This window comes from Crocuta crocuta, unplaced genomic scaffold, assembly GCF_008692635.1.
Source record: "Crocuta crocuta isolate KB4526 unplaced genomic scaffold, BGI_CrCroc_1.0 scaffold189, whole genome shotgun sequence".
NCBI classification, from domain to species: Eukaryota; Metazoa; Chordata; class Mammalia; order Carnivora; family Hyaenidae; genus Crocuta; species Crocuta crocuta.
In genome coordinates, this window is record NW_027551564.1 from 3,764,139 (window position 1) to 3,836,227 (window position 72,089).

Consider the following 72,089-nt stretch of genomic DNA (forward strand, 5'->3'; position numbering starts at 1 on the left):
CCTTGAGCATCCCTACCCTTGGTGGCCCTTGGCCTAGTTCCTAGACACAGACTTTCCCAATTCTCACCCTTCCCCCACAATGGGTCAGCTAACACCCTTCTTGTACAATTTCAGGTCTGTCCAGTTCCCATACCAGTCCAGAACAAGGCAGAATATTGTTCAAGAGTCTAATCCTTAACCTGCCTCAATTTAGAAATCTCTGAATGCATTCAAGCTCCCAGATCAAGGACTTGAGGGCTCAGTGCACCCAGGGTGATCTTTGACTCTCAGACTTCTATCACCAGGAATAGAGAACTAGATAATGAAGAACAACCTTTCCGCTGAAGAGGAGAGATAGCTAGATGATAGATAGATAGATATTTATCTTGTGTGTGTGAATATATTTTAATTAGCTTGAAGCCATCAAAGAGTTAATAAAGTAATGAATCCCCAGGTTCTCAGAGAAATGTGACATCCAGAGAAATGAGCCTGTGATTTTGAGATCACTTTTGCTGCCTTGGGCACTCAATTCTGAAAAGGGGCAGGCTTTTTTCCAGCTTTGCAGAGCCAGGAGAAGAAAGTTGGAATCTAGGACACACTAGGGTGGGAGCACGGATAAAGGTCACCATTTTAGGCTGTGGCTCAGAGGATTCTTTCTTCAGGGTAAGGGTCGGTCAGGAGTAAATGAGCTCCCACATGCGCTGAAACTCAAGTTCAAGTCAGGTATTGTAATACCCCACCCAAACTTTGGGCCCCTGGTGTCAGCCTGTTTCCTACCTCTCCAAGAAACTGGACCCAGTGGCATCTGGCTGGCCACCATGCCTCTGCATGATTGCGGCTGTGGCCTTGCTGATTAAGGACCCAGATAAATTGTCTATGGGGCAAGAGCTGGCAGTCACCACCCCTCATGCGATAGAGGGAGTTCTAAAGCAACCACCAGATCGATGGCTCAGTAATGTCCGCATGACTCATTATCAGACTCTGCTACTCAACCCTCCCAGAATTATTTTCCAGGCCCTGACCGCCCTAAACCTGGCTACATTGCTTCCTGACCCGGACTTAGAGGCTCCCCTCCATGATTGTGCCAGGATCCTGGCTCATATTCATGCCACCCGTCCAGACTTGCAGGACGTCCCGTTGCCAGATGCGGAAGTTACCTGGTACACAGACGGCAGTAGCTTCATACATCAAGGACTGAGGTATGCCGGGGCCACAGTAGTATCCACTGAAAAGGTCATTTAGGCGGAGCCCCTGCCAGCCAGGACCTCAGCACAGAAGGCTGAGCTAATTGCGCTCACTAAAGCTTTAACTCCGGGGCAAGGGAAAAAACTAAATGTCTACACACATAGTCTATACGCCTTCGCCACTGCTCAAATCCATGGGGCAACTTATAAAGAAAGGGGTCTCCTCACTGCAGAGGGAAAGGCTATTAAAAATAAAAAGGAGATCCTAGCTCTCCTCAAAGCTTTATGGCTCCTGAAAAAAAGTAGCTATCATCCATTGTCCAGGCCATCAAAAGGACATAACTGAGATGGCCAGAAGCAACAATATGGCTGACCGGGCTGCTAAAAAAGCAGCCCTCAAAGGCACCCCGGCCCTGACAGTCAAACTCATAGATCCAGGAGACCCCAACCTACCAGAGAGTCCTTGTTATTCACTCAAGGACCTACAATGGATTAAAGGACTGCCTATGATCCAATACCTTAAGGGCTGGTGGAGGTCCTCAGATAACAAAATCATCCTGCCCGAGGAAATGGGAATAAGGGTTCTGTCAAAAATACACCGAGCATCCCACATGGGACAGAGATGACTACAAGACTTGGTGAGACAGTCACACATTAAAACTAAAGATGCCAACTCCAAAATTGAACAAATCGTCAGCAAATGCAGAGCCTGTCAACCGACCAACGCTACCCGGAATCCCCATAATCTTGGAACACATCTAAGAGGAAGACGCCCCCGGGGCCTACTGGGAAACTGACTTCACTGAGGTAAAACCTGGCAGGTATGGCTACAGGTACTTACTGGTCTTTGTAGACACTTTTTCAGGATGGACTGAGGCATATCCCACCAAATACGAGACTGCACAGGTGGTGGCAAAGAAGCTGCTGGAAGACATCTTACCAAGTTATGGATTTCCTCAGATGATAGGGTCAGATAATGGACCCGCTTTTGTGTCCAAGGTAAGTCAGAGCCTAGCCACAACCCTGGGGATTGATTGGAAGTTGCACTGTGCTTATAGACCCCAGAGCTCAGGACAGGAGAGGGGATGAATAAAACCTTAAAAGAGACCCTTACCAAATTGGCCCTTGAGACTGGAGGTGACTGGGTGGTCCTCCTCCCTTTTGCCCTATATAGGGTGCGTAATTCCCCATATCAAATGGGATTGACTCTGTTTGAGATCATGTTTGGCAAAGCACCCCCCATCATACCCCGCCTACAGCATGAGGCCATTGAGGAGTTCAAAGAAGCCTGTCTCCTCCAAGACCTCAGAGGCCTCCAATGGGTTCATAAACGTGTTTGACCTAAACCGCGTGCCCTCTATGAAACAGGTCCACCTCCGGAGCCACACAGGTACTGCCCCGGTGACTGGGTCTACGTACAGAGACACCGCCAGGGCAACTTGGAATCACGCTGGAAAGGACCTTATGTTGTGCTACTGACCACCCCAACGGCACTAAAGGTAGACGGCATTGCTACCTGGGTTCACTACACCCACGCCAAACCAGCTGACCCATTTGCCAACAAGGACAACTACCTGACTCCAAATCCAGATTGGAGGACCGTCAAGGACCCAGAAAATCCACTAAAGCTCAAACTACAGCAGAAAGCATGAACTGGCCTTTAATCTTAGAACCACTAACCGTATGTACTCTACCTTGTCAGGCCAACCAAAACCGAACTCCTCACCCACCCTTCCAAGTAACATGGCAGGTCATTACGCCTAGTTCAAATCAAGCCATAGTTACTAAGGTTGAGCCCCATCTGCCACATACATGATGGCCTACATTTGAATTTGACCTTTGCAGCTTATTTGAATAAGCCCCATTACCTAAACCAGGGACAGGATGGCCGGAAGTCCCTGGATGTACTCGAACTCAAAACTCCTTTGCCCATACCGCCCTGCAGGAGTTACATAGAACCTGTTTTTATGTATGTCCGGTCCCAGTTTCTAATGACAAGGCGGCTCAATGTGGGGACCAATCAGATTATTACTGTCGGGGATGGGGCTGTGAGACCACGGGATCTTGCNCTATCATCCATTGTCCAGGCCATCAAAAGGACATAACTGAGATGGCCAGAAGCAACAATATGGCTGACCGGGCTGCTAAAAAAGCAGCCCTCAAAGGCACCCCGGCCCTGACAGTCAAACTCATAGATCCAGGAGACCCCAACCTACCAGAGAGTCCTTGTTATTCACTCAAGGACCTACAATGGATTAAAGGACTGCCTATGATCCAATACCTTAAGGGCTGGTGGAGGTCCTCAGATAACAAAATCATCCTGCCCGAGGAAATGGGAATAAGGGTTCTGTCAAAAATACACCGAGCATCCCACATGGGACAGAGATGACTACAAGACTTGGTGAGACAGTCACACATTAAAACTAAAGATGCCAACTCCAAAATTGAACAAATCGTCAGCAAATGCAGAGCCTGTCAACCGACCAACGCTACCCGGAATCCCCATAATCTTGGAACACATCTAAGAGGAAGACGCCCCCGGGGCCTACTGGGAAACTGACTTCACTGAGGTAAAACCTGGCAGGTATGGCTACAGGTACTTACTGGTCTTTGTAGACACTTTTTCAGGATGGACTGAGGCATATCCCACCAAATACGAGACTGCACAGGTGGTGGCAAAGAAGCTGCTGGAAGACATCTTACCAAGTTATGGATTTCCTCAGATGATAGGGTCAGATAATGGACCCGCTTTTGTGTCCAAGGTAAGTCAGAGCCTAGCCACAACCCTGGGGATTGATTGGAAGTTGCACTGTGCTTATAGACCCCAGAGCTCAGGACAGGAGAGGGGATGAATAAAACCTTAAAAGAGACCCTTACCAAATTGGCCCTTGAGACTGGAGGTGACTGGGTGGTCCTCCTCCCTTTTGCCCTATATAGGGTGCGTAATTCCCCATATCAAATGGGATTGACTCTGTTTGAGATCATGTTTGGCAAAGCACCCCCCATCATACCCCGCCTACAGCATGAGGCCATTGAGGAGTTCAAAGAAGCCTGTCTCCTCCAAGACCTCAGAGGCCTCCAATGGGTTCATAAACGTGTTTGACCTAAACCGCGTGCCCTCTATGAAACAGGTCCACCTCCGGAGCCACACAGGTACTGCCCCGGTGACTGGGTCTACGTACAGAGACACCGCCAGGGCAACTTGGAATCACGCTGGAAAGGACCTTATGTTGTGCTACTGACCACCCCAACGGCACTAAAGGTAGACGGCATTGCTACCTGGGTTCACTACACCCACGCCAAACCAGCTGACCCATTTGCCAACAAGGACAACTACCTGACTCCAAATCCAGATTGGAGGACCGTCAAGGACCCAGAAAATCCACTAAAGCTCAAACTACAGCAGAAAGCATGAACTGGCCTTTAATCTTAGAACCACTAACCGTATGTACTCTACCTTGTCAGGCCAACCAAAACCGAACTCCTCACCCACCCTTCCAAGTAACATGGCAGGTCATTACGCCTAGTTCAAATCAAGCCATAGTTACTAAGGTTGAGCCCCATCTGCCACATACATGATGGCCTACATTTGAATTTGACCTTTGCAGCTTATTTGAATAAGCCCCATTACCTAAACCAGGGACAGGATGGCCGGAAGTCCCTGGATGTACTCGAACTCAAAACTCCTTTGCCCATACCGCCCTGCAGGAGTTACATAGAACCTGTTTTTATGTATGTCCGGTCCCAGTTTCTAATGACAAGGCGGCTCAATGTGGGGACCAATCAGATTATTACTGTCGGGGATGGGGCTGTGAGACCACGGGATCTTGCAGTTGGATCCAGGACTCTCAATCTCTCATTTCCCTCCGACTCAAACACTCAACCACCCCCTGTAAGCCTGGCTCTAGATGTAATCCTTTACAATTAATATTCACTGACAAGGGTAAAAAAACTAAGGACTGGGACAAAGGTCTAACCTGGGGATTAAGACTATATAAATCAGGGTATAATACAGGAGTACTGTTTATGGTCAAGCGGGTCCTTGCCCCCTTTCAATCAGAATCAAGAGAGACCATCGGCCCTGATAAGACCCTAATTCCAATCCACCTGACCCACAGGCAATCCAACACTACTCCCATTACTACTAAGTCCGTGGCAACCACCATCCTCAAGGAGCCAGAGCCCTTATGGGACCTGATGGTCCACACTTTTAAAGTTCACAATTCTATGGGGCGCCTGGGTGGCTTAGTCGGTTAATCGTCCGACTTTCACTTAGGTCATGATCTCGCGGTTCGTGGGTTCGAGCCCCGCGTCGGGCTCTGTGCTGACTGCCAGCTCAGAGCCTGGAGCCTGTTTCAGTCTGTGACTCCCTCTCTCTCTGACCCTCCCCTCCTCATGCTGTCTCTCTCTCTCTCTCTTCTATAAATAAATAAAAACATTAAAAAAAAAAATTTAAAGTTCTCAATTCTACCAGGACTGATTTAACCGAGTCTTGTTGGTTATGCTATAATCCCAACCCCCCACCCCCCTATTATGAAGGAATAGCCATCCTGGACCAATATTGCCCTTCTAATACGTCCTCTGAGTGCCGGTGGCAGCAGGCAAACACCGGCAGGCTAACCCTGCAGTCTATAACGGGACAGGGCCTATGCATGGGACAGGTCCCGGCTTCACAGTCACACCTTTGCAATCAAACTAAACAGATTAGGGACAATGGATACATGGCTCATCCCTTGTGTACACAGTGCGGTCCTAAACCACAACAAAGACTTCTGTGTCCTGGTCCAGCTAGTGCCCCGAGTCCTCCACCATGCCAATGAAGACATTATAACATCCCTGACTGGGTCAAGCTACCCGACGCGGGTCAGGAGAGAGCCTATCACTGCTCTCACTTTGACCGTCCTTCTGGGCCTGGGAGTGACAGGAGCAGGGACTGGTATTTCAGACTTAGCAACCCAACGTAAAAACTATCAGGACTTAAGAATGGCCATAGATGCTGACATCCAGAACCTAGAAAACTCTTTTGCCCATTTATAAGAATCCTTGACCTCACTAGCAGAAGTAGTACTGCAGAACAGGAAGGGCTTAGACCTTTTATTCCTCCAACAAGGTGGATTATGTGCTGCTCTTAGTGAAGAATGCTGTTTTTATGTTGATCATTCAGGAATAGTCAAAGAACCTCTAGCTAAGGTAAGAGAAGGCCTGGCTAGGAGAAAACGAGAGTATGAACTGAGCCAGAGTTGGTTCGAGAAATGGTTTAACAACTCCCCTTGGCTAACTACCCTGATTTCTACTTCATTAGGTCCCCTATTGATTTTATTGCTGTTACTAACCTTTGGACCTTGCATTCTTAATAGACTAGTTACATTTATGAAAGAACCTTGGGGGCCATCCAATTAACGGTCCTCCGGTCACAATACCAACATCCCCAAAACATAGATAACTCGATAGAGCTCGAGCTCCTAGAGGACCCATGAGTGGGTCCACAGAAGTCTCAAGAAGAGGGGGGAATGTAATACCTAAATCTAACTGACTCCATTTTAGAATACACCTCCATCTTGAGGGTGAACTAGGCCCAAACCCAGTCCCAGGTTCTGCCCTTAGTTACTTCCCTAGGAACAGCAATAGCCAATCAGTTTAAAACAGGTGCCTATGTCCCAGGGCGTTCCGGTTGGCAGTTTGCAGCCAGGCCAGATGGGCCGAACCAGTCGGGTGCTGACAAGACAGCCTGTACCTGTCAGGAGGCTGCCAAGCTGGAACGCCCCAAATTCCACTGTAATCACAATAAAAAGCCCTGCGATCACGAGTTCGGGACTCCATACCATCACAGCTGCATCGGGGTGCATTGGAGTCCCTGCTCGAGCTTGTAATAAAGACCCGTTTGTACTTGCATCGGTGTCGGCTCTTTGGGGGTCTCAGGGGACTTGCGAATCGGGCACAACAGTATCATCGGCATGCATTCAGAACACTGGCGGTTCCCACCCTCAGGAAAGTTTTGCTGAAACTCTTGCAAATAATTCCTGCTCATCAGTCTTGGTCCAAGGTTTTTTTGCTCATCAGTCCCAGCCTGTGTTTTCCTGCTTCCCAGCATCACCCCATCTTCTCCCTAGCAGGATGCTTCCTGCTCACCAACTTCAGCCAGTGGATGGGGACCAGCTATGGCTCAGGACAACCCAGTGAACTTCTCTACCACAGAGTGTGCCACGACCGCACCCTTCACCTTGGGGAGGATCCCTTGTTTCTAAATGGTGACCTATGGTGCCAACTCTCAGCCCAAGGGTATTCTTTAGGGTTCTCTGTGTGGTCGTCAAAGGCAGCCTCGAAAATGGCTCTAAATAATCCCCACGTGCTGGTATCCATACCTTTGTGCAATCTCCTCCCTGGAGTGTGAGTTAGATCTAGTGTCTTGCTTTAATAAGTAGAATACCAAACAAGTGATGAGATGTCACTTCCAATATTAGCTTACAAAGACAGTAGATTTCATGTTGGACCCTCTCACTCTCTCGTTGCCTGCTCTGCAGGAAGCCAGGTGCCAGGCTGTGGGCTATGCTCTGGAGCAGCCCACACGGCAAGAAACTGATGTCTCTGGCCGGGGAAGACCTGTCCTCTGCCAACAGCCCCACGAGTGGGCTTGGAAGTGCGTCAGGTGAGGCCTGCCCCTGAGGGAGCGGGGGTGCATCTTCCCATCCATCCCAGGTGACACTTGAGAAGGCTCCAGTCCCTGGTGACACTTCACTGTGGCTTAGAGGGGGACCTGGAGCCAGTGTGGACCATCCGCAGCTCCCCTCTGCTCTATCTTCCCAGCCTGCCTGGTATATGGCACACAGCATCTCAAAGATTCTTCTCTAGCTCCATTCTCACATCACCTGGCCACTGTCTGACTGCAGAGTGGATTTAGTTTTTTGCCCTGTCCACCCCACCCCCCACCCAGCAATTTACCTTCCTAATACGAAAAAATTTGCTCTCATGAAATGATCATGAGCACATTAGTGCCTGAATGTGGAATTCCAGACATCAGGAAGCCAGAGGGAAAGGTATGCATTTGAGGGGCAGTGAGGACAAGTGGTAAATCTTCCCAGAAGTCCTGACGTCATAACCATGTTATCAAGTCAATCACAGGCCACGCTGCCCAAGGGTAAATCCCTTCCTGTTGCAACAAGCAAAAGGTTTTCTTTTCTCATGTAAGCTCTGAAAGATAAAGGATTGATGTTGCAATTTACATCGGAAATTAACCTATCTATTTGTTCATTTGTTTGGCATCAATCCTCTCCATGGTATCAGAGTAAGAAACGAGAGGGGACAAAGAAAATAGCGATTTCATCCTGACACATTTCAGGATAGATTTATTATGTCCCTTTATATTTTAACCATTCATACTTTTCTATTCAATGATATTATGAACTATTTTCTGAAAGGTAGTTTACTTTAAAGTATAGGTATTGTCATTGTAAAATGGTACACTGCTATGGAAAACAGTATAACAGTTCCTCCAAAAATTAAAACTACTGTATTACCCAGCAATCTCATTTCTGAGTGTATGTCCACAAGAATTAGAAGCAGGTTCTCGAAGAGATATTTTCACACTTATGTTGGAACTGCTACAACAAGAAAGCCATGGAATAGGTAGCTTATAAACAATAGACATTTATTTCTCACAGTTCTGGAGGCTGCAACATCTAAGATCAAAGCTTGCAGGTTCAATGTCTGGTAAGAGCCCACTTCCTGCTCATAGACCATTGTCTTCTTGCTGTGTATTCACATGATAGAAGGGGCATGGGAGCTCTCTGGAGTCTCTTTTATAAGGACACTAATCCCATTCATGAGAGTTCTACCTCCCAAAGGCCCCAAATCCCAATGCCATCACACTGGGGATTCTAATTCACATAAACACCCAGTCTATAGCACACATTCAGCCCAATGCTATTCACAATAGCCTAGGTGGAAGCAACCCAAATGGCCACAGACAGATGAATGGACACACAAAGCGTAGTGCACACACATACAATGGGATATTACAGAATATTATTCAGCCTTTAATTTTCTTTTTAATGTTTTTTTTATTTTTTATTTCTAGGAGAGAGAGAGACAGCGCAAGCAGGGGAGCGTCAGAGAGAGAGGGAGACACAGAATCTGAAGCAGGTTCCAGGCTCTGAGCTGTCAGCACAGACCCCAACGCGGGGCTCGAACCCACGAACCGCGAGATCATGACCTAAGCAAAAGTCGGACGCTTAACCGACTAAGCCACCCAGGTGCCCCTATTCAGCCTTTAAAAGGGAATAAGTCCTGTCACATTCTGCCATATGGATGAAGCTTGAGGACATTATGCTAAGTGAAATAAGCCAGCCACAAAAAGACAAATATTGAATGGTTCCACCTGTAGGAACTATCGAAAGTGTTCAAATTCATAGTAACAAAGTAGGACGGTAACTACCAGGGCCTGCAGGCAGCACGAAAGGGGAGTTGCTTTCTAATGAGACAGAGTTTTAGCTTTGCAGGATGAAAAAGATATGGAGGTCATCAATTTAGATTACACAGCAGTATGGATACACTTAACACTATTGAACTGTACACAATGTGGTAAATTTTAGGTTATGTGTTTTCTTCACAATAAAACAAACCAAAACAATGTTGATATTCAAAGGGTTAGCCGCTCTCTGGATTCTATTTCCTGCCTGGGTCTCTGCCTGGTACTGGTACCCCCACCTCTGCAGTGGCCCCTCAAGTGCCAGCCTCACATCACCTGGCTGCCCTTCTGGGAAATGTGTCTCCTGAGTATTCCCTATAAGATTATGTGAGCAATTTCATTTGGATAATCCATGGTTGATAAAGTCATGTCAGAATCCAGCAATCCCAGGTCTGGGTGTTTGTCCAGGAGAATTAAAAGCAGTAGCAATAAGTGTTCTTCCTAGAAGGCCTGAAAGAGAAGAGGCGCTTTCCTGTTTATGCATCTCTAAGGGACATCCCCAGAAGCAGCCTGATACACATCGGGCACACCTCTGAAAGCCCCTGATGATCCCTCACCTTGACAAAGAGATACCCTCGCTGAGCTATGTATTTTAGATGTGGCTGGAAATCAAAGTATTCAGCTCATGCACAGTAGAGAAGCTTTCAGGAATACCATTGTTTCCCTTGACATTTTGATTCAAGTAGTTCTATCTTCCTACAACTAGGTTTTTAAAATTAGGAAACTTTTCAAAGATATCAGCAGATTTTCACTATAAAGATTTCCCTAACTATTAGCAGAAATGGAATAAAAATATCTCACTGATAAAATAGAATGGTTTAAAAAGTAAAAGAAACCTGCTGTGGAAATTCTTTTCTGTGCCTTCTAGCATATTCTAGATTGTACTGCAAAGGACCTTTCCTTTCTTTAAAGAAGTAGCAACTCTCCTTGATTCAACAGCAGATTGTTAAATCTCCAAATGTTTCTTTCTCCTTTATGTCTAACCTCCTTTGACTATTTCACCTTCTTTGGGACCCCCCATTAGGGTATTGAAAGGCAGCAATAAGAAAGATAAAAATTAAAGAAAAGAAAAATTAAAGGTAACAATTAAAGAAAATAAAGAAAGGTAAAAATTGGAGGTAGAGATGACCCATAAACTCATCAGAAACCATTTCCCATCTGAAATAGCAGCCATCAAAAGGATGGCTTACACCTGCTAGAATTGTTCGAATAAAAAGTAATGGTAGCATTTGCTCCACGACTGAATGGACTGAAAGTAATTTACATAATCGTCAAGCGTGCACTGACAGACGAAGAATGCAAGAGTTGGACTGCCTGCTTGCTTCGATTGGAATTTCTAATACATTTTAAAAGCTGTGCCAAGGAGCACTTGTGAACAGATTTAAAGAGTCTGTAGACCACATTACACTCATTTTTTCTTTTGTCAATGCTGGTATTAAAAAATACATCAAAGAAAGAAATATAAAAATTACTTAAGCCATAAGCAGGAGAGCAAATTCTTTCATTGAATCTTTAATTAAAGTAGGCCAGCGTGTGAAGTAGCCGAACTATGCTGCTTTCCTCAGAAGAAAGGAAGTGTGACCTTCCTGTTTCTCATATTTCTTTTAAGCAGAAAAGAACTAATTGTGTCTTATTTCTAATTACTATAAGTCTATCAAATTTTCATGACTGTAGGAGCCTGGACTACAACTGGTCACTATTGAGTAACCATCAATTAAGTTTCAAATCTTAGATTCTTTCATTTATAAGTTCACCTCTAATTTATGAATTATGTTTCTCTTATAGCAGCGGCTGATCTGTATAAAACAAATTGATTAAACAGAAAAATGTCTTAATAAAAATGTTAATAAGAATAGTGCCCAAGTTCCAACTATTCAAATTTCGCTGCTTTCAAAGAATAAAAGGATTTTCAAAAAGGTTCATGAAGTATGGGTCCCAGGGCTGTGTACTTGTCAAAACTCTCCAGACTGGGTGCTTATGCCCTGTCCATTTAACTATATATAAAGTATACCTTAATAGAAAAAGAATTTTTAAAGTATCCTTACCCCTAAGGCCCAAAGAGCTATAGTCACGTAATCATAAGAGAAAAATCCAAGAAATAGAAAGGCCCAGGCTGTTTGCTATTGATTTGTGCAGCCATTTTAATCTTTATTCCCTTACTTCAACCACTATTTGATCATTGGATCTGTTCCTAGGGGAATGTATGGAGAAGAAACTGAACCAACTCTTTCTGTGTGTTTCACACACCTTGTCCCTCAGCATTCATGATTTAAAGAATGCAAGGTAGATTTCGAAGGGTACATTCATATCAAGGGGATTACATGAAAGTATTCACTTTTTTTGTGGCTAAAAGGGCTTTTCTTTGTTCTCTTACCAAGGGAAAAGGTTTGCTTTGGGCAAGCTCCCCCTGGCAAACTTCTTTGAGGAATGAATTCTGAAGTGCATTCAACCATGTCTTCATGACCTTCTAGTTAAAGTATTTAAAAGGGATGGTGGGACATTGTCCTTCGCCACCTTTTTCTGTCTTTGATGGCTGATCTTAGCCAATCTAGGATTTTGATATACTTCTTAGGACTCTTGAAAAAGTGTCTTCATAAAAGCAACTTTGTAAAAGATTCCACATTTCCTAAGTAAACACAAAAACAAAGAAATCTCTTATAAATACTAAATTCAAGATCAGTTCACGCTCAAAAATGTTCAGGAAAGGATTCTTAAAATTTGATAAAACTTTTTTGCTTATATTTACAAATTAAATTTACACAGTGCTTTACTGGTAAAGCTATAAATAAAGTTTATCAATAAGGGATTTTAAGTCATAAGGTGAAAAAACCTTGTATCTGTAGTAGTACTGCCCAAGGCACAAGTAGAGAACATAAGAAGAAGGGGGGGAAACGTCGCGCACAAGATCTCACCTTGCTGCTCTTCAGGCCACCCTCCCAAGTCAGTTTGTCCATCAGACTGACATCTTTGAAGAAGTAACTTTAGACATCATCCAATCCATTCCCTCCATGTTACAAAAGGGGAAACTGAGACTCAATTTCTTGTGACCTGATTAAGGTCCTTCATGAGGGTCAAATAATAAATCTTTTACATGATTGCCTTGATATTTTCACTCAACTTCAGGTTAAGCTTCAACTGGATATCACTGAGGTCTAAAACACTGATTTCCCAAAATCAGAAAAAAAGGGGGAGGCTGGGTGACGCAGTGGGTCAAGCATCAAATTCAATAACAGCTCTGTTAATGATTTCACTGTTCATGAGTTCAAACCCCGTTATCAGGCTATGTGCTGGCAGCACCAAGCCTGCTTGGGATTCTTTCTCTTTCTGTCCCTTCCCTGCTCATGTTTTCTCTCTCTCTCTCTCTCTCAAAATAAATAAATAAACATTTAAAAAATAAAAAAAAAATCTTTAGATTCTATGCAATTAAATGAATCTAAAGCACAGTCTCTGTAACCAGATCTTCTTGTTCAAATCCTAGTTCCACAGGAACTAGGTTCAAACCCTAACCAGCCATGTGAACTGAGTGAATTTCTGAGACTATTTCACTTCCCATAATATCGTGAAAAACAATATTTATTTCAAAGACTTTCCTGAGAAAATAAATGAGATCCTATGAAATGAGGTGCCCAGCACGGGTGGTAGGTAGCCAATATTGCATTTTAAATTCCAAGTGTGGAATCTGTATGTTTGCCTTAAAATTATTTGGCTTTCTTCCTAAAGCCTATGATTAGAGTAATAAAATAAAATTAAATAACAAAATGTAATTATCAGATCTATAAAATTATTTCTTGAGGTCAATGGTGGCAGGTACTGTGATGGTACAGAAAGAACCTGTCATTCTCTCCTGTCTTGAAAAGGACATCGATTGACAAGAAATCAGTAGTGACCCATAGAAGCCTCAATGCAATCAAGTGCTCAGTCCTGTTTAACAGTCTTAAAAGAGAAGAGATAGATCTCTCAACGAGGCTTAGATTACCAGAAAAGCTCGTTTTACTGCAGTGCACTTTCTTGCACTTTGCAGATGCCACATGTTTTACAAATTGAAGGTTTGTAGCAACCCTGCATCAAGCAAATCTATTGGCACCATTTTTCCAATGGCATTCACCTCCTTCCTGTCTCCTTATCACATTTCAGCAATTTAAACTTTTTCTTTATCACGACATTTGAATTGCTACGTTCTTGGGGTAAAATTCTATCAGGTGAAGGAAGAGTTGCTTCTCATGGACGAGCAAAATAAGTAGTTTCCTGAAATGTAATCCTCCCTGGTGAAGATGCTGTGAAGGTTGTTGAAATGACACAAGGTGTTTAGAATACTCCATAAACTTAGTTAGTAAAGCAATAACAGGGTGTGAGAGGACTGACTCCAACTTTGAAAGAAGTTCTGTGGATAAAATGCTAAAAAACAGCATCACATGCTACTGAGAAAATCATTCATGAAAAGAAGAGTCCATTGATGTGGCAAATCTTATGTGCTGCCTTATTTGAAAAATTGCCCCAGCCACCAGAGCCTTCAGCAACCCCCACCTTGATCAGTCAGCAGCCGTCAACATCACCACCAGCAAAAAGATTACTACTCACTGAAAGCTCCAGTGATAACTCGCATTTTTAGCAACAAAGTATTTTTAAATCAAGTATGTACTTTTTTTCTAGATAGAGTGCTATTGCACGCTTAATAGGGTATAGTATAAACATAACTTTCAATACCGGGAAGCTAAAAGATCCATTTGACTCACTTGATTGGGGGTATTCACTCTATGGCGGGGTTCTGGAGCTGCACCTGCAGTATTTCTTAGGTATGCCAAGGCATCCAGCACCAGGTGGAGCAAGTGTGAATGAAGGTGATGGTGAACATGGAAGGAAGGGGCTTTGTCTACGAGGAAGAGGCAGTAAAAGGGATCTCCTGTAAGAAGGGCAGATCCAAAGCAGCAAATGCACCCATATGATTCTTCATTCATGTAACACTCTATTTTAACTCATCTCAGCTATGAAGCAATTGATTCCTGACCTTGTTTTTCCCCCAGACAGGGAGGAGAAGTACTACACCCAAAATAGCCAGTTTTGAAATTAGCACCCACAACCCTAGACTGTATTTCTCATTCCTTTAGCCTTACGCTCACTTTCCTTATGTTCTTTAGACCATACTTCACACTTAAAACTCACACTTTTTAAAGATTTTTTAAATGTTTATTTATTTTTGAGAGCGAGAGAGACAAAGATCTATCGGGGGAGGGCAGAGAGGGAGACACAGAATCAGAAGCAAGGCTCCAGGCTCTGAGCTGTCAGCACAGAGCCAGACACAGGGCTCGAACTCACAGACCCAAGATCATGACCTGAGCTGNCCAGGAAGCACTGCATAGAGGTCAAAAATCTATGATTCCTGTCCCAGCTAGGCTCCCAATTAGCTGTGAAGCCATGAATGAACCGCCTAATCTCTAGTGAATCTCAGCATGGAATGGGTCCTCCTGGGCATAAAAGTTTACAGATTAAACAGGGACTTAGTTGGGTGGAGTAAAGCAGAGGAATATCCGATGTGCATTGCACAGCTGGCATCTGACCTGTCTTATACAATCTTCAGCTAACACTGCTGGCCACCATTATATCTCTCTACCCCCATAAAAATGGAGTTCAAGAACAGGTAGGCGAAATGTATTTTTTGCTCTGCTTTGATAAAGAAATGACACCATGAATTTGAATGGCAGGTCTCTGGTTATTTACATGTCCCCTATAGGTATCAAATCCCTCGACAGAATAAAAATCCCTGTCGTGGCCTAACAGAGCACTGCAGGGCATAGCTGGAAGAAAGAGTCGTAGCTGCTAGAAGACGTGACGGAGGAATTTTAATCCTCTCTCAGGGCAGTGTGTTGGGAGCGATGTGGACTTGAAATCTGAGGGCAAACCAAAACCGACAAAGAGCACAGCCCCCAAATCAACCAGGTCTTAAACAGCACCGCGGGGTAGATACTTAACGGAAAGAGAAGTCACTTTCCGCATTGAAAGTCCAGGGTAACTAGTTAAATACAGAACCCTGTTCTAGTCTGGTGCGTGGAAACCTGTCCTTGGTTTAGGCCGGTGGTTTGGAGAACCCAGGACTCTGACAACCAGCAGGCTCTCAGACGCGTCTCTGGCCGGGACCGGACCGCCCTGGCCAGCGGGCAGCTCCCGCTGATGCTGTCCAGGGACCGTCCCGAGGGAAAGGTTGCAGAGCTGTCGGAAGGCGCGGGGGGAGTCTGGCGGTGATTGATGGGGAAAGGACGCATGAATAAAAGTACTTGTCTCTGGACGGCAAAGACCTCAAGCAAGCTGTGGAGGCTACTTGGTCTGGCATTCCCTCCGCGTTTAGTCAGAGCCAGACCCGCCCGCCCTGAAGGGAGGCGTGCTCGCCCCCCTGGAGCGGGCTGGAACCGACCTGCGAGCCCCGCGTCCTGGGAAGGAGGTCCCCTGCTCATCGCTTTGCTCCAGGTGCTTTCCATTCGCGAGGTAAACATTCTGGCTTGGTGTTGAGTTAAAATCAGCGATTGAACCTTCTCCTGGGGCTTCGGCTTGGGTTGGTAGTTTGGGGATATACCTTTTTAAATCTAATTTAGAGAGAGAGACATACAGATACAATGAATTAAAATGAGGTTGGAGTAAAGGAGAGCAAATAAAAGTTTGAAGCCACTTAGCGGGGACAGACGCTTCGTAGTTCATGCTGCCACTCCCCCAAGTCGGGCAAGCTGAGAAGCGTCTGGGTCAGCGTGCGCTCTCCGGCGGCGGCCTCCCAGGCAATCCGAGCGCGGGCCGCTGGGGAGTAGCGGCTTTCACCCGCCCGGAGGAGTCTCGACGAGGTTTAGACACCGGGTATCCGGGTTCCCTGTGGAGCAAAATGCAGAGGTTGGCATATGCCCTTGGCCTCTGGGTGACTTGATTTCCCCAGTTCCCACGCATCCTTAGCCAGAGCGTCTGTGCTTCCCTGGGACACGCCAAAGAACTCAAAGCTAAACGCTAACACCCATCCTTCTCTCTCTGGCACACCCCTTCCAGAATGCCCCGCCCCACTGCGAGTCACTTATCCCCCGGGGGAACGCAAGGGAGAAAAAAAGCACAGGGAAAGCTGGATCGGGAAGGACAGTCGAGCGACTCAGGAGTGTCACGCGCGCCAGTTCACCACTGGCGCGCAAACTTGAGTTACATTTGCGCCGGATGGTAGCCGCGCGGCTGCGCTCTGCGCTAGCTGTTTGCAGGGGCGTGGCTGGGGTAGCTGACCCAAGCGTCCTGTCTTTCTTCCCTTGCTGTTCTCCAGACTCAAAGCAGCAGAGCGGCCACCCGACGCCCACTGGAGCAGACAGCAGCATGCGGGTGCTGCCAAGCTTGAGCGGACGCGCCCTGCTGGCGCTGATCATCGCCTGCGGCGTGGCGGGGGTCCAGGGAGACGAGAGGGGATTCCCACCCACCGGGGCCACTCTGCCACTTCCGGGACCCGGGGAGATCATGACGCCCCCCACTGAGGTTTCCTGGCCGCGGGATGCCAACGCCAGCGTGCCGCTGACTTCTGCACCTCCGCAGATGCCTAAAGGAGGGAGAACAGCTGGAGCCCGGCCACGCTCCCCTCCTCCGTGCGAGAAATCCATTGAGATCAAGGAGACTTTCAAGTATATCAACACGGTGGTGTCCTGTCTAGTGTTCGTGCTGGGCATCATCGGGAATTCCACACTGCTGAGAATCATTTACAAGAACAAGTGCATGCGAAACGGCCCTAATATCTTGATAGCCAGCCTGGCTCTAGGAGACCTGCTGCACATCATCATTGACATACCCATCACGGTGTACAAGGTAAAGGGCTGATACTGACGGGAGGGGGCCCCGCTAGTGGGAGGGGGATGGAAGAGCCTTTGGGGATGCTTACTCAAGAAGAGTCATAGCCTCCTAAAAGTCAGTTACCATAGGAACCAGACTCCCTACTGGTCTTCAGTAACCTTAGGCTAAGCCAAGAGCAAGTTTAATCCCCAGACCAGCAGGATCAACATCACTTGGGAACATGTTAGAAATGACATTTTATGACCCCACCTCAGACGTACTGATTCGGAAACTCTGGGAGGGAGCTCAGTATTTTGTATTTTAACAAGCCCTCCATGTGATGATGATGAACTGTAAACTTTGAGAACCACTGGCCCTGAACTGTTTAGTCCCTAAACCAGCTTAGTGCGCCCACAGTCTCTGCAAAAAAGCTGTGCCCCACAGATTGGCAGGATTGATATCACCCAAAAGCCTGTTAGAACTGCAAGTCCAGGCCAGACTTACAAAAGCAGAATCCACAACTCAAGATACCTAGGCGATTCACATGCACACTAACCTTGGGAAGCACTTTTGTGGGGGGCCCTAAAAGTAGAGGGGCTGGAATGGGTTTTTTAGGAAACAAATGGGGTAGAAGAAAGAAACCCAGATTAGAGAGCACACCAACACAGTTCACCTGCTGTGAATGATTGTACTGCGTCTGCTCTTTAGCGCACGTCTACAGCGGGGCCAAGCACTGGAAAGGATGGGTTACTTCCCTTTACTACTTTTGACAACCCACAAGTAGACATTTCTCCATCTTACAGACGATCAACAAGATGTTCGAAGTCTCACAGTTAGTAAGAGATGGAGGGTGAGAATCAAGCCCAAATCTGTCAGGTTCAAAATGCAAACTGTACCCACACCACTGCCTTGAGAACAAATCAAAGAGCACTTAGAGTGAAGTCTCTAAATGGTTTCAGTTGCTAACATTATTGTGATTACCCCGGGCATCAGAGGAACCGGGCCAGAGAGTTAGGGCAGGACATAAACCCCCACGCTATTTGACTCCACGTTGCTTTGGAACTCTAGACACATCCTGATATCTCTGGGCCTTAGTTTCCTCAACTCTACAATGAGACTATTAGTGCCCAACTGCTGGGGTATTGTGGTGTTAAGAAAAAGAGCCTGGGTGAGAGAGCCAGAAAATGTTAAGAGCCCACTCTCGTATCTAAAATTCTGCTTACCCAGCATGATCGGCAATAGAAAGCCACACATAAGAACAGAACCAAAGTGTAAGGGAATGGGAATGGGCTTTGGGAATTGGCCTGAGGCTAATCCGGGGCTCAGTACAAAGGGACAACGTGGCATGGAGGGCTGGAAAGGGGTGGTGTAGGATGCTTTTATCTTTGTGGCAGGAGTCACCATAAGGCATGCCTTTAATCCTAATCCAAATAACCATACTTTAAGGGAATTCTAGCAATTTCTGAGGTTTAGTTATAGGATTCGGATTAAGATCCAGGCTCTAGAAAGAAACACTCCCACAAATGGGGGGGGGTGAATAGAAGAAATCCCAAAATCCTGCCTGGCAACTTGTTCTTAGGAAGTCTGAGTGTTTCCCGTGAGGAGCACAATCTGAAATGGGTCCCTTAAATGCAGTCGTGTTTCTGTTAGAGCCAGAAGTGATGCGCTTACTTCTTCATCATAAGGAGTGAGTCCCAATGACCAAGTCTTACCATTCCAGTTGGACAAAGGAATTTCAATTCAATTCATCCAAACTAACTGGAGAAACTGTGGAGTGGGTGTTGAGAAATGTTTAAATGAGTGAAGTAAAAGCCTTTTGAAAAGGAAGATTACAATCTAGTTTTGCTAGAATTGTGTGAAAGGTCCCTTTGGGGAGATCTCAGTAAACCCCACGCATCCAGCTCCATCACGTATCTCCCCAAGTGAGCCAGCAGCCGCAGTGCAGTGTGCAAGGAGGGCTGAGGACATTTCCCATCGGATGGGTTGCCTCCAGGCGAGATGAAATCAGCTCTTCCAGCACCATCTTACTTTCTTTGTGTGATCAAGTGCTTACATTTGATAAACTGGAGAATATCTGGCTCCCGTGGTGGGGGTGGAGGGCACACAGTTTTTACTTTCATTTCAATTTTCTTAATGATTTCCCTAGGAAATTACATCATTTTGCCTGAAGCCATTCAATCTGTTAAACCTGTGTTTTTACTTCTGAAGTAAACAGACTCATGAGTCACTACAAATCTGGCCCTCCGGTCATCTATATTGGTCATAAACACATCCACGACAAAGAATAAGGTCCCACTGCCCGCTGCTAAGTCTGCCAACGTGGGGTGCTACATAGTAGCTTTTGGGTTTTTTTTCTAGTGGGCATAAACATGTGTCACGTGAAGCATAATATAATAATAATAGCTACCATTTATCATGCACTAGGCTCTCGGGTGATATCACCAAATCACTGCAGCAAACCCCAAGGAGGAGGTACTGTTGTCATCCCTGTTTTACAGGAAAACTCCACGTTGGACAGGTGAAGAAGCATCTTGCCCAATGTTACGCCCCTGGACAGTGAGGAAACTAGGGCTTAAGCCCAGACCATCTGGGCCCTAAAACCTGGGGTTTTCCCTGTCCCTCTTCACTGAGTCAGCTCAGACCCAGCATGCCCTTCTCCCTCGTGCAGTGTTGTTAGGACCTCTTTGAATGCTCTCATGGAATTACATGATACACTCCCACACAGTGGGATGCTTGGTAAACATTTTCAGCTTTGAGTCACGTGAAGATTTCTATCTCCTGAAATTCCTCGTCAGATGATCTATAGTACATAATATGGAATATCGCTGTTAGTTTAAAGGCTTTATTTACCAAAACACCCAATTCAGACTAGTTAAAAACCATTTATTACCCTAAATAATTGTGATACCATGTGAGTAAGGTTTTTTTTTTTTTTGAGAGAGAGAGAGAGGGTGCAAGTGAACGAGGAGCAGAGAGAGAGAGAAAAGCGGGGCTCACCAGAAGCAGGGCTCAAGCTCAACCAAAGCGGGGCTTGTGCTCACCTGATGTGGGACTCAAACTCACGACCCATGACATCATGACCCGAGCCAAAGTCAGATACTTAACCGACTGAACCACCAGCTGCCCAACCATATAAGTAAATTCTTTAAAATCCATTTAGAACCTCAGCATAGTCAGGTATTATACTTAACACAAAGAAACGTAAGTGAATTATGAATGCCATTTAAATTTATCCTAAACTGGGAAACTTAAATCTCTAAACTAATGATTTCTAAAGTTTGTTAATGTTTATTTATTTTTAAGAGAGAAACAGAGACAGAGACAGTGTGAACAGGGTAGAGCAGAGAGAGAGGGAGACACAGAATCTGAAACAGCCTCCAGGCTCTGAGCTGTCAGCACAGAACCCAACACCGGACTCAAACTCACGACCCATGAGACCATGACCTAAGCTGAAGTCCGTCGCTTAACCAACTGAGCCACTCAGGTGCCCCTAAACCAATGATTTCTAATGTTGTTTTTGTGGGATATTACAATTATCTTTCAGGATCCAGTTAATTGTATATATTATATAAAATTTATATACAGTATAATTACTATGGTATANACCCAAGGGACCAGCAACGTCAATGTGAACCTATTACATTAATCTGGGGTTTAGTAAATCTAGCATTCAAAAATGTTGACAAACCCCAAAATGTCATAGTCTTTGATACTGCTGTAGAATGGGGCAGGACTTCGCAGGGAGGTCCTGACAAACCTTAGGATATAGACCTGTTCTAGGTTGACTCCCTTAAGAAACTAGGTCACTGGAAACTTCCAGAGAGGAAATCTTATGATGAAGGCCACAAATGTATCATAGGACACCCAGCCAAAGGAAGCTGTTGAAGGACTTCACCTACTCGTATTCATGTAAATATGCTGAAAAGAGGAGGCTGGCTTTTCCTTCCCAGCAGCGTACAGGGAAGGCTCTGACATGTTACATATGTAAGTCCATCCAGATGAAAATGAAAAATGCAGTCATCCAAAGAGGATATTTAAAAGTATATATGTATCTTTATATATGTATCTCTGTGCACAGGTGTGTACACATATAAACATATATAAATGGACAGGTAAATAGCATTTGGCACAGTGCCTGGCACCTAGGAAGAAAAGATTAAATGGTGTGTGTGTGTGTGTGTGTGTGTGTGTGTGTGTATGTGTGTGTAAGAATGAAAATTTGGGCTTTTTTTTTCAGTTTTGCCATTATAAATGTGACTACAAATAATGCATTTGTGATTTTGATAGATATCTGTATATTGTACTCCAAAGCTATTATTGTACTCTTAGTTTGAATCACTATTTTATATAACATCTCCATACAGATATACATGTATTAATGTCTATCTCTAATATATACATGGTTCACCATGCCAATATTGACATGGTCTATGTACACGTACCCATACCTAAAGCCAGATTTATAAGTATATGATGTGAGGATGAATCTCTCCTTACTCACAGGCTAATCGTGTCCTTCCTTGTATGGTCTGCAGTGATGGGGCAACCTATATGTCTGTGGCCTATAAGAACCTATCGACCAGCAAGTTGTGGTAGCCCAGATGGCAGAGCTGTCCCAGCTGTGTAGAAAGCAAAAGAGTTGGGATATACTTCTGGATGCCATGAAAGTTTTTATGTTGGTGGTGGTTGATTGGTTGGTTGGTTAGTTTGTTCGGCTTGGTTTAGCAGTGATATTTAACAAAGGTTGGTTGCAAGTTCAAGTTAAAATTTATTTAACTTCTTTTAACTTCTCAAAAAATTAAAAATTCTTGAGCAAATAATGAGTTTTTGAATTATTTCTGGATTTCATTTAACAATTTCAATCTCTGTGCTATGTTGGCATGGGTAACTGAGCTGATAGAGTTAATCCTCAAATATAACTTCCTTTATGTGTAAGCAAACTGCATTTGTAAACAAATTGGCTTGTGAACTGGAAGACAGATAGCGGCATGGACGTTGGTTTGATAAGGATCCACATGTAATCAGATGTCCAGTGCGGGGGGAATGCCTTTGGATGGCTTTGCTGCTAACATTTCCTAAGCTACCATTAGAGGCAAAGAGTCTGCCTTCGTAGTTCTGAAAGGCAAAATAGCTGATCTTTAATGTTTAACTAGTTAAGGTAGGGTATATCTAATATTTAAATGCTAGCATGTAAAAATGTGGAATTGCTTCACTGAACCCACAAATGAGTTTTGAGTGAAGTGACCTTGTCAGGTAATTGGACATTTTCTGCTTGTGACACCCTATCTTTCTGAACAAATTTACCTTTCTCACTTCCAATCTTAGACTATTGCTGGTAATTAACAAGTTTTTGTGTAATTGACTGGTTTCACAGTTAGAAGTAAAAGTTAGTTGGGAACACCACCAAATTTAACTTTCAAAGCTATAATTTTCTGATCAGTAAATGGAGGCTTATGCACGCAGAGCAATATAAGAAGTAATAAAAGTATCATTGGATAGGAGAGTCTGATTCCTTCCAAGATAATAACACTCTTCATCTCTAGTTAAGTAACTGAGATATTTTACTAACATTTTATAATGTTTAGAGATATTCTAGTGGCAGAAGCTCTTTGAACCCAAAATGGAACCTAGATATTTTGAGATTCATTTATTTAAGGCAAAAAGAAAAAAATTTAAGGAGTGCCAATTAAGCACATTTAAAGAGTTAGCTTTTAAAAAGTATTAATTGTTAGACTATTAGTTCTGAATGATCTGGAATAACCAACAAATAAAACCAATACCCCAACACCCACCTAGCATAGTGCCTGCAACAGTCAGTACTGGACATATGATTGTGGACAAAGAAGGTTATACATAAAACATAAGGACCGTGGGCTTTTAATAATCATATTTTTTATAACTGTTCAGATGAAAAAGAAGGAGGGAGTTGTTCCTCTTCCTGTATGAGAACATTGGTCATAATTAAATAATAGGTCAATAGCATAATTCAAATAATCCAGAAGCTCAAGGGTTCATATTCCCGACTTATTGCTTCATACGTGGATTCCCGTGACAGAATGGTTGGCAAACTCTTGGCCTTAAGCAGTGAAAGCCTCCCTGGGTTAACTCCACAGTACTTCTTGTGTTTGCTTTTGATCTCCTCCCGGCCACTCCATGAATCCCAGACTCTTAAACCGTCATGGCAATGTTACTTTCAATGTGGTCAGGCTTATCTATCAAAGGCTTTACCATTTTTTTCTTTGCTCACTTTAAATGAGTTGCTCCAGATAGAAGATATTTCCTTAGCTATACAAGAGAATGACATAGCCGGGACCCTGTTGTTTCAAGGCCACGGAGCCATGTTCTTCATTTCGCAAAGAAAACCCATATAAGGTGATCTTTGTGTGGCTAATATGCTGTAGTTTTAGAGAAACATGCCAAATGCTAATAAATGATTAAGTGCTTCAAAGGGTGTTGACAGATAAAGCCTGAGCTGAAATAAGATTCAAGATGTAATTTACGATGTGAAACAATCTCTTTCAAGACTTTGCGGAGTTAAGACGAGGTTGGTTATGTTTGGGAGACAGCTGAGTGTGGTGTATCAGGTACACCTTACCTAACAACTTCTCTAATTTTAGACCTCTGTCTTTTCCTCTTTCCAGTGCTTTTATTTTAGAGATTGATTATTTCTCTTTCCCTATAGACCCTCTGGTGAAAATGTAAACGAAGAAGAAAATAGCCAAAGTGTGATGGAAGAAGAGCAAGAAAGAGATTCATGCTTTAGTCAGAAATGTATTAGCCAAGTTGACTGATGCTTTTCTCAAGCAACTCTCTGTCCCAAAGACTCACAGCCACACTCATGACTCCTGACTTGTGTCTTCTCCCTACTTCTGCCCTCTTTAGTTCAATTGTATTATCCAGAAAGGAGGAGAACTATCCTCTGAATGTTTACATTGTACATACCTTCTTTCCCCCTCACTCAGTGTTTTCAAATTATTTTAAAGGGCTTTTAGATTCCATGGTAATAAAATGTCTTCTCATAGTAGCTTACCAGTGTCCCATAAATATTTTCTGGATAGAGTTAGGTTTAAGTAAGACATGAAATTATTTAATAAGGCTTGTTGACTTCATGAAGTTTCAGAGTCTCTTTCTGAGCTTTGAGACCGTAGGGTTGTAATTCTCCCATTTCTTCATATGTCACGGTGATTGTAAAAGATAAGTTCAGATAAATGAATCAAATAATCCACTAGGTCTGTAAAGAGCATTTCTTAATGTTCCTAGTTGAACTCTTCAGAATATGTAACATGTCAGTGAGTTTTTAAGCACAAACTGTGGGCATATTGCAGATAATAGGAGATGAGCAATCTATTTATTGATCTGCTAGACTTGAAAAAGATTTCATTGGAACACTAGTAGAAAATATATTTAAAGTAAACTTAAATTTCTCCTAAGGCATATTTTTTTAAATCTTTTTTTTCTTTTTGCTTCTGGAGATTTTGTTTCAAGAAACTGAATTCATCCTCATGGAGTCGATGTTCTATTTCAACAAGTCACAGGAATGTTTCCAGAGCAGGAAAAACCCTCTGGTCTGTGGGTGTGCACACAACAGATTCTTGGAGACAAGGCCTCTGTCTCGCACAACTCCAGGGGGCACTGTGCACACTGTGGTCTGTTTAAGTGTCACCCCAGGGGTTAAACTGGCATTATTTCTGACCCACGACCTAATCCTCACGACCTAATCGTTAGGTGATTAAGTGCATTTTAATGGATGCAGGATGGAACTTGTGATTGATATCTGTCCCCAAGGGCACAGGTACAACATATGTCAAGAAAATATTTTCTAGGCACTTGACCAGCAGCTTACCTTAAATTCTGTCCATACATACGATTAAAAAAAGAAATGGAAATCCCTGAAGAACGTGCTCTATCTTTAAAATGCCAGTTCAAATGCAGAAAGACTCTTATCTGCTGCAGGAAACAGAGATAAAAACAGAAGAATACACCCTTTCCCAAAGCTGTGAAACACAACCACTCCGTTATTTCCCTCTTTTGACTCTTACTGTAAAAACATTTCTATAATACCAGTCATTTGAATGAAATGTTCACACTTCATCACAGCCATCTGGCAAAGTAACCCTGGTTGTTGTTGTAAATACATTGCTCACCCAGCCTTTTAAACAATCATGTCCTACAGCATCTCCACACTTAAGGCAGCCGTCTCTGCCAAATTTACAGCTACAGCTCCTGGTGGGATCCCATTAGATATTGAGAAACAGTAGGTTCTGTTTTATGTCAGTCATTTCCTTGGCAGCTTTGAGTAGGAGCGACAGGATGGGAGAGGAACGTTTGCTTTTCGTGTTTTCTAGCCTGCTTGGAAGGCAGAACTCCAAAAAGCCAACCATCACCCTTCCATCCCTCAGGGCCCTGGCTCTGGGGTGTCAAGAAGGCTTGATCCTCTGGAAAGAGGAAGGAAGGGCATGGACTAGACCCTACAAAAATAAATAAATGCATAGCCATCTCAGTTCTCTAAAGACTTTGTTTCAAATATGAGAACTGAAAGTTCATGACAAAAGTTTTATTACAGTTCTGCCTTACGATTGCATTCATTCATTCATTCATTGCACATTCATTCACCTTTAATCAATGAGCATTTAATGAATGACCACTGTGCGCCTGGCACTATCGCTAGACATTAAAAATGTGATAGAATATTCTGAAACAAAAAAACAGTTAAAGCTCAGTATATACTCTTAATTTAAAAAATAGGAGAAGAAAATAGTATCTATGGTTAATGAAGCGATTGGGCATTTGTTAGTGCAAGACGGTTAACTTTCGAATTTCCTGACTTTATGGGGCTTGATCCCTTTGGGCATTAACAGCGGTATGTATTAACAGGGTTTTCTCCATTTAATTTCTCAAGAATGTGATTTTTAATTAAAAAGAGAAATGAAAAATGTAAATCTCCCAGTTGGAGAGATTTTGTAGGAATCATTAACAATAATTATAAAAAAAAGGTATTTATTTTCTGATCATGCTATTTATCCTTTTAGAAATTAAGGGGAAAAACCATATACTATAAAAATAATTGTTAAATGTAATATAAAAATAATGAATTTGTATGCTGTTGCCTTTTTTCTTTCATAAACAGCCATTCCAAAGTTATGCAGTCATGGTCATCCTTGAGTTTCTACTTATATCTTATAATCAGTATGATCACATCTTTTTTCAATCCACTGTTGATTTTATTTATCTGTATTTATTCATACAAAGCAAATGTTCTAGGGAAACAGTATAAGCCATAGGGGAAGGGGATCCCAAAGCAGGGGCTGTCATGTGTCAAATGGACACCACGCTATAGGACCTAACGGTAACAAAAGCTCTTGGTTGTATGAGCCACTGTGATATGAAAACTAGTAGTAGTTATAGGGGTAATTTCTAACTGGCTCACATTTAATAAATGGTAGGTAACATATATTCAAACTTAATTTTAGGCAGAACCTAAAATTTTAATTCCTCTGACAGCGACCTAGAAGCAATACAGAACTCTAACATTGATTTTACAATTAGAGAGATTTGTTTGATTACATGCTTGATTTGTCTTCACTATTCAGATCTTGCCCTTAAGTTATCTAATTGAATGGAGTAAAGTCCAAAGAAAAAACTAAACATGAGTAATAAGAATGAGTTATTGTTGGGTTTAAAGTTAGAATTGCTTCCTCTTACAGTAAAAAGAATCAATTTCTCCTACAAAGAGGAAAACTATATTGTTGGACTTCAAATTTGGTGTTGGATGTCATGATTTTTGTCAACAAATAGCAAAATAATTAATTTTCAGTTATCACAAAAATCTATAAGAATACTCTTTCACCAAAATTTAAAGATGGCATCTTGGTTGAGAGTGATTTTTGTCTTTACACTTTAGTAGATCTTCCCTTACCTCCACTTGGGGTTTTGTTCATTGATAAGCAAGAGGTTGATGTCTTTGCATTTTTTTAATGTTTATTATTTATTTTTGAGAGAGAGAGACAGACAGTGCACGCGGGAAAGGGGCACAGAAAGAGAGAGACACAGAACTGGAAGCAGGCTCCAGGCTCTGAGCTATCAGCCCAGAGCCTGATGTGGGGCTCGAAACCATGAACCGTGAGATCGTGACCTGAGCCAAAGTCGGACACTTAACTGAGCCACCCAAGCATCCCAATGTCTTTGCATTTTAAATAAACTCCCAGAACTAAATTGCCCAAGACTTACTGGAAGCCATTAAGACCGAGATGAGCATCAGAAGTGGGCATGGTTTCCGCCACTGGGTGTCTGGCTTCTCAGCGTCTCCACGAAGCCTTCTGATTGGAGAGGAGAGGCAGGGGTTGCCAAAGTCACCCTTCTCATTACAAAATAATAGAAGTGACGGTAGGCACATTGTCTCTCATCTTTTGCACCCTCCCAGGATGAGCAGCCTGAATTGAAAGGCTGCTAAAAGCTAACAAAGGTTAATGCTCCCTAGTTGTAGATCCTTTCCCTTTGGAAGGGGAGATCAGAACACTGGAATCCCTCAGTTATGATTAGGTTCCTGACGATCTCTGCGTCACATGTGAAGAGAATGGTTACAGTTTTTAGTTTGTGTTTCCCTGTCCTCTGTGATAACTTGGGTCAGAGGTCGAGCCGCAGGCCTCCCAGTGGTATGAAGAGCAATCATCCAATCCCTGGGCTGAGCCAAAAACAATAGTGACCTCAAAACAGGGCCTGGATTCATTGCAGAACTCCTTTCCATTGGCCAGACTTCTTTCCCTTCAGTGGCCTGGACACTCATTCATCTAGATTCATCTGATGCCTGCACCTGGGGGATACTAGTAGTTGCATCTTTGGAAATAGTTTGAGGCAAATAAGATATTTAGAAATATCTTAATTTTTGGATATTATCTGAATAAGATAATAGGTGAAGGAGAGACTTTATTTTGCATCTAGATATTTTATTATTGACACATAGCTATGGGTCAAAATACTAATGTCGATTTAATTCTAAACAAACTTTCTTCTATGGTCAGATATAGACTCTAAAATCAGAACATGTGGGTTCAAATGTGGATCGGTTACTTCAGTGTGTAATAAAACAAGTTATCAGGACAAGTAACCAAGTGAGTAAACCAAGGACAAATACATTGCTTGTCGAATGGTGAACAGCAAATAACCCCAAGACTCAGTGGCTTGAAACAGTAAATATTTATTATCTCACACCCGGTCTGTGGCTCTAGAATTCAGGAACCGCTTAGCTGAGTGGCTCTTGTTCAGTGTCTCTCATGAGGGTGCAGCCAAGATATTTGCCAAAGGCTTCAGTTTTCTGAAGATTTGCCTAAAGCTGGAGGAATCTCCCATTCGTATAGCTGGCAAACTTCTGCTGGTCGTTTCCAGGAGGCCTCAGTCGCTCGCCATGTTGGCCTGCCGCTGGAGACGTGGGTGTCCTCCTGATGTGGCAGCGATCTCCCCAAGAATGAGCCATCTACCAGATGCGAATGCCTTTTGTGAACCAATCTCAGCCATCACACATCATCACTTTCACCCCATTCTGTTTGTGAAAAGCAAATTGTTAAAGCCAACCCACATTCAAGGAAAGGGAAAGGAGGTTTCACATTTTAGAGGAAGGAGCAGCCAAGAATTTGTGGACGTATTTAAAACCAACACAGCATGTTAATAAACTTCTAAGCGCCTCAGTGTTCTTACCTGTAAAATGGGGATCTGTAGTACTATCTCATAGGATTTCTTCAGGGATGTCAATGATATGGTATGTGCAAAGAACTTAGAATAATGCCTAACTGTTAGTTTTGTTTTCTTTCTCCCCCCGCCCCAATACCTCTAAGAACAATCAGAATTAGAAAGAATATTGTCTGGATAATTTGTAAGAAGCTGGTCTGGTAGGGTCTTTGGAACTGGTTGGAACCTTTTTATTCCTATGTTTCCAAGGTCAATCGGCAGTTCCTTTAAAGCATCTTGAGTTCATAGCTAGTTCAGCCCTGAGGCACCATGAGTCTTCCGCATTTCAGTAAATGCTTCCACCATTTATATGACAAACCCCTTAGTTTCCTGACTTCTCACGTCTTATATCTGAACCAAAAGAAGTCCTGCTGGCCCTCCCTTCAAACATAAGAAAATATTTGGTCTACAACGTATTCTGTTCCCCGAGTCACCACAAGGTCCAGCTGACCACAATCTCTCATTAGAGCTTTCTATCTTGACCCCACATTCTATTCTACATTGAGCAGCCACAGTGATCTTTTATTGTTATTTTTGTAAATGTGTGTTTATTTTTGAGAGAGAGAGCACGAGCAGAGAAGGCCAAGAGAAAGAGGGAGACAGAGAATCTCAAGTAGGCTTCGTACCGTGAGCACAGAGCTTGACGTGGGGCTCAAACTCACAAATTGTGAGGTCACGACCTGAGCTAAAATCAAGAGTCAGGTGCTTAACTGAGCCACCCAGGCACCCCTGACTGTGATTTTTTTTTAAAAACATAGATATGACCATGGCATTTCTCTGTTTAAAACCTGACAATGAATTTCCTCTAGAAATTATTTAGACCTCCCCCTCTACAGCTTCATCTCTTAGATAGTTGGCCTGCATCGCTCTATTATAGCCTTGATAGGCTTCTTCCTGAAAGGTCAGTTCACTAGGTTTATTTTTCTACCCAAGACCTTTGCATTTGCTCTTTCCTCTCCCCAGAATTCTCTGCATGGCTTACTATCTTATATTAGTCAGATCCTTTACTCATATGCTGCCTCTTCAGAAAGATGTTGCATGATAAGCTTGTCAAGAAATTACTCCAAATCCCACCATACTCTCTTCATATAATGACAATACCTATGTGACACCATATTAAATATTTGTGTGTGTTTTTTAATCTGCCTCCTTCACAAGACTGTAAGCTCTAGGAAAGCAAGGAGTTTGCCTTGTTCATTGATATGCACCCTGTACTCAGAATGGTGTCTGGCATATATTGAATGCTCAGTAAATGCTTATTGAATGAATGAATGAATGAATGAATGAATGAACAAGTAGAATTCTGACTCAGTTGATTAATCCAGAAGTCACAAGGAAAGACTAGGCTGATCTACAGACATATTTTTGTTAATACAATGTTATTCCACAGTGTTTTTTTAAATATGAGTTAGCTGGCAACTTTTATAATTATGAGGTTTTATATAAAAATTCCAATTTTTTAAATTAAAATCAAGAGGTTTTGTTGTTGCTGCTGTTGTTGTTGTTGTTGTTGTTTTAATTTGGGATTCCTTGGCAAAAATCATGTCATGGTTTTTAAGCAGCTTCTCCTTTTAGATAGGATTTACCCCACACCCTACCACTCTGTATTATCTTCCTGGCACCAATGACTTTCTTACACCAGACTTCTTTACCCCTCTGTGTTACCTGCCTGGCCCCATAGATCTTCAGGACCCTAGAGTAAACATATCTGTGATAAGTTTGCAAACATCTGTCCTACATGTCAGTGCCACTTTTCGTGTCTAGCTTGGAAACAAAATTGGTCTCATGTTGGAGCTCCAAGTCACATTCACATGAGACACACAGCTCAGCCTTTGGTGTCATTTTGGAACAATCACCCAGCTTGACAGACTCTACAAAAAACGTCACTAAAGTGAAAGGACGGAAAGACTCAATTGTGTTTCAAAATAGTTTTTACTTTTGGAAGATTATTTTTTAAAGCATTTTTAAAAAACATTGATGTGAAATACTTTTCTTTATTTTCAAAACCTCATGAACATTCAACCCAGATGTTTACCTAAAGTGATTCATTAACCAGGGTGGGGCACACCCAGTTGTCCTAAGAAAGAAATTAACTGATTTTCACAATAGATGGTTGCACAGTCTAAAGTCAGATGGAGAGAAATATATATATAATAGCAAGAACTTATGTCTTTTTACTCATGGTAGAGCTGGTGCTTATATATTTTAGAGATTTGAATATTAAGCATCCACAACATGGCAGGAACTATATTAGGCAGTTGTAGAGGCCATATTCTCTTATACTCTAAGGATTCCAGAGAGCAAAAACTGAACAAAATAAAAAAGTGAATGTTATAATAGATGCAATAATTGTTGATAGGTGCTATGGATAGAAAGGAAAGTGGAGCAGAGTAACAGAGATTGGAACCTGGCTAGTTACTATACTAATAAAGTGGTTCAAGTAGGCTATGTTGAAGAGATGAGGCTTGAGGAAGTTCTGAAGGAGGTAAAGGAGTGAGCTGAGTGGATCTGTGGGGAAAGAACCTTCCAGAATAAGGAAACACCTAGAGTAAAGCCCTAACACAGGAGTGTGTCTGGGGCTTTCAAGGAGCAGTGTACGTATTCCTGCTGAGCTCCTGGGTAGTCAAGTTGACTACAGTAAAGAAGAAGAAATATACAAATGCACACTCTGTTCTCCACAGGAAGAGTCTAGTCTCCTCAGCTGAAGAACAGTTATCATCTGTTTTTAACATTTATCATCTATATTTTAGATTGGCCATGACCTGAGCATGTGAGACTCCATGACAGTAGAAGAGATGTTTTTGCTGCATCACGTTCAGTTTTCTAAGGGGAACTCAAAAGACTGGCCCCACTTGGCCCAGTGGTTGAGATTCTGATCCTAAGCTACTGTATATGCATAACAAATTCTCATGAACTGGCTGCATTTTCCTTATTCCCAACCACTCTCCTGATCCATATATCGAACACTGATGCTTTTCAAAGGAGTAGTCTATGAGGAAAAGAAGAACTGGGGTTGGTTTTCTGACTCTGCATGTTAATTACTGTCCACTAAGTAATGCAGTTCAGAGGGCACCGTGTGAAAATCTTGCTAACAGAGCTTCATGTCTTCTCAATGCAGCTGCTTGCCGAGGACTGGCCCTTTGGAGTTGAGATGTGTAAGCTGGTGCCTTTCATCCAGAAGGCCTCCGTGGGAATCACTGTGTTGAGTCTATGTGCTCTAAGTATTGACAGGTAAGAGCGTATATTTAAGCTGGGTATATCCTGAACACCGTACTATTGCTATGTTACTTAGAAAATAAACTATGTAATTCAATGAAAGCAGGCTCTGCAGCTTGACAAATAATTCTACTTTGTTCTCCAGATATCGAGCCGTTGCTTCTTGGAGCCGAATTAAAGGAATCGGAGTTCCAAAATGGACAGCAGTAGAAATTGTTTTAATTTGGGTGGTCTCCGTGGTTCTGGCTGTCCCTGAAGCCGTGGGCTTTGATATGATAACCATTGACTACAAAGGACGTTACCTGCGAATCTGCTTGCTTCGTCCTACTCAGAAAACAGCCTTCATGCAGGTGCATTTTACCTTTTCCATTCTGTTCTTGCCTCATAAATACTTAGCTACTTTTTGCCTGATCTTCCTTACTTGGAATGCTATTGATTTATGACTGTCCTTGGCATAAATTAAGAGTGTAAGCCCCAGGACTGTGGGGCTAACAGTGACTAATGACCCATGCGGTGGAAAGCTAGGTCACTACTTCTGCAAGAATTCCCTGGTGTTCAGGGATACGGGTAAAGCAAGTTCATATGACAGGTTCGATTTGAACTTATAGCTCAACTCCTCCAGAAGGACTGCCAACTACTACACGTTCTTCATAAGACAACACAGCAGCCATCAGAGGGAGTGGATGGTTCTGTGAATGATCAAGTAGGGAAGATGCCCAGATGTGGAAGGGTTCAGAATGGCAAGCCGGTCCTCTCTCTAAAGGGAAAGCTGCTATTGCAAAGAACTTTTCATCTTGACCATTTATTCAGGAATGTTTAATCAGGAAACAAGGGGCGTAATGGCAATGCTGGTATTTGAAGATAGATCTTAAGTGTAACAGACTCTTCCCAACAGAATGGATTAAGAGGTGTTAATGCAGGTGTCACCAATGGTTATTTTCTATTTCACATATAAGAAGACCGTATACAACATTAGGGATTATACATGTATCCTGGTAATAAAAAGAAAAAGAGGGACATTAATGTGAAGTTGAGAATGAGATTGCTATCCTCTTGTGTCTTATTAGTTAAAAGGAAAAAGTACTGCATAGATTACAAAAATTCTGCTCCAACACAGTTGGAAAAAAAAAAAAAAAGAACAGAAATAGAATAATAGAAAAGGCCTAAGTCATAAGCAGCTTTGATTTTCTAATTGATAAGTGAGACTTATACATTTCTTAATTAATAACAGACCTTTCCATACCTATCTTTTTTTTCCAGGAAACACATTTGTTAATAAGTGAGTGCTTCCCTTAAACACTAGGATATCTTTACACATTCAGATGTGATATTTCACAGAAAGAGTACCTTAAGGATGTGTTTACTTAAGGATAATTTGCTTGTGTGAAGACAAAAATATTTGAATTACCAAATATTTTTAATTTTGCTCAACTGCTTAAATTTTTGTGCATAATTACAGCACACTGCCTTCGAGAATTGAACTGCTCTCTAGGGGAAGTTTCTTTCACTTAACTATTTCATTTAACTATTTGTTCAGTAGATGTGGCTTGAAATATTCTATATAGTGTTTATGAAATGGATCTACTTTAGAAGTAGATGAGTATTTTTTTTAACTTTAGCATTTGGTATATAAGATGTTTTTTACAGACTAATGTTAATCATAGAATTCTCTCCTCTCCATAGTTTTATAAGACAGCTAAAGATTGGTGGCTATTTAGTTTCTATTTCTGCTTGCCACTAGCCATCACTGCATTTTTTTATACTCTGATGACCTGTGAAATGTTGAGAAAGAAGAGTGGCATGCAGATTGCTTTAAATGACCACTTAAAGCAGGTAAGAAAATAGAAATATGTGTTCACTCATGATTGTATTATAATTATGAATGAGAAAATTATTACAATGACAATAAATTAAAATTATTATACACTAGAGTATACTTCTTTTTTCTTCTGGTATATTTGAAAATACAAAGAATTTTTTTTATATTATCTATCGAGAGATATTCTATGTACTCTAAAAGATCTAGAAAGAGCCATTACTTTTTAAAGATGAATCTCTAGTCATTTTAGTTCTAATTCACAATAACTATTCAATTTAAACCTTGATGTTCTGAATTTGTACAAATGTCACTGGCTTTTTGTAAACAATATTAAGTATTCTGTGTGAGAAGGGAGAACACTGTGATTATCTGAATCATCTATTTAGTCTCTGACTATGGTTTTATTACAGAGACGGGAAGTGGCCAAAACAGTCTTTTGCCTGGTCCTTGTCTTCGCCTTATGCTGGCTTCCCCTTCACCTCAGCAGGATTTTGAAGCTCACTCTTTATGATCAGAATGATGCTAATAGATGTGAACTTTTGAGGTAAGAAAGGTAAAGTAGACCAAGTTTTGTAGGTAAATGCCATTCCAAAGTTTTTTTCCACTGATCCCTTTCAGAGGCAGATTACCATTTTGCTAGTCTTCAGGTAACAATTAAGATTCTCATTATTTCCCCTTCACGCCTGTTGCAGAGGAAGGAATAAAGCAGACTAATAAGAACACTGGGAATTGAGAGGCAGAACTCTCGATTCAATCTTAAAATGATCGAAATGATGTGTGGGTGGCACTAGTGAAAATATAAGCCCTGATTCTCCTTTGCATTTTCCAAAGCCTCCTCATCTGGCACTTCCAAATGAGATTTTATTGTCAAAGAGAGAATTGGGCATGGGAGGGAGGGGCATCATGACAGAGAGAGACGGAGTGAGAGATCATTATGAGCAAATACCAGTAATAAAGTCAAAAAATTATTGAATGTGAGTAATTTTTTTCTTCCCCCAAACTGAGAAGTTTGCAAGGAATATAGGCTTAAAGCAACAAAGACATGTTTTGGATTGTTTCTTACAGCTTCTTGTTGGTGTTGGACTACATTGGCATCAACATGGCCTCCCTGAATTCCTGCATTAATCCTATAGCTCTGTATTTGGTGAGCAAAAGATTCAAAAACTGCTTTAAGGTGAGAGTATTTCAAAATAAAAAGCTCTTTTCTGCCTGGCATCAAATGTAACCTTTCCAAACGATTCAGATTTATATCTAAAGAGATATAGTAAATTATTTTACAATATTCCCTTGCATTATATCACAGACAATTTTTTAAAATATGACTTCTGCTCACAAGTCACTCTACTTGATTTCTGCCTATAAATCTTCATCAATCACTCCCTACTGCCTCAACCAATCAGTTGTACTCATAGAAACTCTCAGAAAATTAACAAAAAGGACATACATTGATGTCTGACAGATACAATATGATAAAATCAGAGCTAAGCATGAGTTAAATGCATTGCTTCCATTTTTGGTAGGTTTTGGATTGGCAGCATTGCTTGGATTATAACTAAGTTAGTATCTTTTTCATATGGGACATGAGATTGGCAAGTCAAATAGAGACATTTAATTCAGGTTTTGCCTCCTCTTTGCCATCTTGCTTGTATAGCAGAGATGTGCTACTTGATGTGGAATATGTGTTATTATTCTTCATTTGGCCGCTTGCATTGTAACGTCCACCCATCCATTTGTTCACTCCTTCAAGAATCTAACATGAATGACGTATTGCCTTCCCTTATATGGGAATGATCCACTTGTTTCTGGTAGCTCACTACTGGGAAAGAACTTGGCTTCCTCAAAAAATCTAAATCAGTCTTAAGTTCTTTGCCTACTCCTAAACTCATGGATTGTAGAGCTACAGGAGAACATTCACCAAGATTGACTCCCTCATTTTATAGCAGAAAACAATGGACCTCCCATTTTCTTATACATATAGATTCTCAGAAAGCAAACAGTATGAACAGAAGAAAAAAAATTGGATGAATCAAACTGAGACATTTATGTACTTTATAAGTGTATTGTGTGACAGTATTAAAAAGGCACATGAGCATAACATGTGGCTGACGAAAACATCAACACAATATTAAATTCACTGACATGGAAAGCAGGCTATAAAGTAGCACATATAGTATAATTTTATTAAAATAAATTATATACACACTCATGCACACATGCACATATACAGTTGTGTGTTTAGACGTGTGGCATTTGGTAATATTTCCACTTGCATAGGAAAAGGTCTTGAGTTACAAATTTATCAAATATTAAGAGAATTTCTCAAATAAGCAAGAGTAAATATCAAGAATGAGTGGTTTTCCCTCTTAATTTTAATGAAGAGGTGAGCTGTCATGATATACATTTCTTTCTCTGTATTTTCTAGTTTAAAAATTATCATATACTACCTAGGTAATTATATGTTGTTAAAGGGAAAAATAGGAGAGCATGGAAAGAAAGTGGGCAAGAACTCCCGATCATGCCCAGATAGTCACAACCCTAGAAAGTAGGAAGAGTCATGATAGTGACTGATATGAATGGATAACGAGTTACTTTGCTTTGTACAGTCATGCCTGTGCTGCTGGTGCCAATCATTTGAAGAAAAACAGTCCTTGGAGGAAAAGCAGTCGTGCTTGAAGTTCAAAGCTAATGATCACGGATATGACAACTTCCGTTCCAGTAATAAATACAGCTCATCTTAGAAGAAGGAATATTCACTTAATTTCATTTTCTTTATTTTGGACAGAAGTCACTAAAACAATAAGGCATTTGCCAAAACAAAACACCTGTGTGCTTGCACAAAATAATGTAAAAGTGTAAGAATGATTATTTTCTCAACACTCACAGTGACCCATGACATTCCACAAGCTATTTATCACATGAGAAAAAGCAGTGAGAATTAAGAAAGCCTCCTCATGAAAGCACTTAATTTTTTACAGCCAGCACTTCAATGTCGCTCTTAATAACTTCTAGTACATTCGTGTACTGCTTAGTTTTAGGCTGAACGCACTCTGAATTCCCATGAAAGAGGTGAATGTTTTAAACTAATGTGAATCTGATATAAAGGAAAATTGTGTCACTGTAAAACGAAATTTTTAAATTAAGTTTAAATCACTCAATTTAAAAATTTTTAAAAATCCTTTCAAAGGACTTTTTTAATTAATGGTGTCAAACCATTGGCTGGACTCTAAAATGTGAAAGCAAGTTGAGCTGGTGTATTTTTTTTTTTTTTGACATTAGAAACCTAATTGAAGGATCAAGAGGTAGCATCAGAGAGACTGAGGGTTTTTGAAAATCATTCACCTTTCTACATTCCAGTAAGACCAAATGTCACAAAGGGAAAGAGGGGAAGGCTTGGAATGCTATCCAAAAGACTGCTTTGAAATCCCCTTCTCATGGATTCTGCAAAGAAAATGCTACCTATGGTTTTTGTCAAGATTATTAAAACATTCTTTTTTCACTACTGTAGTTTAAACACTATTTGTTTAGTTTTGTCATCTGTAAATACTTAGCTACAATTATAGGATGTGCAGAGGATTCAACAAAGGGCTGGGCCCAGCGTGTGTATCTTTACAATGGAGAGAAGCCAGTAACCCCAAACGGGACAGGACGTGAGTTCCCTGGAGCAGGGCCCACAGGGCGCAGGAGAAAGCAGCGTCCTGTCCCATGAGCTGCAGTTAACATGGTCTGTGGCATTAGGTGTAATATGATAATTAAAACACTATTTTGTGAAATCACAAAAATTAATCCATTTAACAGCTATCTGTAAAGCTTATTACTAATTTTTATATTATTTCTGTAAATAACTAATAGAAAACAGTTACTGCTGTGGTGCTTTTTTGTCACATACAGGCGAAAGGGCTTTGGGGGACCGTAAGGGCCTCTTACTTTGTACATTCTTGCCTAATTCTTTCATCTCCCCAGCAAAGTGCCTTAGGTTAACTTGGGATGATAAGTGTGTGAAAATATGTACAAGAGAGAACGGAAGAGAGAGGAAGCGAGGTGGGGTGGGAGGAAACCCGCGGGGACGGATTCCCATTCTTAGCCTGACGTTCGTCATTGCCCCGTCACATCAATGCAAAAGGTCCTGATTCTGTTCCAGCAAAACACAGCGCAATGTTCTCAGAGCGACTGCAGGAATAAATTGGGCCCAAGAGCTTTAACTCCGTCTTAAAATATAACAGAGTTTCTACTTTCTTTTTCGCGTAGTAACCCTGGGCCACATGTTGGAAATGAGCCAGCAATGTTCTCTTCTGCCAGCATCTAATGTGATAATACAGTGAACGAAAACCCAAAGATGTGGCCAAAAAGAAATGACAATAATTAATTTGTGTGCCACATGGATTCTATTTACAGATCACTCACAGTCTTGTTTATTAATTTCTTCCCAATCACTTTCTCAGATGCTGGTCAACCCAAAAGACATTTCAAACTTTAGATTTTAAATTAGCTTTGGATGACTAATACCTTCACAGTTGGTTAGTATATTTTTTTATTCCCACTTAAGTTTTAGCTCATTTTTACTACCATGTTCTGAGTTTTGGTTCTTCCTTCTCATTTACATCCCAATACTCTTTCCTTTTTCCGTATCAGACTGTGGTCTGTAATCATCTTGCTAAACTTTGAAACCACACACAAAGAGTATGTACATGTACTATTTATAATGAAATTGCATTCAGTAGCTTTTCTAAAAACGTTTGATTTCAAAAATTTAACATGCTGATAAAAGTTGGTAAGAAGCAAACATGATTTCTCGACATAATTAAAGCCAATATGGCCACAGGAATACAGTTTATAGCAAAACATGGGTATGCTGTAGCTAACTCTATAAAACTGTAATATAAACTTGTAAAATAAATATATATTTTGTTTTTCTGTGGTCACTTAAAGTGGCAACTACTGTAGTTGCTGATTCCTTACTATGTAAACAGAATCAATAAAATTTTAAATTGTTTAAGAAAAAAAGACCAGGTTATTTTTCACTGTGCAGATAATAATTTCTTAAATATCAATAGATGAAGTGTTTAAAGGTTATACAAATGTTACAAGTAGACATTATTTATGTTAAGCATACGATAATCATGGAAGTGTAAAAGTTGTTAAATTTTCTGGTCTCCAGGCTGCATTGTTGTTGTGTTTTATTGTTGTGAGTGACCAAATATACATATAGACATTCAATTTTCCTAGGTTGATTATCTGGCTGATAATTTGCAATTATCCTCCCCCCCCGCCCCCCTGTCTTCCTATCCCTGGTGGAGCATTTCAGTGGCTAATCATTATTGGACAAAAGGTCAAAGGTGAAAGGTTGAAATGAGCTTTTGAAATTACTCGCTCATTTCACAAGCTTCTTTTGAGTGTTTGCTATGTATGAAGTAGGATGAAATTAATGAAACGCAAGTTTCCTATTTGATAGGAGACAGAAATAAAGAAATAATAACAAAATTTTAATACAAGGCAAAATGAACTGAGCACTGAGTAATCACATACTCACTGCCCTTGAGGTTCATGTGTTGCATCTCTTAGCACATGATCCCTCTTTCTCTGACCACAATAACCAAGAATTAGCATTTACTCTTTTCCCATACAATGATGTTAAACCCAGCCTAGTGTTCTAGAGCCTTCTGAGTGATCCCTGACCTCTGCTGGATTTCATCTTCTTAATCTCAGCTGAGCATTTGAGATATAGGTGTTCGGAGTTCCAGGGGCTATGTGAGAAGTACAGGAAGGGCAAATATAGGTGGTACTCTCTTTAAGCTGTCACTAACAAAAGCTTCCCTTCTCCTGAACAGTCAGTTGTCAAGTTACAATAATAATAATGCACACAATTTATTATCGAGAGTAGACAGAATAAATACAATTTAGATTCTTGGAAGAAAATCAAAAGATAGAAATGGCCAGAAATCCAAATAATGCAGAGGCCAATCTCTTTATAAGAGCAATGACTCTGAATGACTTGCTTTCAGTCATTAGTCATCCTCAGAAAGACAACATTAAATAATCAACAGATTGAATAAATATACCCAAATTGGTAAATCCCACTGGATACTTCCAGGATTTAAGGTTCACATGAGCACAGGGAATTAGTGCATCATATTAAGAAGACAGCATGTGTAATGGAAAAATCACCAGAAGGAAGGAAGGAAGGAAGGCAGGAAGGAAGGAAGGAAGGAAGAAAGGAAGGGGGGAGGGGCAAAGAAAGGGAAGAAAGGAGGGAGGGAGGAAGGGAGGGAAAATATGTCCTTGGTTGTTTTGACAATATGACCTCAAACAAGTCAGTGAACATCTCAGAGCCTCAGTTTAATTATCTCAGGTTAATATTATTAAAAATATGTATTAATATCCCCCTAATTCTTATATCAAATCAAATTTCTAGTGCACTTCTATACAATTTCAATGTACCCTCTAATATTTAGGCATACACAAATGCAGAAGACATAATCTCTGCTTTTTAGAAATTTACAGTCTAATAAGGGAAACAAGCAAACAAGGCAGCTAACAAGTTATAGGTACTGGTACATAGATACATGCATGGAAAGAATCAGGGAGTTTAGGAAAACTCACCAGAGGAGTCAGTACCTGAGCCTTAAAGGAAGTTTGTCAAGCAGACGAAGAGTCCATGGCACAGCTGACTAAATGACTACAAGTGGGACAAGCAAAATGGGTGGGCCAACATGGCCATTTCAGGGAAAGGGCCTGACCCCTCACATGCTGAGGGGGAGCCATTAGAGGTCAGGCTGGAGAGACAGGCCAGCCTGGGGCGGCTGTGTTTCACACGGTGGGGTTTGCCCTTTACCCCTGACCAGTATCTCTCAAATGTCTGCAGACTGCACACCATAGGCTCATCTGAGATGTCTTGTTTACAACACAGATTCCTGGCCTCCAACTTGGATCCATACAACCGGAACCTCTGGGGTGAGGCCCAGAAGTATTTAATTTAACAAAGACTTCAAATAGCTCTTACGGACCTAAAATTGGGAAGCCCTACAGTGTAGATACGTGCAAAGCACTGTATTTTAAACAAGGAATAACAAGATGAGCTCTGTGCTTGTAAGACTACTTTGGAAGCAGTGTGGCGCATGCATCAGAGGACTACAGGGCAGAAAGCAGTTAGACTGGAAAACAGCCCCTGCAACTAACAGGTCAAAATGCCGAGGGGCTGAGGAAGGAAACGTGCAGGGATGCTAGAAACAGGTCTGGTCTGTTGAAAAGATAGTCATCAGGACATACTGAGCAGGTTGATGTGGAAATAAAGCTCAATGTAGAGGATTCTGGCTGGAATGACCATGAACTTAGATCAGAGATCAGCAAACTATGCCTCAGGGTCAAATCCAGCCTGCTGGCCTGCATGTATAAGTAAAGTTTTATTGGAACGAAGTCACACCCATTTGTTTACATATGGGCCATAGTTGCCTTTCACAACAACAGCACAGTTGGGTAGTTGTAGCAGACACTCTATGGCCCACAAAGGCTAAATATTTACTATCTGGCCTTTATAGAAAAAAATGTGCTGACCCTTGACTTAGATAAATAATAAGGGAAAAGAGACACAGCAATTGAACTGGAGAGAAGAAAAGAGTTCTGAGGACAGAATGAACTCTGATTGGGATACAACGAGCTTCAACCAGAGAAGCTATTGCACGTGTGCGTGATGTGTGATGATGCCATATCTCTATTTCCTCAGCCGCCATTCATTCAGTAATGTCTCCTGTATATACAGAATCTTATCTCCTATATATACAGGATCATACAGGATCATATATCATGTTACCTTAGCAGTAGCAAAGGGTAAAGATTCTGGTTAATAATAGTGTATTAAACATATATGCTTTTCTCCTCATCCTTCTGAAAACTCCATTAAAATGACAAAAAAAAATATTTAAAAGTGGTGTAAACCCATGAAGGTAGAGATGAAAGGACAGACACCAGCTGACTTTTAGAAACATTGCTAAAATTGTGTAAGATAAACACCAGATGGTACAGGGCAAAGCATTCAGATTTCAGTTCTCTTTACTAAATGTCTGCAGGGAAGCAGGGTGCCATGTTCCCTGTCTCAGAAGAAACTCAGGCATGGCAGGTATCTTTGGAGGCAAGGGTCTAAAGTGAGGCCAAAATAAAAGAATTGATTAAAAATCTGAAGGATTAGACTCCAGCATTCGTCTCTAGCCTGTACAATGGGTAGGTGTTCCCTAGTCAGCTAAAAGACATGTGGCTTATTCTCTGGAGAGTTGTGCCAGATTATCCATGGACTTGGTCACAATGGGGACAGGCTGAAGGTGGAAATGAGGTCCCTTACTGGATTCAAAGGGATTAAGGAAACATCTGCCTCATAGACAATCAGAACTCACCTCTTATCTCACACGAGGCAACCAAAAGAGCAGCCTTAGACAACCCAGACAAAAGACCAAAGATTCTATTCCAGGGGGAAAAAAATCAGCTCAAGAAGAAGATACCTATAGGTATCAATATGGGGATAAGGAAGGTTCTCATCGAAATGAGCTCTACTCCTGCTCTGCTGCACCCACATAAGTAGAAGTTTCAATCTGCCACACTTTTCAGTATGAATGAGCAGACTAAGGCCAGTAGACATTTTAGGAAAACGCCTAAAGTTAAAGACAGAACCTGAAACAAACAAACAGGTGGGGGAACTGAGGAAACAGAAAAAGCACAGGGAGCTCAAGTAAAATTCAAGAAAATTAAAATAAATTTTCCCAGAGCAATAAGAAACAAGAAGCAAAACCAGAATGCTCTATATGAACAAAAGAAGCATTCAAAGATCGAGAAAGTGCCTTGGGTAATTGAAAATAGGTTCACAGAAATAAAACATAATGAAAGAATTTTGAAGGTGAAGCTGAGGAAAGATAGAATGTAAAGCTACTCTACCAAGGGATGATTAAGCAAACTAAGGAAGGAAATTAAGAAAACCAGGAAACAGGTGAGTCCAGAACAGGAAAGACTCAAAAAACGATTCTCAAGATGATGGCGCGGGGGGGGGTTATGTCCAACCGTCCACAAGGCAGTCAGTCTGGTTCGGAGCAGAAGAGCAAAGAAAGGATATCTCCAAAGAAAAAATAGAATAAAGACTGACTGCTCTTTTACCATATTTATAGGGCTTTGTAGTTCCAGGATTCCAGGAAAGCATACAGATAAATGAGTGACGATTCCATGGAAAGTCAAACAAAAAGTAATTAGGCAATTATTAATCCACTCCCCCCAAAGGTTTTTTTCTTGTAGAGAAAAAAATATATAAAATCATTGATACATGACTTGGATATAAGTAAATTTTCTTTGCTAGAATAAACATGGAAGTTTGTTTTGGCCAGATTTGTGATATAAATAAACTGGAAGAAAAGGAAGATGGAAAGTAGTACGTTATGGTCATGATGCAAGAAAAGGAAATCTTAGTTTTCTATGATAAAAATCTAATCTCCATTTGGAAAACAGTTGGGAACCATCTAGGAAAGCTGGAGATATGCTAGCCTAGGACTAAAATTTCTGCTTGTAGAGAAATTGCTATATGACCAGTAAATAGATACCAGAAAATTCATAGAAGTATTGTTTATTCCCATAAAAATTTGAAAAAAAACCTCAAACTCCATCAGTGATCATTTAAAGAGCCAAATTCGAGGATATACTCATACAATGCCGTGCTCTACAACAAGATTCTCATCCTCAGCACTATTGACATTTTGGGCTAGAAAATTCTTTATTATTTCATTAAGTATACATATCTTACGCCCTTTCCTGTATATGTGTTATATTTCACAATTTAAAAAGTAAAGAGAGGGGCACCTGGGTGGCTTAGTCTATTGAATATCTGACTTTGGCTCAGGTCATGATCTCGTGGTTCCTGAGTTCAAGCCTCGCATCGGGCTTTGTGTTGACAGTTCAGAGCCTGGAGCCTGCTTCTGATTCTGTGTCTCCCTCTCTCTCTGCCCCTCCCCCATTCGTCCTCTCTCTCTTTCTCTCTCCCTCCCTCTCTCTCTCCCTCTCTCTCTCTCTTTCAAAAATAAACATTAAAAATTTAAAAATAAAAATAAAAAGTAAAGAGAAATAGGAAGCCTATAAATAACATCCAATTGAGAAATCAAGAAACAGTAGTAAGCATATATTCTTTAGAAGTATGAAAGGAAAACTACTAAAACATGAAAAATATGAAAAATCTATGAAAAAATGAGAAAAAAATGTTATTATTTTAGGGGTATTTTATTCATGAGAGCAAAGGATTTGAGGTAGGAACAGGAAGCATCTATTATTCATTATAAGCATTATTATAGTAAATTAGGTATATATACTAGTTTAATAAATATAAAAACTAATTTTAAAACATAGAATAGCAGTACAGTGAAGCAGGTGGACACATTTTGGATCATAAGCTCTGTAGCCATTCTAGTTAGATTTTTTTTCTTTTTTTTCTCTTTTTTCTTTTTTTAATTTTTTAATAGCTTATTGTCAAGTTGGTTTCCATATAACACCCAGTGCTCATCCCCACAAGTGCCCTCCTCCATGCCTGTCACCCCCTTTCCCCTCCCCCCCATCCCCCCATCAGCCTTCAGTTTGTTCTCGGCATTCAAGAGTCTCTCATGGTTAGATTTTTTATGCTTCTTAATCACAGTGATATTTATTATAACGTTGAGTATCTGGGTTCTTTGAGGTTGGCAGAAGTATAAACAGGTTACTTTATTAAACATGAAATATAGAACCGTTTTGTCATGTTGACTAATCTATTAATTAGATTAATAAATCTAAATAAATCCCAAAGCAGATTTTAAAACTACAATACATTTAACATAATAAACAGGCAAATTCAAATGCCTTACTAAGTTAGTTCTTGCAAGTTTAAACTTTTTAGCAAACCAAAGGAAGTGGGCAAAAAGAAAACCATGAAGGGTAGTTGAAACTGAATTTCACTGTAATACATTATAGGTGGTATTACAAAAATGATGTTTTCAAGAGGTTGAAAAGTAGTATAACCAAGAATCCATGGATAAGCATAATCCTGGTACACTTTCAGACCAGAAAAGCTTTAATTCAATTGCTTACATTTGATACTATAGTCAAGTTTGGAAATTCATTTTCTCAGTACATATTTAAAAGATTGTGGAGAAAGTGAAGTGATAAATCTGAAATAAGTGGAGCTGTTCATTTATGTCTGTCAGCAGACCAAAAATCAATCCCACAACTTAGAGTTTGGTAAGAGCTCTGAAAGGAAAGCACAGAGGAGCCCAGAGTCAATGGTACTTAAGGATGACTTCCTTGAGTGACATTTAAGCTGAGGTCTGAGAGTGAATAGAAGTTAGCCAGAAGAGGGCAAGAACAGGGAAAGTTCTTCCAGGAGAGAGGACGCCATGTACATGGCATAAAGATGAAAGAGGATATGACCTCTGAAGGAATGTGTGTGTGTGTGTGTATGTGTGTGTGTCACTGGAGGCAAGAAGAAAATGACAGAGTTAAGGAAAAAAAAAAAGCCTTTTCAGGAAAGGATTTATATACTGAAGATATTCAGATTTGACCTGGGTAGCAATGGGGAGACACTAAGGACTTTCAATCCAGGAGGAACATTTAGAAAGATCACCATGGATGCACTATAGACAATAGGGGAGAGCAGAAGTGAAGTTCTAGACCCAGTTAAAAGGCCATAGGTGATTTAGGTAAGAGAGATTGTGCCCTAGACTAGGGTAATTGTCCTGGAAAGATGTAGCTGGACCACAGAGATATATGGAATAAATAAACTGGACCTAGTGATAAACGAAAGAAAAAAGAGAGAGTCAGTGATACACCCTAGGGTTGTTTTTTTTTTTTCAGTTTATTCATTTATTTTGAGAGAGAGTGAGAGAGAGAGAGAGAACACGCGTGCAAGCAGGGGAAGGGCAGAGAGAGAGGGAGAGTGAGAATCTCAAGCAGTCTCTGTGCTGATGCAGGGGTGGGGGGGAATGCACAAACCGTGCGATCAGGACGTGAGCCAAAGTCAAGAGTTGGTCACTTAACTGACTGAGCCACCCAGGCAACCCCCATCCTAGGCCTTGAGCATGGGTGATGCCATTCACAAGGAAAACTCAGCCGGTAATTATTTGATTATTTTTCTTTCTCCAAATTTTTATTTAAATTTCAGTCAGTTAACATACAGCGTAATATTGGTTTCAGGTGTAAAATTTAATGATTCATCACTTACACATAACACCCAGTGCTCATCACAAGTGCTTCCTTAATGCCCATCACCCATGTANGCATGTAATTATTTTAAAGGATGTGCATATGTGTATGCTAGAAGTGAAAAGAGAAGTATTTAAGTGAATTGAACTTGACCCTTCTTAGACTTGAGGGGCTTGTAAAGCGTTCAACTCTTTGTATCAACACACAAGAGTCTTGAGAGAGTTTAATGATGAGGGCAAACCGCTAGCAAGGGACAGGGCAGAGATACAGAAGAAGGGAGATATTTGAGAGAAGAAAAATATGAGAAAGTGTGAAGAGATGGATTCATGGAAGGAGAGATTGGGTTTAGACAGGAGGGGAGAGAGACAGACTGAGGAGGAGGAGGGGAGAAGGAGGAGGAAAGAGACAACTTGGTTAATTTTCGTGCCTGTCTTTGTTTCCTCATCTTGTTTCCTCTGAAAAGTTACAAAGACACATACAATCAAACATTTACAAATCATATTTTGTGCGGGAAATAACATTCTATTTAATTTGTTAGTTATGTAGACCAGTTTCCTTATACATAATAAACCATGTTAGGGACAACGAGGGATTTGTTGAGATAATTATAAGAGAGAATTACCAATAGAATCACTTTCTATAAATATTAGGTGGCCGCTTGAGCTTTAATTGCAAATTCCTTGGAAGTTGGGGTATGCTTCCGCGTCTTTCTTTACTAACTTCACCAGCTCGTGTCACTTAAATGCAGATTTAACTTTTTGTGTGAGATGACTTGGGTAAGGCAGGCAAACTCTACAATTAGTAACTGATGACAAATTTTAAATTCTAAGTCACAGAACATAATACATTTTGGTAGCTGGACTTTCCATTAAGCACTCCAGATACATTAGGAGCTGAGTAGTTTTAAAATGCTTTCGAAGGAGAGTCTACATTTCTTTTAAAGAGGAAATTGATTTTGACTGTCATAAAATTATTCCATGTATCAAACATGTCGGGTCTGAAAAGAGTAGGATGGAAGGTTATCTTCCATGACCTTCTTTCCCATTTAATTCTTCAATTTAATGCAAATGGTCTTCCAGCCTTACCATTCCACTGAAACACCTGTGTCAAGGTAACCCAAAACTAGTGTTGTCAAACTCAATAGTTCTTACACCGTGCTGGAGACCTCTAACAAGCAACCAGCATGGCTGACCACCTTTTCCTCCTTTAAACTCTCCCCCCGTGACTCCTGTGCACTATGTCCTGGTTTTCATTCTGCTTCATTGACCATCCCGTCTTAGGTTCCTCTGGCTCCTGACCCAGCCTCTACTGTGCCCTATTGAGCCTTGGTCTTTTCCCTCTGCCCTTCTCTTTGTACCTGATTAAACCCATTCCCACAGCCCTGAGGAAGCTGCTGACTTCCACATTTATATCATTAACCCAGCCGCCACCCCTTGCCACTGCTCCATGTTTCTCTTTTTTTTTAATGTGCCATCTTAAACATTTTTTAAGTTTATTTATTTCTTTTGAAGGAGACAGAGAGTGCAAGTGGGAGAGGGGCAGAGAGAGAGAGAGAGAGAAAGAGAGAGAGACTTTCAAGCAGGCTCCACAGTCAACACAGAGCCCAGTGCGGAGCTTTGACCTCACAAACCATGAGATCACGACCTGAGCCAAAATCGAGAATTGAAACACCTAACAGACTGAGCCATCCAGGCACCCCTTCACATTTCTCTTTACTACAGCCTAATTGATACCTCTGCATGGGTGTCCCATGGGCATAGAACACCTGACATACCTAAAATAAAACTCTTCATTTTCTTACCACACCTGCTTTCCACCCCTCCACTATCAGTATGGCCCCTGTTATGCAGAGTCCCACCAGCCACCCAGTAACTCGAAAGAATGTCGATTGGTTCCTTTTCCTTCCTCCTCATGCCCAACGCACTGGGAAGTTCCACCTCAGGGCTCTACTTCACTGTGTCTCTCAAATCCATGAACTCTTCTCCTTCCCTTACCTCTACCTGAGGTGGGGAGAACTGTCGTCATCTGGATATTGTATCCATCTATTGATTGGTCTCTCCACTTCCATATTCATGAAATTGTAATATTTTAAATAATGTAGGATCATGTCACTACTTTAACTCCTCAATAAACTCATTATACTTGAAATAATATCCAAAGTCTTTAACATGAGTTATGATGTCTGCATGACGTAGATTTTTCCTGTGTTCCCACATCTTGAGTCACTCTCCCTTTTGCTTTCCATTACCTAGGCACAGTAGTTTTCCTATGGGTCTTCAAAGCCTACCAGTTTCCTGCCCCAGGGCCTTTGCATGTACAAAGAGGTTAGACCAGTTCCTCCCCAACACCGCCTGCCACTTTTTGCATGGCTAGCTCCTTTCAGGTCTCAGTTTACTTTTGTTATTTTATTCTTTTTTTATGGTAATTTATTTTTAAGAGAGAGAAAGACAGCGTGCAGGGCAGAGAAAGAGGGAGACACAGAATCTGAAGCAGGCTCCAGCCTCCAAGCTGTCAGCACAGAGCTCAACATAGAGCTCAAACTCATGAACTGCAAGATCATGACCTGAGCTGAAGTCGGATGTTCACTAGGCTGAGCAGCCCAGGTGCCCCTCAGGTCCCAGTTTAAACGCCACCTTCTCAAGAGGTGATACCCATTCTAAAGTGGACATTTAAGCTGAGACCAAAAAGAAAGGACTCTCCTATTGGACTCTTTCTTTTCTTTTCTATCTGAGGCCTTTGCATGCTTCCTTCACAGCCCTTATCACAATTTGTGGTTTCTTTATTCATTGCTTATGTGATTTGGGGGTGGGGGGCTCTCCCAGGCCAAACCTCTTAAGGGCAGGGTCCTTGTCTACCTTATTCGCCATTGTACGCTTAGTACACGGGGCCAAATAGTGTAGAGAGAGTGAATGAAACATCCATAAAAAATACTCTCTAAAATAATTTTTAAAAATAGTTCATTGTCAAGTCAGTTTCCATATAACACCCAGTGCTCATCCCCACAAGTGCCCTCCTCCATGCCCATCACCTCCCTTCCCCTCTCTCCCACCCCCCTCAGCCCTCAGTTGGTTCTCAACATTCAAGAGTCTCTCATGGTTTTCCTCCCTCCCTCTCTCCAACTATCTCTAAAATAATTTTAAGCAATTGTTCTTTCAGTCTTAAATTTTCTCTTGTTCTCGATAAATAATGCAATCCTCTGAAACCTTTCAAACATTTTTTTTCCTCTAACAAATTGCTTGGTTTTATAATTCTTTACTGAACTGACTTCTTTTCTTTCATTCATAGATTACAGTCAGTGAGAGCAATGAGATGAGATCTTCTGGTAGTACACTTCTTATCTTTCCTCAAGCTCAAAGGCTCTTCTGAACTCAGTGGTGTAGGGAAACACCACATCTTACTTGTCATAAATAGGACAACATGACCTGAACTCAGATCACCTGGATGGATAGTGGCTTTTCTTTAATGAAAAAGGAAAGTGATTTATAATGAAATTAGATTTATTTTTCTATTTTGTTCTGTAAAACATTGTTTTATAGATAGAACATCATGTTTTACATACAGATATCTTGTCTAACAGGCATGGACTCTATCTAAAAAAAAACATTTTAAGTTTGCCTTTACCAAGAAAAGTGTGAGCCAAACAATCACTATAGAGAAAAGCATTTATTTGTTTCCAAGACTATTGCTTGAGAAATTATTTTTTGAATGTCAACTTTAAGTTTTCAGTCTGATGTAAACCAGTTCAATAGATCAAGGCACAGAAAATAGAGTAATAAATTTAGATAAACCTCAATATATCCAAAACAAATTATAAGCTATTCAGCTCACAACAGCAGTTGGAAACAAATAAATCAGGCTGGTGTCAATCCAGAGAACCCATCACTGTGTGTTATGATAACTTTCCTCTAATACAACTGGCCACTTAAGGACAGCAAGGGAAATAGTCTGCTTTTCCTATCCCCAATGTTCACCCTTAACTGCGGAATCTCTTCAAAAGCACTTCCCATGAAGTGAGCTAGCCCCAACCTTTAACTCTAGTACTTAGAAGAGTTATGAATTAGTCAAAAGGATTTCTAGTTTATCTTTTTCCAAATACTGTGATTCCTAAGAAATCAACTGTGCCAAAATTAGGGGTAAGCAGTAAGACCACATTTAGTATCAAGTCAAAAGGGGAAAACAAAATGAGGATACTGAATGCTTTTCTTCCTCTTTAGAGGTTGGTAATAAATAGGTGGTGTGCAAAGGGACCTGATAACTGGATGTGAAGAGGGGCGCCTGGGTGGCTCAGTAGGTTAAGCTTCTGACTCTTGATTTCAACTCAGGTCATGATCTCACAGTTCGTGAGTTCAAGTCCCACATCAGGCTCTGGGGTGACAGTGTGGAGCCTGCTTGGGATTCTCTCTGTCCTTCTCTCTCTGCCCCTCTCATGCTTGTGCTCTCACTCTCTCTTTCTCTCTCTCTCTCTGTCAGTATAAATAAATAAACTTTGAAAAAATGTGGATATGAAGAAATATGTCCCTTCCATCCTCTCTGCTAATATTAATAAGCTGGTCTCATTAAGCTATTAATTACCACCTCCAGCCAGGGGCCACACAAATCATGCTGTTTAAACTACGATGATTATAAATGGAGCACTGGGAGGAATTTTTAAAATCACCTATACCATCCTGCATCTACCTCACGACACACACACATGCACATATGCACACATGCTCACACGTGCACATACAAACAGACTCCCCACCTCCAACTCTATAAAGCATTTTTAAAACCCAGCCCTGGATAAGGAAATACTGCTCCACTCAGTAGCTGCCTCCTTTATCTAACAGGTTGCAACATGTTCACAAGTCTGATTTTCTGGGAAGAAAGAAAAACAAGAATTTCCTGTAAAGCCCCCAGTATTTGATAAGCAACAAAATTTCCCTTCTTTCCATTCATTCAGAGTACGGCCCTTCCTTCTGATACAATGCATGAATTTCAGAATTAAGCTTGCATAAGAACATATTTAGCTCCAAATCATATAAACAACCTACACTAACCTTGACTGGTGTCATTCAAAACTCTTACTGGCCATCCTCCAGTGGGGTGTCTCATTTGACATGCCAAACAATACTGTGCACCCTAGAGTCTTCAAATCACTTAACCCCCACAGTGATCTATAGAAAGAAGGGCCTTTCAGCTTCACTTTGCAATTTGAATGCCTTGTAACCTAATGTCAATGTCATTAGAAACCATGATTTGTTTGGTGAAAAAAAAATATTAAATCAAAGAAGTTAAGTAGAAACTACAGAATCCTATATCGCATTGGAAATATTATTATGAACCCACAGAGTATTTTCTCTTAAAATACTTATTTTCTATCTTTCCACTAAAAATTCCTAGAAAAATAAGGAGCTTACATGGTAGCAAGATGAACCTCAAGTGCCCAGATTATAATTTCCAAATAATATTAGCCACTGAAAAGAACAAATGCTCCTTAGCGAGATGATGACTCCAGCTCCGAAGCAAGATATTTACAAGATGAGTCTAGTACCTCTTATAATACCAGAGTGCAAAGAAATTATCAAAGACTTAGAAGCAAACTTGAAGAGGTTCCCACCAGCCAAAGAAATGTCATTTGAACAATTTTAAAAAAATGACTACAATGGATCAAATCATATCAAATATATGAAAAACCAATACGTTCACAATAACACAATAAACAAATAAAAACATCAGTCATTCTATTGCACCTTGTAAATATTTCTGTTATATCACCACATAATTGCCTATGGTGTGGTTCCTGATTAAATGATGAGCTTCTGAAGTGCCCATACCATGTTACATTCATTATTGCATCACTGAAAGAGGGTAAAGAGGCACTGCCCTGTAGAGAATGTCATTTGTACGGTATCCAGCAGTTAGTTGGAATTTTTCACTCCATAACTTTACTAAATCCACTTTTATCAAGTTTATTCATGGCTACCACGTTGTTAAGTCTAATGGTCAGTGTTCTGCCCTTTCTAAATCTATCAGCAGTATTTGACACAGATGATGACTCTTTTTTTCATGAAACACTGTCTTCTTTTGGGTTATTATTCCCTCTTCCTCTCCTTAGTTCCCTTTGTTGTATATCCACCATCTTCCTAAACTCTAAACATTGGAGTAGCCTAGGGCTTGGTGCTCAGACCTCTTATCTCCTCTCTCTACACTCACTCCTGAAGTAATACCACCTAGTCTCTTGGCTTTAAATTTCCTCTGTATGCTGATGACTCGCAAAGTTACTGTGCTTGTCTCAACTTCTTGTATGAACTTCAGATTTGTATAGCCAACTGTTTATTTGATAAATCCACTTGGATGGTTAGTGGATGTCTTCATATGGCATAAAGAAAACTAAAGTTCTGATATGGCCTCCTCCACTCCAAAACCTGCCCTTCCTAAAGCTTCCCCATGTCAAGTAACGTCAGCTCCATTCTTTTAGTTGCTCACAACAAAAGTCTGGAAGCCATCATTGAGTTCTCCCCCTTGCAAAACCAACTTCTAACCCATTAGCAAATCCTACTGCAGGTACCTTCAAACTACATGTAGAATCTGACCACTTCTTTCATATCCAATGCCACTGTCATGGTCTAAACCATTATCATCTCTCTCCTGCATCACTGTAAAAGCCTGTCTGCTTCTGTCCTTATTTCTTCAGAACCTCTTCTTGAGATAAATCAGATAGATCATTCTTCTCTGCTCAGACTTTTGCCCCCAACCTGAAAATCTTTCTATTTAGTTCGGACTAAAGCCAAATTAGAATTTTTACTCCCCAGTACCTCACTGAAACCACTCTCATTAAGATAGCCCAATACCACCATATCATTACATCTGAAAGCCAATTTTCAGTCCTATAGGTATTACATCTTGCTACTGACACATTCCTAGTTCCCTCCTCTCTCCCCTCACTCATCACACAGTAGCCACATTGATGTCCTTACTCTTCTTTTAAAAACTTTTTTAATTTAAATTTTAGTTTGCTAACATACAGTGCAATATTGATTTCAGGAGTAGAATTCTGTGATTTATCACTTACATACAACACCCAGTGCTCATCATAAATGCCTTCTTTAATATCCATTGGCCATCTAGCCCCTCTCTCACCCACCTTCTTTCATCAATCCTCTGTTTATTCTCTATCATTAAGACCTAAATTTGAGACAGCAAACCATGAAAATCCTAGAGAATATAGGCAGAACCCCCTTTGACCTTGGCCAGAGCAACTTCTTTCTAGACATGTCACCAAAGGCAAGGGAAACAAAAGCAAACATGAACAATTGGGACTTCATCAAGACAAAAAGCTTCCGCACAGCAAAGGAAATAATCAACAAAACTAAAAGGCAACTGATGGAATGGGAAAAAGTATTTGCAAACTACATATCTGATAAAAGATTAGTATCCAAAATCTGTAAAGAACTTCTCCATCTCAACATCCAAAACACAAACAACCCAGTTAAGAAATGGGCAGAAGACATGCATAGAGGCTTTTCCAAAGAAGATATCTGGACGATGAACAGACCCATGATAGGATGGTCAACATCACTCATCATCAGGGAAATACAAATCCTTACTCTTCTTTGAACCTGCCCATAACACTCCTGCCCAGGGCCTATGTACCAGTTCTCTCTGACTCAGTGTTCTGTCTCACTTCCTTGAAGTGTCTACTCAAATGTCAACTTTTCCAGACAACCCTATATGATACAGTAACTGTTCCTTGCCTGGTGTTTCTTATTGCCCTGTCTTAGTTTGGGCTGCTACAATAGAATACCATAGACTGGGTAGCTTATGAAAAGCAGAAATTTATTTCTCAGTGTCTAGTGAGAGCCTTCTCCCTGGTACATAAACAGCTATCTGCCTGTCTCCTCACATGGGAAAAGAGGTGAGGGAGCCCTCTGGGGCCTCTTTTCAAAGGGCACTAACCCCAGTTATGGGGGCTCCACCCTCATGACCTGATCACCTCCCAAAAGTCTCACCTCCAAATATTATCACTTTGGAGATTGTTCCAACATGTGAATTTGCAGGGACCATAAACATTCAGTCTATGTCATCACCTTTCTCTGCTCTATTTTTCTCCATAGCAATGCTTACCAGCTCTGCCACACCATAGATTCACTTGCTTTGTTGTCTATCTTCTTTAATCAGAATCTCTGCTCTATAAGAGTAGGGACTATGAATCTTTACTACTTTCACCCTAACACCTACAACAGTGTCTTGAATATGGTGGACACGTAATAAACATTGGCTGAGTTAATCCATTCACTCACCAAGTATTTATGGTGTACATTTTGGGTTCCAGGCCAATTGTTTAGTATTGTTGCCCCAGTCATGTGACTGGCTGGCCATAAAACCAGAATGAGAGCTCAGGAGTCTTGACTCCTTATCCTGTGCTCTCTCCAGTATATCTATTCAGTTCCTGCTTTGGGACTGCTGTTCCTGGTAATTACGTAGATTAATGAACATATTTTCTACAACCTGTGTTCCTCAAAAGACATGAGGTGACATCCACATGGTATGTGATATTCTTCTAGATTCTTTAAATTAAAAATCAAGAAGACAACAACTATATAGTTAAAACAATTCTACATTTTAAAGCACCTCAGTGGAGTGCAAAATGATGAGAGTGAACCTTACTGTTTGCAGTCTAGACACTGGATTACGGATAATCAACCAGGTCCCTTTGAAAGGTATAAGATAACAACTCAGAGATAGAAGACAAGATATTTTTTTCCTGGTAATGTTTTTCAGTGGAACAAGTAAACATGTGTATGTTTACTTCCTTAACATTCCACAATTTCAACTTTAAAATTGTGGGGCTACTGAGCCTACTGAGGTGCTCCTACTGAGGGGCGCTTACTGAGGGGCACCTGGGTGGCTCAGTAGGTTGAGCGTCTGACTTCCTCTCAGGTCATGATCTTGCAGTTCCTGAGTTCCTGAGCTGAGTCCTACATCGAGTTCACTGCTGTCAACACAGAGCCTGCTTCAGATTCTCTGCCTCCCTCTCTCTCTGCCCCTCATCCACTCATGCTCTCTCTCTATCAAAAATAAATAAACATTTAAAAAATATTATTAAAAAACTGCCCACTGAATAAAACATAGCTACTTTTTATTGCTAGTCTAAGGTATGAGATAACTTCATATCTAAGAAGTTAGTTACCTCAGTAATGAATAATATAACTTAAAGGTAATAATAATAATGGGCTTTACATAAATTAGTCTTTTCTGCAAGTAATTAAAAAAATAACAATGGCATCTCTATAAGGTATCTGATGTTAGAAAATTTTATTATTCCAAATATATAAAGGTAGAAACAGGAACACACAAGTTTTATATATATATAAGCATAAATATATATATGTATTTCATTGGATAAAATATACATTTTATTGAACCTCAAAATGCTATTTGAATTCCCTATTTCTAGATACCTGACAAAGCTTGAGGCATGAGAGATGAGTGAAGAGATGAGGCACAGAAGACAGTGAAGAGAATCCGAAGGAAGTCTCCCATTCTCTTAAAAAGAAAACAGAAATGTACGTTGGGGTAAAAATGCCATTCTAGCATTTTTTGGACTTTAATGAGTACACCATAGAAAATCAAACTGCACTAATGGGAAAAACAGTTAAATTCTCTCTTAGGACTGAAAAACTTATGTAAGGTAATCTCCCAGCATATATAAAATCCTTTGTTTATCATGTCTTCTGTTTGTTCACTTTTTTTTATTAATCGCAACATCTTTCCACTTAATCATACCCATTTGCCCATAAGGGAGCACAAATCACCTCTTATTCTTACGTTAGCTGTGATACTATCAGCTGCTCTGGGTTCCCAAAGAATGTTCCCAGGATAGCTGAGTGCCAACCAGCAGCTGATTTCATCACATAAGTAAAGGAGAATCATCATAATTCTCAAAATCTGAAAATATTATTAACAATAGCTAGACCTCTTCCAATAAATTGTACCAGAGTATTCTTCTGAGACAATTTTCCCTACATAAAAAAAAAAAAAAATTACGTATCAATTAAATAGATTCCCCAGCACCTGGTTCAGGAATGGGTGCTGTCAAAACTAGTTTGGTAAATTTATGAAAAGAAGTCCGCTCATTATGAGAAGGAGATGTTAAAAATGGCTCCTCCTAAGAGATTTCATTACAAAAACTGTAAGCACTTCTATTCGAACCCTTTGAGTTAAGTTGGGTAAAACTCTCTCAACATTTTACAGAACAATTTCTGCCTTACAAGATAGTCTGGATTATTAGTAGCATTGTATTGTTTGAATTTTATGCAAAATATTATTAATAAGTTGTTTTGAGCATATGAATTCTATGTAGAATATGAATGAGTTGCTTTGAGCTTCCCTAATGCCAACAGTTTGCTTGCAGCAGTAAAGTCCATACAACATAACAGAGGAAAACTTTTCCTAAAACTGGAAAGATAGATTTCCAATACATTCCTGGTTGCTGAGTGGGGATTTTACCGATGATAACGTCAGTGATTTCCTTCCGGCGGGTTCCTAGGGGTTTCTAGTGGCACTACCCCAGGAGAAAGCAAAACATTTAAGAGTTTGGCTTCTCACTCCATTTCAAACACAGAAATGTACCTATTTCTGATTAACAGATTGGGCTTCAAGGTAGGAAGGCTTGTCAACAACACAAGTATGAAATCTTCTGATTATTATACCATTCACATTGTACAACTAAGGCAACTAAATCCCAGAACGTGTTCAAGGGTGCAGTAAGTAGTGACCTAATATGAATAGAGATCCACATTTTGACTCCCAATTTAAACTTGATTACACCAACTTCTTTCCCCATTAACAAGTCCATTTTGAACCACAAAGAACCTTGTCTAGGTCTATCGTCTATCACTCCCAAGCATTTCTGCTACATGCTGCCAATTAACTATTGACAATAAGGGAAAAGTGATTAATTCTCAGGTATTTGTCACCATTGCGTCATTGTCAAAGATGATGCTTGAAGTAAGCACTTTTCTCCCCTCTATCACATGACCTTTTCATGAGCTTCTGGTTAGACCCAGGGCATCAATAGAGAAATGTGCCTCATGTGTTCTGGAACCCTGCAAGAAGAGTGCACAGGTACTCTCCCATCTCCCAGAACCAAATGGCTTTCCTTGAGGTTGGTGAACAAGCTCCAAGACAGAAGATAATCTTCTCATTTCAGGGAATAGAATTGACTTCTATAGTAAAGACATGTTACAAACCCACTATCAGATCAATGCTAAGAAGTAAATGTTCACACACAGCACTAGAATGGATAAAATCACAGAGACAATAACAGGTGTTGGTGACAATGTAGAAAAATTAGAACTCTTGTAGACTACTAGTGCGAACATATATCATATGACCAGGTAATTCTACTCCTAGGTATGTTTCCAAAAGAAATGAACATATGTTCACATAAAGATTTCTATACAAACGTTTATAGCTGCCTTGTTCATAATATCCTCACAATGGAAATAACTCAAATGTGTGCCAACTGATGAATGAACAAATGAAATACAGTATATTCATACAATGAAATTCTATTCATCAATGAAAAGGGAATAAAATACTCTTACATAGGGGGTGCCTGGGTGGCTCAGTCGGTTAAGCATCTGACTTTGGCTTAGGTCATGATCTCACAGCTCGTGGGTTTGAGCCCCGGGTCAGGCTCTGTGCTGACAGCTAGCTCAGAGCTGGATCCTGTCTTCAGATTCTGTGTCTCTCTCTCTCTGACCTTCCCCTGCTGACTCTCAAAAATAAATAAAAAACATTTAAAAAATCAAAATACTGATATATGTTATACCATACATGAAAACATTATACTAAGTCAAAGCTAGACACGAAATCCAGATGCAAAGACTACTTATTGTATAATTTCATTTATATGAAATGTCCAGAAAGGGCAAATCTGTACAGACAAAAAGGAGATTAATGATTGTCTAGGACTGGGACTGGAAAAGCAGTCTGATGACAAGTGGCCTGAGGAATCTCTCTGGGATAGAAGGAATGTTCTAAAAATAGATTGTGGCAACAGTTGCAAAATTCTGTAAATTTACTAATAATTGTTGAATTATATGCTTAAATCAGATAAGATTTATGATATGTAAATTATATCTCAATACAGCTGGGTTTTTTTTTAATTTTTTAAATGTTTGGTTTTTTAAAAATTACCACTGACTAGGTGGAGTTTTTTCTTTAATTTTTTTAACTTTTATTTATTTTTGAGAGACAGAGACAGAGAAATGAGTAGGGAAGCCCAGAGAGAGAGGGAGACACAGAACTCAAAGCAGGCTCCAGGCTCTGAGCTGTCAGCACAGAGCCTGATGCAGGGCTCAAACTCATGAACCATGAGACCATGACCTCAGCCTAAGTCAGAGGCTTAACCAACTGAGCCACCCAGGTGCCCCTCAATATGGTTGCTTTTAAAGACAGAAGTAGATATTCCCAGGGAATTAATAAAGTATATAGAGAGATATAGCCTGCAGAAACACATGCAGAATTTTTGAAGCAGAATCTGAAGTAATTCAATACCTTATTTTCTCTTTATTGTGCACCTTGCAGAACACTTGTGTATAAATGGGAATTTGGTCCTGCCAGAGATCAGTCCTTGTATTCTAGAGCTTAATAGTAGTGCTTCCTCTCACACACCTGCTATACCCTGTATACAATACTAAGCACAGATGTGATATAGTTTCTTTATTTTTTACATGCTGTCTTGACCTAGTTTTGAGGTTCTGACTAGTTAGAGGCCAGTTCCTCTTCTTGAACAGCTAATTAATTTCATCCTCCAAACTACTCCCCCTACTGAGCTCTCAGACCCTGGGCTCCTATAAGAGCCATAATTAACCCCAGGGCCAGGTAGGTAGGTACTTACCAGTTATGAACAACCTCTATAATCCTGGACCTGAAACCATTCAAATTAGCAAATCCACAGGGAGCCCAGAAACCTAGATAATCCCACCCCATTGCCACACTAAGGTACCCTCAACAGCTCCAGCTAGCTGGTACTCTGTCCCTGGGGGGAATCTCTTCCATAGCCCTGCCTAGGAGCCTTCTCTTCTTTGCAGCAGTAAGTAACAGAATTCTGCCTTCCATCTAGTGTTAGTATGCCATGTCCTGCCATCAAAAGGCTCTTTAAATCCCAAAACAACAGAGCAAATGCTTGACGGTTTACTGGGGAAGAACATAACCACATGCAACCATGCATCCACAGGACTTTCAAGTGCACCTTCCCCAAAACTTCTCATTTGCTAAGTACTCCATGAAGTCAGTCTAACTAGCCTGGAAGCATCTGCCTTTGATTTTCCCTGGAAATCTTAAAGGTTAATGTACATAACAGTTCTCTAAAGTAGTTTTTTGATTGTTATTTTATTCTAAAACAGAAAGGCAATCTTCAAACTGATTTCGACAAAAAACCTAACAATACATTGATTTTTTTTTGGAAATATAGTCCCCACTTTTCCAGGGTTCTTGTTATAGCCTAGAAGACTCTGATAAAACAAGACATCACTGCTATTAAGGCAGTTTAGTTTACCTCCTCTCTCATACAGCTGGGGGGAAAACCATAGCATTATCAGGCATATAAAATTTAAAACTGAGTTATAGACAAAGACTGACAAACATCATTGACCTTCATGATTGACTGGTGCATCTGCTATGTAGAGGGACTTTGGATATTTTAAAATACTCCTCATCTTGCCTCTTTCTTTCTTTCAAGGAGCTGAATGTTATGGTTACAGGGCACTGGTTGAGCAAGTAGCATTTAGTGGTTCCAGATTTTCTCTGGTAAACTCTTACATGCAAGATTTCAGCAGTGTGACGTACTTTAATGGAGAGGAATGTGTTGTTTATTCGCTTTTCGAGTTTGCCTGGGAGATAACATCACTCTCCTTTTCCAGAAGCTGGCTCTTCGGAGTGCTCACTGTTGCAGGAGATTGAACAGATGCAGCATATAGGCAGTAAGTCTCTCAGAAGTTTGTCTCTTCCTTCACTGATCACGTCTTCCACTCTCCCCCAGCGGATGTGGAGCTGTTCTGAACCACTTTCGGACTAGCTTTCCAAACATTCACATTGACTCCAGGAGTTGTGGGCTGAGACTGGATAGAAGACCTTTCAAACAGCAAAGAGGACCCAGTAAAAGTTAAAGACATTGAAACCCATTCAGATGAGAATTAGACTTCCAGAGATTTATTTCCTCCACCACACAAAATTCATTTGTTTTGCCACAAACAAGAATCATGCATTGTTACCAACTTCTGAAGACCCATTTAATTATGTCTTGAAATAAGGGATCAGAGAGAAAACTGCCTATGGAGATAACTTGAGGAGAAACACAAAATCCCTGAATTCTAAAATATCCCATTTATTAGTCTTGAGAGCGCCATAGATTTTTATGTTGGCATCATAGTTTGGGTGTAGTATTGTCTCCACAAATACTTTATAATAAGGCTCCACGGTCACATGGAAAGAATATAATAATTAGCATAGATGGGTTAATTGAATTTCCTTGTGACAGAAAATTTATGAAAAACTGTGGCCCAGCCCCGCCTGGTTATCCTGAAAACTTCTTTGAGGACAGCAAACATTAAGAGGTCTTATTTCTTACTCTTTTATCTGTACAAACACTAAAGCTTTACTATGACTTGGCCAGCTATTGTCAAAAATTTGGCGTGACCCAGCTATGCCTTGGCATGGACCCTGAAGAAGTCATGGACAGTCTACTTATCACTGACTTCATTTCTACATGGGATTTGAGGCAGTCCACAACAAAGAAAGTAAGTTTTAAAAGTTGATAATTTAGAAGTAAGACTACAGTTTAAAAATCTGTAAAATATGAACAAAAAATAAATCATCTAGATCTATATCTTTTCAATGAAATGGGTACAATTGGTTATCAGCTAGTGAACATGTTGATATATCAATTTTCAATATGGGGGAGCAAAAGAGTTTATCAGGAAAGAAAAAGCCTTCATGGGTCCTAAATTAGAGGACATTTTTCACATTGAACATATTTAGGAGGCATTGATAACATAGGGGACAAATACTAAACAGTCTAAAAATAAATGCATAATGGGGGCTCATATATAAATTTCATATATGGATCCTTAAGATTATGACTTTTAAATACTTGTAAAAGAAAAATTCCCACAAAGAACTACCAGTATTCTGAATGAAAAGAGACAAACAGGGGAACTATCCATATAGATCCCCCCCCCAAGAAAGATAGATATGTAAACTCACGTAGAAAGGTTTTAAAATCATACTTCCAAAATCAATTTTAACTATTTTGACCAACTACAAATTTTACATGAGCTGCTTTTACAACATCATGACTTTAAGTCGACCCTTCACCCAGTAATTAGTGGGAATTTGCCATAAGCAATGAGAAATATCAGTGTCATTGGGTTAAAGGTCCATATTCTATTATGATTATGTTGTCATAGCAGCCTCACTCAAAGAAATCAAGTTGTACGCTGTTTGACTCATCTTTATCAAAATAAAATAGAAATAGAAGAGTGCTATTAGAAAAATTAACAACGATCTGTTCATGGCAGTGACTCAGTGAGCAATCTTGCTGAAAATGAAGTAAAACACAAGTTTCCTTGCAACATCCCCTTCACTATAAAATGATTTTTATCTTTTTCCTATCAAGTTTCAGTGTATTCTGATTTTGAATGAAATTAGTAGGGTTATATGTTTAATATTAAGAGAGCCACGCTTTAAGCTTTAGGCTATAGAAGTTCATATTTTGTCTAGCCACGATAAGTATACTTGAGCCAAAATCATTTACCTGCTTCATTTCAGACATTCATTTCAATCCCCTGTTATAACAGGATATTATTCAGATTCTTTTGAGCCAAAACAGAAAAGCTCAATGAGAATCAGAATTCATCTCCATGGTATTTTGTGGACTTTAATTTCCTTTTTATTCAATTTTAGAAAAATTATAAAACTTTAATTCAGTTTATATAACTATTTTCATTTTAAAAAACATGTTTTAACCTCTTTATTACTAGACTCTTCATTGCAAATATAAGTGGGGAAATGTAGCTACTATTCTTATATATATGTATGTATGTGTGTATATTCAATATGTATATTCAATATGTATACTTATACATAAATATGTGTTATATGTGCAGCATGTGTGCTTGTAACAGATGTTTGTATAAGTCACATACTGATGGCAATAGGCACCTAAAATAGGTTAGAATTAACAGGGTCCAAAAGAAGTGCACAAATCCTGAGAGCAGACCCCAGTTACGACGATGTTCTTAGTGGACTATTATCATTCATGAATTCAAGTCCTCAAGAAGCACAAACCTCTCCTCCACTGGAGTTTTTCTATTCTACTCAAGCACAGCAGCAACAAAAGGTCTCCTATGGGTTATGACTACAGGATTCAACTTGACACGTGCTCAAGGCTGCTCCTTTTGAAGTTCACACAGGATACCTGCTCTGCCAAAATCAAAAAGAGTTTTCAATTTCATCAAGTACCTGAAAAGAGTTCCATAACTGGAAGCCTGAGACTTGAGAAAGAATCTAAGAGACAGCTAATTCTGGCATCACTTAGATCCTCCAAATCCTTCCCTAAACTTTCTTGCCTTGGACACCAATGCTCTGGTTGCCTACTTACTATTGGCCCTCTTTGATTTGGTTCAAGGGTCCCCTCTGAATTCCCAAGCATCCAGTCCCGCTGGGACTGGTATACCACAGATAGTTAGTCCCTCTCAATGACGATTGAGAAAAAACATTACTTCCCACAATCCCAATCTAATTTTAACTTTTCCCCAGTCCTCTCCCTTGCACGTGCACATGTGGGTGCGTACATGCATGTGCTCACGCACGCGCGCGAGCGCGCGCACACACACACACACACACACTTCCCTTCAAATTACTCATACTGAGTTAATGGAGGGTTTGGGAGATCCTAAAATGACCGTCTCTCAGGATTAACTCCGTCTGCTGCTTCCCGTGGCAGCTCTGGTCCACAGGCCAACAGCTGCTGTCCTCGCAGTTCGCATCAGGGCTTGGTGATTTCTCCCTTCTCCCAGCTGTTCTTAGGAAAACAGAGTGTCAGCAGCTGTCTCCCTGCAGCAGTTCTTGCCAACACACAGGGTTTTGTGTGCGTGCCCTGCTTGTCCCGGTCTCTTGAGGTGACTCCTCCTACAAGTACCATGTCAACACCACCATCACTGGGAACTCACAGTGCCCACGGGAGCCGATCCAGTGGGAATCCCAATGGCGCACATCCCTTCTAGAGAAAGGAACACTTTCATACGTGACTGATCCTAGAGTTCTTCTAGTCATTACTTCCCAAAATTTCCAGAAAAATTTCACTGACGGCAGAAGGGAGAGGACATGCACCCTCTGAGGTTTTGAGGTTTAACATAAAGTTGCACAGATTTGTGAAGTTTTGCAAGCACAAATTTCTTTGATGCCTCATATTCTAGCCTAAAAGTCCCTGGGATTTTTAAAACTTACTTCATAATACATTTATGTTTGTTTTAATGAAAAATGTTTCTCGCCCCCTCCCAACTCAATCTTCTAGTTGAGAAGTATTTCTGAGTATTTCTGATACTCCAGAAATAACCATCCTATTTCATTGTCTTGCCTACCTGGGAAAACTTTGCGTTCCACTCCCAGGAAAATGATGACAACAACGGTGATGAAGACATCTGCGATGACCGCAGAAACAGCCAGGTTTTATTGAGAGGTTTTGTGCACCGGAATTGTGCAGTGCTCTTGCGAGCATTATCTCATTTAATTCTTACAACAACTTTACCAGTTAGTACAATTATTATCCTCATTTTGTAGATAAGTTAAACGAGGCACAGAAGAGTCAAGTAACTTTTCACTTGCAAACTTTTAGCTAGAAAGTTGAGGTTTTACAATGTGAGCCCCTACAATGGTGGAAATGATTGATTCCTTTTTCTTATTCTTCACTAAGAAGAGGGACTAGCAGTTTACTACCACAAATCTGAGCGGGGCCAGATACCCAGAAATTCAAGGAAGACTCAAACCAATTAACAGAGACAACCCAGCATATCAAGGCAAACAGTTTACCCAGAGAACTATTTAGGGACAGAACTCAAGAAACTAAATAATGCCAAAATAAACATGTCTGTTAGATCCTTTTTCAGCTCTCACAAATTCTGAACCCTTATCAAGTGCTGATTGGAAGTAATTCCATGAATAAATTCTCTTTCTCGTAGCTGTGAAGTAGATATTCTATGTTGGCTACAAAAGAGTCATATGCTCTGAGACACACGTGACAGTAGGGTTTAGCATTCCACTTCTGGATAGCCACTCACGTCCCTTTTTCTGAGGTCCTAAGGCAGGACTCAGGTCCTTTCAGATCCTGCCTCTCTTGTGTCTCAGAGGTAGACTTTTTCCTTAAAGTTGCTCTATCTATTTTCATCAGCTTACCCTCCCCAAAGGGTCTCCCAAAGGCAATGGATGAACTTCAAATAACTAAGGAACTGGACCAAAACTGAGATAGATCATTATAGAATCTCTTTGTGAAACACTAAGGTGCTTGTGCACCTCAGGTCTCAGGAATATTCCTTGGCAGTCTCTGATGTTCCAAGCTAGATAAGCAATCTAATTCTAGTGGGGTGACTGAATAATATCTAAATTAGGTTAATAATAAAAGACTTTCTCTAAGTTCTCCTTGCTTCTTTGCCTAGCCAAAACTTTCTTCACAGACCCATTTTAAGGATATATTCTCTGTACCATAATAGCTCTCTACAAGGAGTATTCATGTAAGCATCATGCCAGTGTCTTTTGTATGGATTCGGTGGGAGCCCTAACTCACTACTCAAGGCCTTACATGACTGTCAATCCAGGAAAATTTAATTTTAAATTCTATTCCAGAAATATATAATCTCTAAAGAAGAGTTTTGTATCCTTCATCCAGAAAATGGTAGCTATGTACCTTGTTTCCCCTTTGAATTAGCTGCCAGGAACTTTGACCTCAACTTAAAGATTAAATGAGATAATAAGTTTATTTCAGATGCTGGTAGCATCTATTTGATGTTGCAGTTTGCTTGAGAAGTTCTCACGCCTAGCTGCACATTAGAAACTTCTGTTTCAAAAATACTGTACGCCCGGGACAGAGTCCAGCCCAGATCCAAGGATTGGAGTTGGTATTAGAATATTCTAAATGTTCTCTGAGATGATTCACACTTGAAGGGACAGTTGAGCACCATTTCTACTGATGTCCTAAATTTGTTGGGGCTATTTTTAATTCCAGTTGTCTTACTTTGTAAACTCGTTTATTTACTCTAACTCAAGTTCTTTAGAAAGGAACAAATCATACATAAATATGTAAACCATCAATTTTACCATACTGAACAGGCCTACATCTAACCAGTCTCTCCACTGTGGCTGTATATCAGTATCACTTAGGAAGCTGCTAAGAATCTTTGTGTCTAGACCATACCCCAAACAATAAAACCATAGTTTCTGATGATGGCACTGAGTCACTGATCAGTTTTAAAACTCCTCAGGTGATTCCCCTGTGCAACAAGTTTGAGAATAACAGACCTAGGCTCTCTTTTCACCCTTACCTGTGTCTTAAAACATGCTTTGTTCACAGACAAAATTATTAAATAAATCAGATCTATGTTTTGTTCCCAACCTCAGCTTTTTGTGGTCGTTTTCTTTCCCAGCTATCTAGCATCTGTATCATGTTTTTTGACACACTTTAAGCCCACCGTACGGGCACTTGCCTACTTCACCCTGGACCTCCTTCCTCTTCACTGAATATTCTAAACCCATAGGAACTGTGTCTTGTGTCTGTCAATATCTGATTAGCCCAGTGCAAAGATGCTCACATACAGAGGAACCCCGATGTCCTAATAAATAAAAAATGACAAAACATTTTTTGTTTTGAATGAAAAAAAAATTTTCAATTTTCTTCTGTTTTTTCCACATTGTAACCTCTCCTGAAGCCTTCTGGGAGAGGTTCTTGGAGATATCTTCTAGATAACTGAGCTTTACTTGGCCAATAAATTTTGCTATTTAATTCATTTGTTGACTTCTTTACTCAAAATTATTTAATCAAAATTTCTAATTTATTTGCAGCTGAATATCAAATTTATATTAAGAATTATTAATATTGTGTGACATCCCAAAGCTAGCATTGACGCAGTTGCATGAGATTTCTTTGAATTTTCTAACCACTGCGAAACATCTATCTTGAATAATTAATTGCTCTTCCAACTAATTGCCATCTTGCTATGCAGTTATTTGTCACTGCTCTTGTAGAAATGGAGCACAGATTAGTGTTTTCCTGGGAATCAAAAAGTGGTGGAGGCAAGAAAAAGTGAATAGGACTATAAAAGAGCAACATGAGAGATCTCTTCGTTGATGAAATGTTCTGTACCTTGATTTTATCATTGTCAACCTATGGTTGCAATGCCGTACTGCTGTTTTGCAAGACATTATCATTGGGGGAAACTGGGTAAAGGGTACACAGGTTTTCTATTATTTCTCACAAATGCATGTGAATCTGTAATTACAATTACCTGAAAATTTTAAAACGTCATTCCTGTGGCTGACAAATCTCATGAACTAATACCAGCCTTCCTCCAGCCTCACCTGGGTTTCTGCTTCCCTTCAGTTTCAATGCATGCAATGTCTTTGAGTCACCATTCTGTCTCAGAGAAATTGTATACATTCTCTCTGTCCTAAATGAGAGCACAAATTCACTACCCCCCCCCACTCGCATGTATCATTCAGATCTCCCTTTCAATGTCATTTACTCAAAGAAGTGAGGCATTTCCCCATACCAAGGGTAAATAAGTCAGAAGGTTTGCCAGCATTAACTGCACAGGGCCTAGAGCCAGCCTTCTCAAGACCACAGAGAGCCTGGTGTGGGGTCCAGAATGTCAGTCTAAGCCTATGATTCCCTCAAAGTAAAACTTCCTTTAGGATTCCATGCATCTTTTCCTCATAGTTCAGCCATTATGTGTGTCTGTGTGTGTGTATATAGATAGATAGATAGATATAGATATATTTGTCCTAATTCCTTTTTCTCTCTCCTCTCCTTTTGGTACATGTATGTTGCTATGCTTATGGTGTCTCCCATTTCTTTGAGACCCCATCCATATTTCTTCATTTTCAAGATCTGGGTTCTTCAGATTGCATACTCTCTCTTGGTTTTTCTTCAAGTCAGCTTATTCTTCTTTCTGCCACTTCAAATCTACTGTTGAGCTAATATAACCAAGTTTTCATTTCAGTTATTAAACTTTTCAACTCCAAAATTTCCATCTAGTCCTTTTTTTAAAAAAATAATAATTTCTATCTCTTTCTATATGTTCTCCAATGATGAGCCATAGTCATCGTATCTTTCTGTAGGTCTTTAAGCACGATTTCCTTTTGTTGAGGGGCCCTTTCTATAATGAAACTGCCTTGAAGTTTTTGACTCCTAAGTCCAACATTTGAGCCTCTTCCTGGCAATGTCTGTTGCCTGCTTTTTTCCCTGTGTGTGGACATTTTAGATGATATATGTTGGGCATTTTTAGACAATAATCATAATTGTATGATAATAGTGATTATGACAAATGTAGGCACTGATCTCCCCTGGGGAGTATTACTGTGGCTGTGTGCTTATTTACTTGTTTGATGATGTGCACTACTCTAGTGAAGTCTCTTTCCCCCTCAGTCTGAAGTCTTTGATGTTGCCCCTCAGAGGGCAAGGCCCTGGGCCGGGCACAGCCACCCTGGGATGACAGTAGCTTTAGCTGGGCTCTTTTTGACCGTCTTCTTCCTGATCTCTTTGTTAAACTGTTCTCCTCTGTAAGTATCACAACCATCTGTTAGGCTCCACTAATTGCTGACTGATTGCGCTGCTGTTTAGACTATGCCTTGGGGCATAAGTTGCTTCAGAGCCTGATCCAATTAAATTTAGGCCCCTTTGCAAAGGTAGTTTTTGAGGCTAGTCTTTGAGGTTTGTTCTGGCCTCAAGAGAGCTCTTTTCATCTTTCTCTTTCTCTGATTCTCTCTGATAAGGTAGCTACATTCCCCATATTCTGTTACAAATAAATCAGTTCTTGTAGGGAGATTGTCAGTGCCCTTTTCGCCATCCTACATCTTCATCCAAAGCAAAATCTTTGAGCCACTGCCCCAGACCTGGGAGCCAGAACAGGGTGACACGGGTGCTTTATGATCAGGACAGCAGGTCTTCTCGGCTCCTCTCTCCTGGTGTGGGTCCTCACCCAACGAATAAGCCAGGCAAGCGTGATGAGAGCGCCTGTGTTTTCAGTTTGTCATGCCTCGTGTAGAGCCTCTACCCACCCACCTCCATCTCACCCCCCGCCAGAGGAGTTGGCTAGAGGAAGGTGAGCCCCCAACCTCTCAGCCACACCCCCACCCACCCGGAATTTCTCCCTCTGCAGCACAAAGCTTGGCTGGGGCAGGGATCGGTGAATGGAAAAGGCTGATGACCTCCCTCTCTCGGGGGAGATAACTTTAGCCCTTGACTGGAAGTTATGGGAAGAGAGGAAGCCCTGTCTTTTTGGCCACACCCATTCAGAGTGGAGCTCCTGCTATCATGAGCTAAACAGGAAGGGAAAGAAAGCAGAGGTCATAGCTCAAGTGCCACAGACTTTTGCTGTTTTTACTAAGATAGTGGAGTTTCCTAAATAAATGTTTCTTCGTTTTTTGTAGGACTTTAAGGTGATTTCCAGACTTTCTTTCTTTTTTTGTTTTTTCTAATACAGTTGTCTCCCAGGGGAACAGGCTTTGAAGCTCCTCCTACTGTCATCCTGGAAGCAGTTCCCACTGGGACCATCTTGATTCATTAGAGAGGTTCTGGAGCGATTCTCAGAAAAGAAAGGCTAAGTCTCTTGATCTTTTTTGTCTTCCATGAAGTTTCTTAGACCTGCCTGAAAATCCCAATTCTCTGATACTATAATTCCAAGAGTATGAGGAGGAATGGCTCTTGTCAAGCCAAAGTGAGTAAACTTTCCCATCCTTCACTCAGGAGAATAAGTATCTGTTCTCATTATAGCTAAATAACCAAAAACTTATATTTTCCCCCAAAACAAAGAATATTAGAAGTAATTTGAGATTTCCACAAGTCATAAAACTGGCAGGCAATAATTCAATTGCAGTATTTCTTGCTTAATTTTTTTTCACATTCCACATTTTTAGTCATGCGACTATCAGACCTACTACATCAGTTTACGATGCCTTCCCGACTGGAGTGTAAGCTCGATAGGGGTAGAAACCATTTTGTCCATAGCACCTGTCATAGAATATTACACACAGTATATACCCCATAAATATTAGTTGAATGAACAGATATTGATAGTAAAAACTGGTATCAGGACACTGATACACTTGATTATATGCNAGCGTTCAGTTTGAAAGTAGCTTAAAAATCAGGCCATCCCTAGAAATGAATGCAATCTACAATATCTTTAAGGAATTTGGCTTTTTACACCCCTATTTTTACACTATCTTTCCCCTCCATTCATCCTCTCTCCTCCAAGTGAAATCAGGCTACAATTAATGTCAAAGGTAGTCTTAGAAAGGAAAACAACATCCCATAACAGAAGCCCGGATAAAATTTTAAAACCTATCTATTTTCCTTGATAATATGGGCCTTACAGATTAATTGTACATTTAACAACACAATGATTTTTAAACTACCAGCTAACTGAATCATTTTTTTTTCTATCATGAGCTCCGTTCTTTAAAAAAACAATTTCAGTGGAATAAATTTAACATGTAACATTGTATAAGTCTGAAGTTTACACCATGTTATTTTGATATGTCTATATATTACAATATGATAGCCCATGTAGCAATATTTATCACCTTACATAATTACAGTACAATATAGTTGTCTATATTCATTATAGTGTGCATTGAATCTCTATAGCTCCTGCTGCCTCTTGTCTTCTTGATGATAGCCATGCTAAACAGGTGTGAGGTGATATTGTGGTTTTCATATGCATTTGCCTGAGGATCAGTGACGTTGAGCATTTTTTCATGTGTCTGTTGGCCACTTCAAAAATGTCTAGGTCTTCCGCATTTTTAATCAGATTGTTTGATGGTGATGTTGTTGCTGTTATTGTTGTTGAGTTGACTGAGTTTTTATATACTTTGGGTATTAACCCTTTATCTGAAATATGGCTTCCAAAAATTTTCTCCCATTCTATAGGTTGTCTTTTCATTTTGTTTAATTCTTTTTTTTTCTACCATGCAGAAGCTTTTGAGTTTGATGATTTTTGTTGATTTGTTGATTTTTATTTTGTTTTTCTGTGCTTTTGGCATTAAGCTCCCAAAAATGTTGTCAAGACCAAAATTGATGAGTTTATTCCCTACATATTTTTTCAGAAGTTTTATGGTATCCGATCTTCATGTTTAAGTCTCCGATCCAATTCGAGTTCATTCTTTCGAGTGATGAGAGATAGGGGTCCAGTTTCATTGTTGTGCGTTGTTCCTTAATTCTCCAGTTTCCCAGCATCTTTTCTTGAGGAGACTACACTTTCCCATTGGGTGTTCAGGGCTCCGTGGTCAAATACTAGTTGACTGTACGTGCCAAGTTTTAATTCTGGCCTTTTTATTTTCTTCCATTGGTTGATGTATGTATTTCTGCACCAGTACCATACTGTTTTTATTACTATGGCTTTTTAAAAATTACTTTTATACCAGCTTTCCTTACTAGTGTAGTTTGAAATCCAGAAACATGATACTTCTGCCTTTCTTCTTTTTCCCAGGATTGCCATGGCTCCTAAATTTGTTCATCTCTGAAAATGTTGATTTTCCCTAATCAGAAAGAGAAAGACAGTGAAGATCTAGTTTCTTATGCTAGCTACTCAATAAAATGAAAGGAAAGGAATGAAAACTTTAAAGCTAAATTGCAAAAAGGGGAAGGAGAGACAGAGATCACAAGCCGGACACACCTACTACGGAATTCCTAGTGTGAAGTTCAAAATAACAGCTGAAGTATTCTGATGGAAACTCTTTCTGAATGACCACAAATCCTGTTTCACTTTTCTGAGATATGTTATGTTGTTTTGATCTCTACTCTGATACCAAAGTTCACTGCATGATACTGAAATTGTCGGTTATTGTCATTTCGGTCAAATTCATTGATGGCCATGGCAGAACTAGATGAAGTACATCCACAAACAAATGACTTGCCAGAAAACCAATTCAATATTTACAGAAGCATTAATAATATTATCAGTGAATGTTAACACTTAACAAGAGAACATGACTTTTAAAAATACATAAAGAAACTTACTGTCTATAAAGGCTTTTAGTGTGAACAAAGTAAAATGAAAGTGACATATCTCTTTTGGAAGCACCACAAATTACTTCCAAGGAAAATAACTATCAAAACAATTCTATCTAAAAAAGTCTCCATCTCATCTTTTAAGTATTATTCTGGTATTTAGTAAGTCCAATTTTTTTATTTCTTTTCTAAATTGCCTTTTCCAATAAATTATGTTTATTTATATTCTGAGATAATAAACAAATGGATGAAAAGTTAAATGTTACTGAAGATTACATTATAAAAACTTGCTGTAGAGAATCTAAATTATCTATCACTACATAGTATACTGTTTACATCAAAGTAACTTTACAATTAAACTGCCTGTTCTATTGAGACTCAACTATGCCAGTAAATTCTTGCCCAGGAAGATGAAGTTGCAAATAACTTAATTGTTTTTTGGAGAAACTTGCCAAAAATCCATTTGTTCCAGTAACA

The 72,089-nt window shown here is 40.4% G+C and overlaps 1 protein-coding gene across 2 annotated transcripts; it reads left to right on the forward strand.

Moving 5' to 3' along the window:
- The first annotated feature begins 16,031 nt into the window (after positions 1–16,031).
- EDNRB (endothelin receptor type B) lies at positions 16,032–37,660 on the forward strand. 2 transcript variants are annotated; one of them, XM_077750049.1, is made up of 8 exons: positions 16,032–16,104; positions 16,907–17,436; positions 32,240–32,352; positions 32,483–32,687; positions 34,021–34,170; positions 34,567–34,700; positions 35,222–35,330; positions 36,760–37,660. In XM_077750049.1, exons 2-8 carry the CDS (start codon positions 16,957–16,959, stop codon positions 36,892–36,894), a joined length of 1,326 nt encoding a protein of 441 aa, XP_077606175.1. In that variant the 5' UTR covers positions 16,032–16,104; positions 16,907–16,956; the 3' UTR covers positions 36,895–37,660. The 2 variants fall into 2 exon arrangements, with proteins under 2 accessions (XP_077606175.1, XP_077606174.1); XM_077750048.1 differs by lacking the exon at positions 16,032–16,104 and having other exon boundaries at positions 16,725–17,436.
- The last annotated feature ends 34,429 nt before the right edge of the window (positions 37,661–72,089 follow it).

Bases quoted from the DNA above. Each gene is read 5' to 3' on its own strand.
- EDNRB (XM_077750048.1), top strand. From the start codon at position 16,807: ATGGTAGCCGCGCGGCTGCGCTCTGCGCTAGCTGTTTGCAGGGGCGTG. The intron at 17,437-32,239 runs GTAAAGGGCTGA...TTCTCAATGCAG, and splicing joins TACCCATCACGGTGTACAAG to CTGCTTGCCGAGGACTGGCC. The intron at 32,688-34,020 runs GTGCATTTTACC...TCCTCTCCATAG, and splicing joins AGAAAACAGCCTTCATGCAG to TTTTATAAGACAGCTAAAGA.